Raw genomic sequence first — 69,796 nt, 5'->3', positions numbered from 1 at the left:
AAATGGGTGTCGTTTGCGGTCTAATTTATGAGCCCCCTAAACTTGAGAACCACGCTACGCTGGTGCCGGGATGACCCTCGTGCAATGTGTCTAGCACTATTTCCCCATTCGTGCAGATTACTACACGGTGACCCTACATTACACATCCGCCATGTACTGTGAGCTCATTTTGACTGTGCCAGTATGCCTTGAAGTCCTCCCTGTCTGCATAAATGGTATTTGACAACGATTTGGCCATCTAGTCATTACCCACAAACGGACAACTGACAAACAAGGTCTTTACCTGTTTGAGCCTTTATTTGTTGGGCCGTTACTGGCGATTCGTCTAACTGCTCCATGACTAAAACAACTTCACCCGCCGCTTCCTCTTCGGGTTCCTTCAGCTCAATACACCTGCATTCCCATTCTGGGACCCTGCCCTGTATCGTAAACGATAGGTGTAAGCCGCCAATTTCAAACCCCAACGTTGAACTCTACCAAAGACCATTTCGGAAATGGCTTTCCCTTCTTGAAATAGTCCAAGCAGCGGCTTGCAGTCTGTCGTGAGAGTAAACAACCGGTCAAACACATACTTATGAAATTTATCCACGCCAAACACCAGAGACAACGTCTGCTTGTCGAACTGAGAGTATTTCTTTTCTGTATTGTTCAACGAACGCGAAGTGAACGCAACCGGGGATTCCGTTTCATTTGACCACCTGTGAAACAGGACTGCGCCTACTCCGTACGGAGAGGCATTGCAGGATGCGACAATGTCCACGTGGGGATCATAACATGCCAACACTTGATGGGACTACGACTTCCTTTTGGCTTCCTTGAACACTATCTGCTGCTTCCGTTCCAATGCCAACGTACTTCTTTCTGGAGCAGTTCATGTAATGGCGCTATAGTGTGGTGGAAAGCCGAGATAGAAATCTGTTGTAGTAGTTTATTAGTCCCAAAAAGCTGCGTAATTCCTGAAGGTTACACACAGTAGGGGCTTCCTTAATTGCTTTTACTTTGTCTGGATCGGGGTGAATACCCTGGTCATCTATGACATGACCAAGATACGTGACCGATGTCTCCATGAACGTGCACTTGTCTTTTCTTAACCTAAATCCTACGTTTTCCAATCTTCGCAACATCTGCTCCAACCGTTCTGCGTGTTCTGCTTCCGTCGCCCTTATGACTAGAATGTCGTCCAATCAGTTGTCAACGCCAGGAATTCCTCTGAGAACACTCTCTAAAACTCTCTGAAAAATGCTGGGTGCCGATGATATTCCGAACGGTAATCTCGTAAACTGGAAAGTCCCCTTTGTGTGTTGATCTTTGTGTACTTTGTGATTCCGCCAATAAAGGAACTTTGTTGTAAGCCTGGCTCGGGTCAAGCTTAAAAAATATTTTCCTTAAGATAATTTTTCTAGAATGTCTTCCGCCTTAGGAATTGGATAATTGTCCAGCCGCGCCGCTCGGTTGACAGTTTGTTTAAAATCACCGCATATGCGTATTGATCTATCTGGTTTCACCACCGGGTAGGATGGGTGCCGCCCAAGTTGCATGTTCCACCGGTCTGAGAATTTCCTTCTGCTTCTAGCTTCTTCAACTGGCCGTCTACTCGTTGTCTCAAAGCGTACGGAACACTGCGTGCTTTACAGAAACTTTTTTTTCATTAGGATCAATCACAATAGTCGCTGCTAGCCCCTTGTATTCACCTAATTCTTTCTGAAAAAGAGCCGGGTGTCTTGTCACTACCTCTACCCGTGGCGTATCCCTGACTCTAAAAATCTGGTGCCAGTCTAATCTCAACTGCTGCAGCCAGTCCCTGCCCAATAAACTGGATCCCTTGCTCCTGACTATCAGCAATGGAAGTTTGACCTTCTGTCAAATGAATCTCTCCTACCACCTGAATAGTGTCTCCTGTGTACGTCTTCAATCACTTGTTGGTTGTTTTCGACGTAGGAGTAGTCCATCCTCTCCATGTTCGAAGATATGTCTCTTCCGATATCAAAGACACTGACGCCCCTGTGTTGAGTTCCATATTGAGTACCGTGCTGCCGGCTTACACTGAAACCCATATCGGTTCAACTCTCCCTGGCACTGTTTTCTTGACATAATGTGTTTCCTCAATTTCGTCCTCTGTCTCTAGAAACTCTTCTTCGTGTACCATCTTTGTCTGTTGAGGTATGTGGTGTTTCTTAGCACTCTTTGTCCTAGTGCCTGTCCTTGCTCGGCAAACTTTGGCGATGTGCCCATGTGTATTGCAAACTAAACACTCCGTATTTTTGAATCTACAATTACTGGATGTTTGGTTTGTTCCTCCACATCTTTGGCAGTGTAAATTATGGCTTGCTGGGGTGCTACGACCCGATCCTTAGCCTGACTCTTTGAGTTGATGGGCCAATTCCTGTCAAGTTTACGTCTTCCTTTCCCAACTCCTTCTGCACTGCTGCCACGGTCTTCCCAGCTGTCTCCATAGATCTAGCAATCTCCCACGCCTTCTTGAATGTTAAATTGCTCTCTGTAAACAGACGTCGCTTGGTGCGATCATCCCTCACTCCACACACCAATCTGTCACAAAGGTGGTCGTCTAGATGATCTCCAAACTCACAAAACTCTGCCTGTTCTCGCAGCTTTACAACAAACGTAGAGACATCTTCCTGTAACTGTTGGATGGGTGTGTTGAATTTGTATCTCTGGACTGTCACTGTTGGACGAGGGTTGTAGTGATTCTGTAGCGTTTCGCATAATTTTTTATACGGTGTGTGTGCAGGCTTGCTGGGTCCTACCAGACTACGTAACAGATGATAAGTTTGCTTACCACATCATGAGTTCAGCAGAATTGCTCGTTTCCTGTTTTTGTCTCCAGGAGATAAGCCATTTGCTACAAAGAACTGTTCTAGGCGTTCCTGGTATACACCCCACTCTTCCGTCTTAGCTTCAAATCCCTCAAATCGGCTGATCGAAAGCAAAAACGAAACTGACATGGCATGACCGTCTGTGCGGCCCCCTCCAAATCTCATTGGCCTGACCTGGTTCCGCTGCGTGATTGTGCTCCTCTTCCATTGTTGATCCTCGTCACCAATGTAATATCTTCTAACACAGTAGGCCAAACAATGGTCAATTCACCCATTACTTACTCTAGCCGGTGTAGCGTGTCGAGATTGTATATTCTACAGTCTGCGCATGCTCAGCGACTACTAATTAGAGTGCAAGTCAACTTTCGGCGTGCTGAAATATTGTTCACTCTTTCAGGTGTCATGATCACTAGATTGACCGTATTTTGTTTCTTGGATATGTCGTTGGTGAGTGCACCCAAATTTCTTAGTAAAGTTAGGCATAACCTAGATCTAAAATTGCAATACACCTAAAGTGGTGCATGCGGCGGAAACAAACTGATTGGCCTAACATTTGCAGCATGTGATTTGATGCAAAATGTGGTAAGGCGGTCAGTGGCAATTGTGCAGCCTAGCGTGCGCTAGACAGCCGTGTTTATAAAAATTAGCGCACGCTACCCACTTCTCCAACGCTTTAATTCTGTTTGAATGCAGATGAATATTGTAACCTTGTTTCACAGCAATGAGTAAATACATCCTAATGCGCAGCTGCCAAGAATGACACAGAAAGCGACTAGACTAACGTAACTAATTAAGAAATACATTAGTTATCTAATCGGTACCCCTAAACCGGAAGTACCCAGTAGTGGGCGACTAACGAAAGTCCATTTTTCGAATAGTGGTACGGCCATATGGTTGTACGGTCGATGCCCTTCCGACGCCTCTGGTGCTCGCCGTAAAGCCGTACCGGCTACCCATTTGCGGACGCCTGTACCTACATCCTTGACTAGAAAGAGAGCTCATGTTCTTGTAGTAGCTGCAGTTGTGAGTGCGCGGTTGAGGCTCGGTGTCGTGACCTGGCGCAACGGACGCACTGTTTAACGTCTCTACTATCGTATCACGTCTTGCAAATCACCTACCAATCAAAATAACGGAGAAAACGAGTAGGAATAGCGTTGTTTCTTTGAGCGACATGTAGAGAATGGTTGTGACAGTTTCTAGAATTTACTATCAGCCCGGCTAGACAACTACGTGTGTGTATATACACCAATCAATGTGCGGTCTCTGGCAGGCAATAGGAGGTCGTTCTCGCGCTTTTATCTAGTGTTAGAGGAAGTCGTTTGCCTATCCAACTTCTGACAGGAAACAGCAAAATAGTAGAGTTGTGTGCGTGTGTGTGTGTGTGTGTGTGTGTGTGTGTGTGTGTGAGGTGTTTGGCAAAGCTATCCTAAATCGGCTCAAGCCCAAAGCAGAACAACTTTCGCGTAAAATCCAGTGCGGTTTCCGTCGCGGTATAGGGGCTAGCTGTGACAACCATTTTTTCTCTTCAAGTATTGTTGGAGAGGCACAAGAATATCACCATCCTATCTATGCCTGTTTTATTGATATAAAAGGCATATGATTTGGTCAACCGCGATGCTCTTTAGCCTCGTTCCCAGACTCTCTCGCGCTAGTCTTGTCCGGTGCCCGTATGACAATTCCAGGCACGATACGGGCACCGGACAAGACTAGCGCAGGAGAGTCTGGGGACGAGGCTAGATGCTTTTTGGCACAGCCTTCATTATTTTTAGCGCTTGCCTGCCACGTTACTGGCTATTATATATTCATGCCTACATGAGAATTCCAGTGCTGCGGTAAGGGCTTATGGAACAAGTTCCCTGTCACCAAGGGTGTCCGGCAAGGCTGTGTATTAATTAATTGGCACCTGCTTTATTCAAGCTCTACTTTGACATTGCCATTCACATGACGCTGGACGAGCACCGATCACAAGGAATGGGTATCAAAGTAGCCTACGTTTATGATGCTGATCTTGTCGGAAAAAGGATGACCTTGGGTTCGAATCTCTAGTGACTTATCTGGAGTACTGTATGCCGACGATATGCCTCTTCTCTTTGACAATTGGTTTAACCTCACGACCATGCATGCTGGCTCTATCAAACTGCTGTAAAAAAGTGGGTCTCGCTTTAAGCTGGAAAATGACGAAAAGTTTAAATCTTAAAACAGTTCTACCATTTGAGTGCTCACACATTCACACTTCTGTACCCATCCATGCACCTTGTGCCAAGAGACGAGACGAGCCTTATTGAAGTCTCTGATTTCCAGTGTACTTGCGCAGCATTAATTGTTTAGCAAATGGATAGATGGATGGATGGATGGATGGATGGTGTGTGTGTGTGTGTGTGTGTGTGTGTGTGTGTGTGTGTGTGTGTGTGTGTGTGTGTGTGCGTGTGCGTGTGCGTGTGTGTGTGTGTGTGTGTGTGTGTGTGTGTGTGTGTGTGTGTGTGTGTGTGTGTGTGAGCTGACGACAGCAGATTTAGATGAAACTATATGACAGGAACTCACAAGACGGATTCTCACGCTAGTTTTTGTACAGTACTGCGTCTATGCGCTTACGCAAAACGGGGCTTTCTCTCCTTGGAGAGACGACCGGCTGGACATTCGAGCGTACATTTGCTGCGCCTAGAGAGATACAGTATTCTTACCATTACCATTCTGTCTCTACGACGTTCCCGAAATCTTCCACACCAGCTCGTCCGAAGTCATCCGGTCACGTTCGACACTCCAGTAATTGTCAAAGCAGTTTATGTATGCATACAAAACAACTTTCCGCTAGCGTGCGCTACTTGCACGACTCATTTCTACATATCTCCGCGTCATGAAAACAGTTCACTGACCTAGTTAATTTAAAACGCAAATTTGCATCTCTCAACAACCGAATCGGGCGAGTCGCGACAGATCCATCACGCCCAGCTTCACTATAGTCTAGATATCCCGGTCATTCTCCAACGATTGGTTACTATCATTAGCCAGAGGTCGCTTTCGACTCCAACACCAGAACGAAAAGACGACGACAGCGTCGACGAAAACGACCACCAATGTTGCCCAGGCAGTCGCAATAACGATCCTCAGGCTCTTCTTATTCGACGTAACCGGCACAGACCCGAGCCTCCAGTCGGCCAATCCGATGTGCTCGCCAGTGTCGATGGCAAACGCTTTGGCGGCAGTAATGTCAGCGGCGGACCGATTATTGCATTGCACATGTTGCCCTGACAGCAGCAGTAGTAGAAATTCGAAGCTTCATGCAAAGAGTGTCGACAGAGCGGATGAAAGCAGGCCGAGTCGGGCCTGTCATGTAAAGAATGTAAAGAATGCGCACCACCGCTCCAAAACGCGCCAAAGTGGTAGTGCGAAGCAGGACAGGCCATATGATCCCCGTATAATATCAAAATTCCATAGGATTCCCAGATACTCCCACCATTTACGTTGCAGGTGGTACTGTACGTACACAAATCGCCTGTTGCACAAATAAACGAACAGTAACAGCATCATAGTGGAAGTATCCGGGAATAGTATAAAATTTTGATATTATACGAGGATCATATATATATATATATATATATATATATATATATATATATATATATATATATATATATATTGATTAATTAATAGCGTCTACACGTTGCTGGTCATGTTTCGCTAGTCGTGCCACCAGCCCCTCCCCTTTTAATTTCCTTTGGTGGGGAGAGGATCTGTTATGGTTCCTTTGATGTCTTGGTTCTGCCAACCCCTGCATTCCATGCGCATAAAGACATAACGATGATCTCTTAATTGATGTCAGCGAGCAACTGATGGGAATGCATCAGGTGATTGGTATCCGTATGTACAGCAAAGTTTTCGCTTCTGCTTCTGCTGCAGGTGCTGCTGGACTTTGTTACTCGAGGTCCGGATATCCGGGATAAAGGTACAGTAGTCGTCTGGCCGATGACCGTACGTACGACCGTATTTATACTCGATTACCGCAGATGGAAATAAAGCTATTCCGACCAATAGACGAGAAGTGGTGTCACTACCGGCCAATAGACGAATGTGGTGTCATCATAAGGCTCCACCTCTTTGTTTGGAGTAGCTGCTATCGAGAATTCGGCCATTGGGCGTCCATTCTGTACATGATGTTCAATCTTTTGCTTTACATAAGGGTTTAGCACATAGAAACAACGCCTAGTCTACATTTGCACGTGTATGTTTTCCTACCAACAACCAAACGTAGAGCGAAGGTGCTGGATTCAGGCGCCATGCGATACGTGTAGCTGTACCTGACTTGTAACATTTTGCTTGTTCCACATTGTTTCTGCATAGTGGTTCTGCAGTCTGACACCTTGGATTTTTTGGTGTTCGTGGCTAAGCGGCCGCGGTATTCCATAAATCACTAGTGTCGTCTTCAACAGAAAGTTGTCGCTTCACGGAAATTTGCGAGAGGGAACGTGCATTGTCCATGACAGCGCGTCTGTTTGTCGGACGAAGCGACTGATGTGTAAGTACGCAAGTCTGGAGACAAGTTTACACGCTTTGCACCTTTGTTTAGCTAAATGAATGCATTGGAAACCCTAGCTGAGACGAGTGGGTTGGGCTAAAACCTCAGTATACATAATCACGTGACGAGATATGTGATTACATACCCGACGGAGGGTTTAGCACTGTAGTGCTTGTCTAGTCATTCTTGTTCTAGGCGAGTTCATTTGCTCACTGGTTACGTGGCTGCCTGCTATAGGCATGGTAAGAAAAGCGCCCAGGTCGTCTTCATGTACGACAACCTTGTACGTATACACGCTACACCTAGTTGTTGTATCCTGTTGGTTGCTGGTGACGATGTTGTATCCTACGCACTGTACGTCAGTAGCCAAAGTGAACGTGCAGGGAGCCACGCAACCTGTGATCATGAGAGCATACGAACTCGCCTAAAACAAGAACAAAATTTTTTAAGAGATCACCGTTAGGTCTTTATGTTCCATGAAATGCAGGGTTCGCCAGAACATCAAAGGAACCCTAGCAGACCCTCTCTCCGCCAACGGAAATCAAAAGGGAAGGGGCTGGCTGTTCAAGACTACAATGCTTCGCACCACCAATTTGGCACGTTTTAGGGCGGTGGTGCGCAATCCTTACATTTGCCAACAGTCCTATTTCGCGATGATCTCTGTTCTGTTGGAGTCTAGTGTGAAGAGAATGTAACAAAAGAATTGCTGCCGCGGCAAACCGTCGCGCGTTCCGCGCAGTCGTGGTGGTCGCCCGACGTGTTCTGCTCGCACCAGCCGTCGTAGTAGCTGCAGTTGTGAGTGAGCAATGGCGCTCGGTGTCGAGACCTGGCTCAACGGACGCACTGTTTACTTCTCTACATTGTATCACGTCTTGCAGATTACCTACCAATCGAAACAGCGGAGAAAACGAGTAGGAATAGCGTTGTTTCTTCGAGCGACATGTCGAGGAAAGTAGTGAGAGTTCCCAGAATGTACTAGCAGCTGGATAGATAGACAACTGCGTGTGTGTACACTTTAAAGTATGCTGCATGGGCGGACGATAGGAGGTCGTTCTTGCGGTTTCACGTATTGTACTTCGAGGAAGTGGTTTGCCTAGCCAACGTCTGACAGGAAACAGCAAAATAGTAGACGTGTGTGTGTGTGTGTGTGTGTGTGTGTGTGTGTGTGTGTGTGTGTGTGTGTGTGTGTGTGTGTGTGTGTGTGTGTGTGTGTGTGTTGAGCGTGTGTCCGTGCGTGTGTGATCAGCAGATCTAGATAAAACTGACAGGAACTCACAAGACGGATTCTCAAATACGATCTCACGCAATTTTTATACTGCGTCTAACCGCTTACACAAAACGGGTCTTTCCTCCTCCTGGGAAGGGAGGACAGGTTGGACACTCGAGCGTACATTTGCGGCAGCTATAGCGTATTCTTCCTGGAGAGCTCACTGACAGTGTTCTTAACATTCTGTCTCTACAACGTGCCCGAAATCTTCCACACCAGCTCGTCCGAAGTCATTCGGTCACGTAAAACACCAATTTTTCAAATCAGTTTATGTACCCTACTGCTCCTACTGTTTTTCGAGACTAGTTCTTTTCAAGAGTCCAAATGTAATTTAGAATTTTTTACGAATCCTAATTTTTCGAGGTCTTGATGTGCAATATTAATAATTTTTCAATTTAAATTTTTTTATTTATTTTCTCAAACTGATTAAATTCTCTAACCATTTCTAGTTGGCATCTTGAGCTGCACACTTCCGTTTAGTGGCCATTTTTATGATGTTTCATGCGCACGCGCAAAAACCAAACGCCAGGAAAACAGACGATTTTCAATTCTGTTATCCTATTATTGTTTAGAAGGCAAAATTTTTGAAAAGAATATTACTCGAAAAACTACAGGAGCAGTAGGGTATGTATACAAAACAACTTACAGTTAGCGTGCGCTACATGCACAGCTCTTTTTATTAATATATCTTCGCGTCATGAAAACAGTTCACTGACACAGAGGTTTAAAACTAAACTTGAAGCAAGTTGCTTGTTTCTAAGTGTATACATGCAGTGTGCCCAGTGTTAATTAGACAAGTCCAAAAACATTTTGAGAAAATGATGGGTATGTAGGGATGGGTATGTACTTATGTCATTTATGCCCATCTCCTACATCACATTCACAACTGCTGCAAGCGATATAGTTAAAAGAGTGTGATGTAGGAGATGGGCATAAATGACATAAGTACATACCCATCATTTTCTCAAAATGTTTTTGGACTTGTTGCATATATTTTAGGACTTGTTTCATACATTTTTAGATGGAAATGACAGTTTTAGTAAACGGAGTGCTTAGCATTTTGAACATGTGAGAATACTGTCATGTTCAAAACCTCAGGACAGACCACATGGAGGTTGCACTCTCTGTCCCACCCTTCTCCCACCCTAGGCCAGGAATTCCAGGCTGTAATTAGATGCTGCACATCCCAGTTTAGCTACGGTATTTCTTTTCAAGTGACCTTTTTAGACAGTATAACAATCGGGTATGCAGCTTCGCACAACTTCGAAGTGAACCATATCACGATAATTAATGTACATTGACATTTCAGTGGTGTCTTCAGTACTAGACCGGTCTATAGTAGTATGTGTATGTAGTTTGAAACTAAAGAGGGGTAATGCATCGAGTATGTGTATGTAGTTTGAAATGGAAATGACAGTCCTAGCGCTATAAACAACTGGCAGTTAGCCTTCCAAACGGTAGTCACATGTACACACGTGACCGGAACAGCGAGCCACATGTACACACGTGACCGGAACAACATGGCGTTGTGGGAAGCAAACATAGCGTTGTGGGAAGCAGTACGTGGAATTGCATGGCAGCAGTTGACTGATACAAGGTGACTTTGCACATTTCTAGCTGTTGGGTCAGTGCAATTCTTTGGACAAGAGCGAATCGTTTGGTGTGACTCTCGTCGTTGTAGCTGCTTCGAGTGAGGCGCTAGACTGACTGACAAAAGTGAAATGTGAAAGAATAATCGGGTTTTTTACTTGCCGAATGCATCTCTAAACACCTCCGACGTTACGCTCAGCATACACGGAAGTACGTAGCAGCTGACGGATGTACGTTGCAGCTGACGGATTACGTAATAACACTGATTGCATCTGTGACAACTCCCATTACCTAGGGTTCCACGAAAGAGATACACGCTTACATGCACAGAGAGTCAGACAGGATGCCGCGCCGTTGAACACAGTCGTACATGTTCAACTACACGCAACTGCAAGCAGCATGTAGCAGCAGGTGGAAGTGGCAGCTACGCTTCCAAACGGTAGTCACATGTACACACGTGACCGGAACAACATGGCGTTGTGGGAAGCAGTACGTGGAATTGCATGGCAGCTGTTGACTGATACAAGGTGACTTTTGCACATTTCTAGCTGGTGGGTCAGTGCAATTCTTCGGACAAGAGCGAATCGTTTGGTGTGACTCTCGTCGTTGTAGCTGCTTCGAGTGAGGCGCTAGCCTGGCTGACAAAAGTGAAATGTGAAATGTGAAAGAATAAATCGGGTTTTTTTACTTGCCGATAGCTGGCTTCTGAGGCGCTTAGTGTCAGCGGTGATAGTCTGGCTACCATTAGGAACGTTTGAAGTTGAGCGCTACGTGGGTCCGAGATCTCTGTAATGAGTTCTGAGAGATCTGGTTCGGATGCGTTTGGATACTTTTGTATGGGGCGCCATTTGATAGTATGCGTGTGTTCTATGTTAAAGAGTACGTACGACATACAGTTCATGTCCATTGATTGAGACTTGTTTTGTTGTCGTGTACAATTTGCTCTATTTCTTAGGATCTTTGCACCTCTGACAAGTTTCCATGGTCGTTCTGTAAGATTCCACTTGGACAGTGGTTTTGTATAGTTTGTATTTGCCAACCAGAATCTTCACTGCTTGGTCGAGTACATCTTGACCATGTATATCAGGGTCTGTATAAAATAGAAAACCATCACATACACAAGTACTCACATACGCACGCGCGCGCACACGCACACACACACACACACACACACACACACACACACACACACACACACACACACACACACAAGTGCCAGTGTAAGCCTGTTAAAGGAAACAAACAAACAAACAGAGAGACAGAGAGACGGAGAGACATACATACAGAGAGACAGACAGACATACATACATACAGACAGACAGACAGACACACACACACACACACACAGACAAACAAACAAACAAACAGACAAACAGACAAATAACCACACAAGTAGACAAACAAATTGACAGACAGACAAACAAACACACAGACAGAAAAACGGATGAACAAACAAACAGATGGACATACAACAGACAACAAACAAATAAACGGAGATAACTACACCAACGTTGGCAGCCAATCTAAAGTCCAACTTGAGTCTTACTTATAGCCAGATGGACATCAAGTGCCGCTTTATCTGTGGTAAGAGACCAAATATGCATGTTATGCACCGCAATAACTCCATAAACACTCAGCAAGTCAACAGTAATGTCATCAAAGCTCAGTTGAGGAGGCGTTCCTACACGCATCACAAAATAAAATCAATAAATCTACACGTTGCTAAACATTATACATCTTAATTAATATCAATATTGTTAATTAAATTGAGAAATTGCGCTAAATGCGTCTAGAAGGTCAAGTACCTTCCATTAGGACGTGCACTGCATCCTTCATTACTCTGAATGTCGTAATCATGACCACAGCAGAGAAGACAAACGTGCAAATGGGATCGGCCAGAGACCAGCTCGGCTGGAGTAAAACAGCATATAAATTAATTAACAACATAAAAAATTAATATACACAAAAAATTAATTTGTTAATTTTTATAAACGTATTTTAGAAATTTAATAAATTTATTTATACATCTATAACTTCTTGAACAAAAACTCACAGCAACAGCAAGACATCAATTAATTAACAACATACTAAAAAATTTAATATGCTCAATTTAATTAATTTGCTAAATTTTTACAAATATATTATTTTATAAATTTATTAAATTGTTTATACATCTACTAATGACCTGTAAGTGATCCAACCTCAATTGCTAAATTGATCAAGTACTAGCCACTCTTATTGTATAGCACTAGCAACCCCTTGCTGATGCAGTTCTAGTCAACATTGCCTAGCACTAAATTTTAAACTTAATTTTTGGATTAAATTTAATTAATTAATTTACAATAATCACAGGGCATGTACCGTATTCACTTACCTTGTATTTAATGATGTAAGCAGCTAATAGTACGCCTATGCTAAAACACAAATCGCCAACCACGTGGATGAAAGCTGCTCGAACATTGAGATTCTCGGGTTTGTGATTATGCTTTTTTGTGCCGTGACTATGACCATGAGAGCTAGAGCCATGAGAATGGCCATGACCATGAGGAGGTCGCAGTGCAATACCAACACTAGAACATATTCAGGAGTTAAAGTGTGTGTGTGTGTGTGTGTGTGTGTGTGTGTGTGTGTGTGTGTGTGTGTGTGTGTGTGTATGTGCGTGCGTGTGTGTGTGTGTGTGTATGTATGTATGTGTGTGTGTGTGTGTGTGTGTGTGTATGTGCGTGCGTGTGTGTGTGTGTGTGTGTGTGTGTGTGTGTATGTGCGTGTGTGTGTGTGTGTGTGTGTGTGTGTGTGTGTATGTGCATGCGTGTGTACGTGGTGTGTCACTGTATGTGTGCGTCCATGTGCGTCCATTTTTGTGTGTGCGTGCGCGCGCGTGTGTGCTTGCGTGCGTGTGTATGTGCGTGCGTACGTGGTGTGTCACTGTGTGTGTGTGTGTGTGTGTGTGTGTGTGTGTGTGTGTGTGTGTGTGTGTGTGTGTGTGTGTGTGTGTGTGTGTGTGTGTGTGTGTGTGTGTGTGTGATCTGGTCTCAAGAAGTTTGAGGATGAGACAATGAAAAAATTAGAAGAACGACGACACATACATCAGCAAATGGCACAAGCAGTAACTACAAGTCAATATGTATGCGCCATTTGTCATCGCGATTGTCATTCTCGTATTGGTCTCTATGCACATGAACAAGCACACAAGCGATGGTTGAATTCTAATCAAATAGAGAAGTCGTGAACTCGTACACGATTGCAGACAATGAATGAATGAATGAATGAATGAATGTGTGTGTGTGTGTGTGTGTGTGTGTGTGTGTGTGTGTGTGTGTGTGTGTGTGTGTGTGCGTGCGTGCGTGTGTCACATACATTATGTTCACCGCCACACCAATGCCTGCAGTTATTAGCATAATATCAGCATCAATCTTATAATCACGATGAACGACCCGAAGCACAGCCTCATAAACAAGAATCCCAGACATAATCCATATAATCTGTATAGAGATGACAGCACCAACTATTTCTAAAACAAAACAAAAAACATGTAAACAAGACATGCTTATACACATGCGTAATATATCATGACAGTGGCCATGTGATGTCACATGTCTATGTCTAGGTTGTATCTAAGTATGTGTCCATACAAAATGATCAGTGTAAGCACCTTCTAACGCTGTGGTTTGACTGGTTTGAACTTGTTGAGACGTGGTAAACTTTGACACAATATTGTCTCAGTATCTTCGTAAGTGTCTCCCCTTCATCCCTACTTCACGCCTTTATTAATTAATTAATTAATCGGTCACATGGTCCTCTGTCCTCCCACTGTCTACAGCCTGTCCGCACTGCTTTGTTAACTAATATAATAAACTATTGCGCATCTCTCTCACCAGCCCTATGAAAGCCAAACGACATCTTCTTCGTTGGTTTCCGTCCGGAAAGCCACATGGAGCACAAACTGATGACATATCCAGCCAAGTCTGACATCATATGAGCTGCATCAGTCATAATCGCCAAACTTCCAGAAAACAAACCTCCTAAACATGCAACAATTCATCCCAATCACATCGTGACGTCACAAAATCCGACGCCCTACCCAAAATTTCAACGATCATGAAAACGAATACCAGCATAATGGCTACGATCAGTTTTCTTCTCGCCACTCTATCCACGTCGCCGGGTACTTCACGTTGGTGGCAGTGAACGAGATCTGTAGAGCAGTCGTCACTGACACACACAACAGTTCTCCTCCTCGTCAGCACGGACGTCGACCTCTCTTGTAGGTCATCATGATCACCGCCTGCGAACACGGTGTCGGTACCGCATGCGCCATAACCACAAAGCTCTACATTCCTGACTCTGTGTCCAGTCTTTGACAGCAAGTGAAAGTCTTCACTAGATTCGTTCACATTCCAGGACTCGACCGGACTGGTCATTCTTATTAGAGGCGAGTGCGGTAAGAGAGGACTTGACTCTTCTGATTCAAGTTTGTGGTCGTCCGACACCAGCGGTGACTGCTCTGACATTACGGTGCTCGAGCTAGCGACTGACGGTCACTACAAATTGTTAATAATTCTAAATCTGCGAGATAAACAAGCTCGTGGTAGGTAAGCCTTTGACATCTACTGCAATCTCCGACTTGAGAGGAGCGACTCAAAGAGAGTTGTTCACGTGAAACTTCTCGCCTCCTACGCAAGAATTCTTTAGACGTCTTGTACATGTGTTGACTGCAGGATCGGCTTTTTCCTGGCGTAAAAGTTCATCGTTGGTACGAACTAATTAAATTTCTTTGACAAACGTTACAAGCCGCCCGATGTGAAACTTGTCGGTGTGTGTGTGTGTGTTTGTGTGTGTGTGTGTGTGTGTGTGTGTGTGTGTGTGTGTGCGCGCGCGCGCGTGGGTGTAGCTTATCTGCTAAAACGCAAATGGTCCAATCACCAAGCAGTGTTCGCATTTGGTCGCATACATAGCAACCACAGACCATGGCCAGCATCGAAGTCACAAGGCTTCCATTGTTGAGATGGCCAGACTGCCAGTTGACATCCAACACAATAAATCAATCAATAAATAAATAATATAGACGGACTACATAGAAAAGTGCTAGAAAAATCCTTCAACAACAAAATCGAAAACAAACGGAAGTATTGAATGTAGACAGATAGGTTATACGGATTATGGTCATCAACCACGGGTACACTCTATATCTGTACACTATAATGCACTAGAGTGTATGCATTACTGAACAATCACAACAATCATTTGAAAGAATTGGTGGTAAGACCTAGACTTCTACATCTTGATTGGTGTGACTATCCACTAGTGTCACTAACATGACAGCATGTTACCTCTACTCACTGTGATTATCACAGACTGCTAAGTCACAACCTGTTTTCACGATTACTGCAATATGTTAGCATCGCTACAACCTACCAGCCCAGTCTGCTGGTCACTCTTGGCAGCTCCGTCCTTTCTGTACACATACCCACATTGGCCTGACAATCTACTTCTGACAATCTGCTACCAACAACACACCCAACAAATGACAGCACACAAATGCATGCAGAACACAGCAAACCAATACAAGCACCACGACAGCAATGCTCTCTACCAAGCAGATACCAGATTGCTAACACAGCCACGCTGCCCTACATATGCAACGAAAATGGCAAACCGACATATCATTACGTGACAATGGCTACACACACCTACACAACTACAGCAAAAGAAGCCAAGACGACTCAGTTGCAATCCTCGACATTAATTCCAATACTCTCTACTGCAGGACTCTACATCACAATAGAATATCAATTGCTTATCTATAGCAACAGGCCTATATCAAAGCAAGTTTGTCAAATGAAAAATCATTAAGTCTGGCAGAATACGAATTTCGATATTTGGATTATCACTACTAGAGTATCTATCTGTGATACTTCTATGTCAAATCCTCGCAACGAACACACGTTTCCATTGTATCACGATACGTTTCAACCTGTATAGTTGTCTTGTAGAATCGATATTTCTGAACTAGAAGTTCAGTGGCAGCGTCGAGTACATCTTGACTGTGAAACTTCGGCTCTGTGAAAGACACAGAATGCATCACACCAAGTAATGATGTCACGCATAGCTTGATATCACGTTAGAGAAACTGTCTTTGTAAATGGATGTTAGATGACACACACACACACACACACACACACACACACACACACACACACACACACACACACACACACACACACACACACACACACACACACACACACACACACACACACACACACACACACACACACACACACACACACACACACACACACACACACACACACACACACACACACACACACACACACACACACACACACACACACACACACACACACACACACACACACACACACACACACACACACACACACACACACACACACACACACACACACACACACACACACACACACACACACACACACACACACACACACACACACACACACACACACACACACACACACACACACACACACACACACACACACACACACACACACACACACACACACACACACACACACACACACACACACACACACACACACACACACACACACACACACACACACACACACACACACACACACACACACACACACACACACACACACACACACACACACACACACACACACACACACACACACACACACACACACACACACACACACACACACACACACACACACACACACACACACACACACACACCAGTGCTCCAAATAAGGAAAAAAAGTTGGCTGGACAAAAACTCCGACCAAAGTAGCTTTTGACCAGACTTCTGCCAAATTTGATTGGAAGTTCACTATCATATATATATATATATATATATATATATATATATATATATATATATATATATATATATACACACTATATAAAGCTCAAATTGTCTCTGTGTGTGTGTGTGTGTGTGTGTGTGTGTGTGTGTGTGTGTGTGTGTGTGTGTGTTCGCATTTGGGGGCCACGTCTTTTGTCCGTTCGCAACCGAAATCGGTACGCACACTCAGCACGCACAGGGTAAGGTTTGCGCAAAAAAAATTAAAAATTATGCACTGGGTCCCCTCTCGAGGGGTCAACCCCCGCGTAAAATTTCTTGATGACGCAAACGCTACACATTCCAGTTCATTCAAACACAAGCCCACACCAGTCCTGTGTAGACCGTATGCATCGTCATCCTTTGCAAAGCTTCGAGCAATCGAATATCTCTTGCCGACGAAACTTACTCTTCTAGCGCTTTCGTTTCTCTCCAAATTCTGATTGCATTTGCACCGAATCCAACCTACACATTTTCTGCAGCAAGCACTACACGGGGAGTGTGTCGATTTCTATCGAAACAAGCGCGAAGACCAAGATTCGAATTCATTCAGCATATCCGGGACCTCGCAACAAAGATTGCACGTGACGTGTCCACAGACCTATCTGTACACTACAGTATCTTCACGGGCCATGTATACTAGTATATATATATATATATATATATATATATATATATATATATATATATATATGCATAATATATTCATAATGTATCCATACACATAAAGAGCTGTTGTCACTGCTGTGTGGACTTCATGATGCAGCATCATGCACATGTACACTACCTGTACCTCTTTGAGCCCTAGCAACCAGATTAGTAGGTGCCATTTGGGGCATAAAGCCCACTGCCTTACTGAGATAGCAATTAAAGGAGAACTATCACCAAAATCAACTATCTCTCAGATAAAAGCTGTCACTTCATGACGCAACCCTTTACTGCAGAAGTTTACCGTAACGAAGAAATAAAGCATTGAAATTACCTGCGTAGGTGTGTTTAGTACCCGTATGTGGCATTAGCATAACTCTGATTGTTGGCTAGCAAGGAAGACCGATATCTGTGCACATTTCAAGGTAAGGATTGTGAGACATATGTTGTCAAGTTGTGATTTATTGACTAAAGCAAACTGGGACCCCAAGTTATCACGCAAGTATCGACTGTGGCAATACAACCTCAGAAGGAGACCCTTCTTAGATTAGTTCATAGATCATGTCTCGCTGAATTTTGGGTGCGTTAGGAGCACTTGGTATGGTTAAACCTAAAGTAGTTACTTTGAGAGAGTAAGACGTTGTGTACATACGAGGAATCGTCTGAACAACTCGTTGCCGATTCTCTGCTTATGTGGCTGTCTGGACCGTAGGTTTCCTGCAGGAAGATACCAGGCCTTGTATCTTTCTTTCAACAAGTTTTAGTATTTGGTGAGAGTTCTCCTTTAAGGTTGTTTCAGGTAACTTGAATTAAATTTTCAAAACCTTGGCACTCTTTCACTAGTTGTGTTGCATAATGCAATGAACACAAACACCTAGAAACTGAGCTGCGTTTTCATTAAATATTTATGTTGGATCTCTTCTCCAAATGTGAAAGCGCCTGCTGCCCAAAAGAGGCAATTCCCATCCTTTCACCATTACTGGTAGGTAACCAGACGGTGCTTCTTCCGGCAGAATTGATGCCGCAAGATTGTCGACTCTGAAGGAACGTAAAACAATCGTCAGGAACTCAAACGCAGTCATCAAAAAACAAAAGACAAGTAAAAGTTAGGAAGCTAGACTAATTGACTTGTGATAGCCCATGGCACCTATCATCAGTATGTGAAACTATGCCAAGGGGTAAAGCTTGCTATAATTAGAAAGAAATGAGCAGTGGCATAGTTGCAGGACTACACTCAACGGATGGCTGGCCAAAGGACTGGGATGGCTACCTTACCTAGACACATTCAAGACCTGCAACAACTGCCAGAAAAATGAATTCAACCCAACCACATGTTAACACAACACCCAACCAGCTGTTTGTTATTGTAAAACACCTAAAGACTTAAACATGTTACCTTCACCTGTGACCACCTGTGATGCTGCAGGCATAGGATACTGTTAGTCCAATGCCCTGCTATACGGTAACTGGGCACGACGGCGTAAGAGGGTCTGGTACGAGGCTAGTCTCGCGTAGCCATGCTAAAAGTTACATGCTCGACAGTTTGCTCTAGGTTGTTCTAAGCTCACATTGGTTAACAACATCAAGATTCCTTGGGTACAGTTTAGATTGATTGACCGAACTAGGATGTCCTCGTATAGATTCAGTTGCCCGGACAAATAGCAATATTGATCGGACATTGTCCGATGTCCGGCCGTTATTTCAAGCTCCACATGCACGCACGCCTGCATGCACATGCACACAACACACACACACACACACACACACACACACACACACACACACACACACACACACACACACACACACACACAGTGTACTCACCTATTGCTAAGTGCACATCGAGTGCCGTTTTGTCTGTTGTCAATGACCAAATGTGCATATTGTGGACTTTCATGACGCCGTAGATACCAAGTAGATCGTTTCTAATAGCATCAAAGCTCAGCTCTTTTGGTGTCCCTACAAAGTAATTTGCTACCTGACAAGCAAACACTTACAGCATTAGAGACAAAGTCACAATTACCTTCCATAAGAATGTGAAGACCATCACGAACGACAGTGTATGTCGTACCGAGAACCAAAACCGAAAATATAAACGTGCAAATGGGATCCACTATGGACCATTCAGGCTAAATGACACAAACAAATTAATTAAAATTGGGCAACCAATATCATGCAAGCACAAAAATGCATGCAAAGACACATGAATGTGTTGAAAAAGTCAAAATAAATCTTGAATTTATTGATTACCAACACAAACATCAACAAATTAAAAAAAACTAGACGGTTTGCATTGTGAGTATGAAATTTTATTGCACGAAAACTATTAATGGCCAGACGCCAAACTGAAAGCAATAAGTGGCATAGATCCTATTATCATGATTAGTCAATATTGAATCTACTCTAATACTGACACATGACCACCAATAACATCCACCAGTATTTACAATTTCCTTCTAATACTGACAACACGCTTTATAAAAGCACGTCTACACTAGACCAGAATGAATCACAACCTGGTGCTATCATGCTCATCGCGATTCAATTGGGATAGCCAGCGTCACACTGCACTTTGTGAACAATACCTCCGTGTCTTATTCGGTATCACGTGACTGATGACTAATGTGTATGTGTGGATTCTTTGCTTCTGGAAAGCATTGATACGTAAGGCAAAAAGGTTTAGATGATCCTACTACACCCGTAGCATGTGAAGGTAATGTCCACCTACTGTATTCCTAATTGAATTCAACCGATCATGAAACCACCTCCCAATGTGGATTGGATTTATCGCAATGGAATGGGGTCCAGTTGCAAGTGCAGGCATGACTTCAAAGTCAATGGCTTTTGAGTCGGTGTAGATTGACTCATCATGAAATCAGAATAACCTAATATCTCAGTCTAACAGACTCCATGTTGTTAGCATTTCATGGTGTCGTGATGATCAATCACAACATAGACCTGCAAGTCAGTCACTAGCAAGTCATCACAAGGTACAGTACATCTACATAACATGGTTAACCACTCTCTTTCAATTGTTTCTCCACTAGCTTCAGCGCATAGAGAAGATACTAATTAAAGGTGCAGGGTCACACTTCGACATGTGCACCTGAGCCAATCTCAAGTGACGTAGTTTCTGCGTCGTAGTATTGTACGTAACATATGTTCAAGTGTCCTGGCAAGAAAATCAGTTTCAATCGCCAGTAAGCCCTTCAAATGCTGTTAATATGTTGCGCATACGAAAGATCAATAGACAAAACCTACTGCAAAACCAGCTACTCAGGTGTTGATTGACGAGCACGGCAGCAGTGTAAGCTTTAAACAATACAAATTATTGCTGCTCGCTGTGAACTGAGTGCGCTTGGTTACTCTGAGAGAAAGACGTGACTATGGCAGATGGAACATACAGGAACAGGACGTGTGCTTTCTGGTCACGTGCAGAGCATAAAGAACTCCAATCTGGCTCAAAGTTCAAATTTTACCGAAACTGCAGTGTAGCAACCTCAGTTTGCGGTTTTAGAAGAACAATTCCAAGAACTACATCTAAAACCCTAGAATTTAGCTACCAAAATCATGATCTAACGCAACCTCATACTGCAACGTCTTAATCGTTCCAATTCAAGCTACACAGAGAGTTCAGTCAGCTTTGCCTTCACTGCAAATTAGAACGTCTAAGTCCTCACGGTTACTGAGTGTTTGAAAAAGTGCACCCTTTTCAAGGGATGCAGTGCGTATGTCCGAGCGTGACCCTGCACCTTTAAAGTACCAAAATAACACAAAATGTGATTGATGAGCCACAAAGGAATACCAAGGTCTACTGATAATTAGATGTATTACATGGCATCACATAATTAACGAGTGGCTTCACCTTGAATTTTATGATGAACGCAGCTATGACAAGTCCTAAACTGAAAATCAGATCGCCGACTACGTGGACAAATGCAGCTCGTACGTTTAGGCTCTCTGCCGCATGATGGCCATTGTGATCATGACTGTGACCATGACTGTGACCATGACCGTGACCATGTGGGGGCTTCAACACAAACCCAATTCTATGAAATGCAATAAAAAGACAATAAGAATCCTGACATAGCATTTGCCATTCATCATACCACAAGTACCAACCATTGCATGCACTTAAAATACATTTTTATTGCACAATCATGTTACACACACACACACACACACACACACACACACACACACACAGACACACAGACACACACACACACACATGCACACACACACCACACACACACACACACACACACACACAGACACACACACACACACACACACACACACACACACACACACACACACACACACACACACACAACTATTACACTCGATGTACATGGATTAAAAACTCAAGCACAAAACGTAACCTACATATCTGGTTATCACTTGTAATGAAGTCAGTCTACTACACTGCAGCAAGCGTGCACAGCAAAGTCACACACCACATTGCAACTCATTCCTTGTTGCTAGTAGTTCGAATAACAATATGTTTGCTAGTCTTGTTAAAGAAAAACACACAGACACAGTCGTACAGACTCATGCTAGCATAAACAAGTAACAATGCTAGGGTATGAATTCCTCTTACATGACATTGACCATGACTCCTAGTCCGGCAATGACAAGCATCACATTAGCGTTGATGTCGAACTCGTTCTGGAGTATTCGCACAATTGCCTCGTACATCAAAACTCCTGCCAGAATCCAGATGATGAGAACAGATCCGAGCGCACCAACGATCTCTACAAGCCAATGATAGTACACAATAACACTACACTAACAGGTCAATTACGTATATAAAACATAAAATCTCGAATTCAAACATTACCTGCTCGGTGAAATCCAAACGACATCTTTTTTGTTGGTTTTCTTCCCGCCAGCCACATGGAACTAAGGCTAATGACAAAGCTTGCAAAGTCTGACAACATGTGAGCTGCGTCGGTCATTATCGCCAAACTGTGCGCAAAGTATCCTCCTGTACAAACGAACACGAATCAGACACGTGAACCACATCACATCAAAATCATTAAAGTCTAAATACATGGCTGTCTGATGGTGTTTGTTGAGACATGTGAACATAGTAGACAGTCTGATAGTCTAACACAAGGCGATTATGTTACTAAGCATTTTCTTTGTTGATGCATGTGATAATACGAAAATAATGAAAACCCTGGTAAGAATAATGTGATGCCTGTTGGTTACTGCTTTTACCCTTACAACTACGTCAACCGATGCTAAAAGATCATACAAAATACTTGCCATTTTGTTTGAACCAAAAGTTCATCACATCACACAATAAAAATTGCCAATATGTGTTGCACTGTTCTAATAGCGGCAAACCCTACTACACAGACAGATGTATTGTAAAAAAATCATTTTACTGTCTAAAAATGTTTTACTATATACAGATACTTAGGGGTCGTCCATATGTTTCGGCATTATCACGAGCTTACAAAACGTATGCTTTTCTCTTCCCCCTCCCCTTTCCCGAAAGTGTTTGCAAAAAATGCTGATTTAACCTCAGACAACTTCTACACCGTAAGAACATAAACCAGCATAAGAAATCTATGAGCACACTAGAGGATACAGAAACAACACTGTACCTTTAATTCATATCTAAAATACGACTCTTCGTTGTCATCTCTAGTTTCCGAAAAGCTTCTCTCAAAATGGAATCCTTCTCATCACTCTCAACCTTCCTAAACTCCGGTGCCTTCCTGACAGCATCTTGCCTGCCATAACTGGTATTTAGAGAAACAAAGCGTTAATGAAATGCTGATAGGCATTGACAGGATGCATATGGAATTCCGCCAATTTCCCTACTTTCTCCATTAAGACACAAGGCAAAAAGAGAAACCCGGATATCGGTCATTAACCCGGACTGCTAGCAGTAGCAGTAGTAGGTATTAACGTAATGATTATTGGTTTGACCACGCGAACCTGTGTGTAATGCCATTGAACTACCTCGGTGAAAATGTCCTACACATGTGCTAGAACGGCATTTTTCCAAAGTGTACGTCTAGTTTTTACTCCCTCCCCAGCATACGTTTCGTACGCTCATGAAAATGCTGAAAAATATGGACGATCCCTTACTGTTTAAAACGCTTTCCTGTATACAAACATCTTACTACCTAAAAATTTCGTTCTGTACACAAAATATTTTACTGTCTAAAAATGTTTTACACAAACATTTTACTGTCTAGAGATGTCTTACTGTATACAAATATTTTACTGTCTAAAACTGCTTTACTGGATACAAAGAGACAGTTTACTGCCTACACTTTCTTTCTGTATCATATACAAACATTTTACTGTCTAATAATGTCTACTGTATACAAACATTTTACTGTTTAATAATGTCTACTGTATACAAATATTTTACTGTCTAATAATGTCTTACTGTATACAAATATTTTACTGTCTAATAATGTCTTACTGTATACAAATATTTTACTGTCTAATAATGTCTTACTGTATACAAATATTTTACTGTCTACAATGTCCTACTGTACACAAATATTTTACTACCTAAAATTTCTTTCTGCCCAAAAATGGCTTACTGTATACAAACGTTTACTATCTACACAATGTTGTACTGTACACAAATATTTTACTGTACATAAACAATTTTTTTTGTATACAAATACTTTACTGTCTAAAGTATACAAATTTCTTACTTACACAAATATTTTACTGACTCTAAAAATATTTTACTGTCTAATGTATATTAAAAATTTACTGTCTAAAAGAGTTGTACTCAGTAACTGTATACAATATTTTACTGTCTGTAGATGTCCTACTATATAGAAATATTTTACTGTCCAAAAATGTTTTACTGTATACAAACATTTCACTGAAACTACATAATAGCATGTACTATATACACGTATTTACTGTCTAAATATGTTAAAAATACATTCAAAAGCCACAATGGCACCAACCCAATGCTTCAGCCGTCATGAACACAACCACAAGCCCTATAGCAATCCTCAGCTTTCGTTTCGCCTTCCTATCAACATTTCCCTTCACCTCGCGCCCGTGACAATGCGTCTGATCCGTGTTACACGCCTTGTTGATACACAAACAGGTAATAGTCGCAGCTTCACGTTCACCAATGACATCATGCATCTCAATACAATCACTGCCTTCCGCGACCGCTCTCTTCATCCTCCTCAGTCGTCGACAGCACGTCTTCTCACAGCCTTCTCCCCCACAACGCACACCACGAACCCCGGTTTCTACTCTCTGTTTTCTCCCCTCAAAATCCGTCGCCAAATCCAATGACTGAATGGAAGCGATGAGTGGTGCGGTCTCTGGGGTGAATTCCTCGTCCGCACTAATGCTGGGCACACTGCTGGACAACCGAGAAGGCAGAGAAGTGTACTGGAAACCGTCGGAAGTGGCGAGAGTGTCGCTTGGAATCGAGTTGTTCGCCATTTGGCCCGAAAGTTAATTGTGAATGTCGAGCCTGGCACTTTGGACCGGCTGTAGAAGCGTTCAGAACGTAGGAATCGTATAGATTTGAAAGGCTCGGTGGCTGACAACGCAGTTATGTCGATAACCGGCTTTGCGTGTGCACGTCGTGTGCACGCATTGACGTGCGCAAACGTATGCGCGTGCATCAAATTAATCCGGGAACTTTCGTACTTCATAATTCTAAGGAAAAATCATTAGGTGGACTTAATTAATAATTAAGTTGTTAACATACATAATCTGGAAACAATAGCAATTATTTTCGGCAGTCTACTTAGACTAGCCTAGGACTTTGCTACATCAGTTTTTTACTGTCACGTGGGTATGCAATCAACATTCAATATCAATTGTAAATGCATCACGTGCCAGATAAGAGACCACCATTGTAGTGGATGGTTGAGTAGAGTAGAAGATACGTCATCTGTTTCAATATCTGTTGTTTGGAAACAGAAGCGACCGCCACTGTAGTGATAGTTGAAGGTCTAAGTAAGTCGCCTAACATTCCATACAGTGCAACTACATTTACATTTACATCATGTTATGCCACTGCTAGCCAACAGTAATAATTACAAAACGCGATTAGATCTAAATTTAGTCATACTGATCTGCATTCCAGTTCTCTGTTTCAGTCGAAGAAGCAACAACATCCGCCAGGTTGACATCACCTGTCGCCAATCGCTCGCCTAGAAAAACAACAGTCAATACCAACTTTAGTGATTCAAACCGGTTTTCCTCACGGATCAATTCCACTATCGCTCTCTGCGTTCTTCTCTCTAGCTTTTCCAGTTTCTTTGCCACGTCTCTCTTGAGATCCCTACGATAGCAATCGACCTACTTCACAGACTATGACAACGGCCTTGATATTCTAGTATACCAGTCTGGTTTTCGTGGAGCGAGAGACAACAAATTCTATAGCAAAACAAATATAGAATCACACCTTAATAAAACACGACATTTTTTCTACAATGTCTGTGTGACATCTCAACCGTGTGTGTGTGTGTGTGTGTGCATGTGTGTGTGCGTGCGCGCGTGCGTGTGTGTGTGTGTGTGTGTGTGTGTGTGTGTGTGTGTGTGTGTGTGTGTAGGAAGACAAGACCTTGCCATGGAACAAGAAAGAGATGGAGAGATCTAGCTAGTCAAGATCTGCAATTAGTAGATACCAAAAACATCTGGTACCAGAGATGCCAAAACCGGAATGGGTGGTTCAGTCTTTGTCAAAGGGGTGTTGAGAAGGTAATCACAAATCGTGGGAAAAGCAGATGTGCAGCGAATGTACGATTCCTAGGAGAAAGTTTCTTATGTGAATGTAGAAGATCATTTAGACGACAAGGCGACCTCACAAGACACAGGCGGTTTTGTCCTAGTAATTTGCCAGTTGCCCAGGAGCACAATCCAAGGGCCCCGCTATCATAGTTTCTTTTACTATGGGCGGCTTCAAGGTCAAGGTTCAAGGTGTGTGTGTGTGTGTGTGTGTGTGTGTGTGTGTGTGTGTGTGTGTGTGTGTGTGTGTGTGTGTGTGTGTGTGTGTGTCTGTGTGTGCATGTGTGTGTGTGTGTGTGTGTGTGTGTGTGTGTGTGTGTGTGTGTGTGTGTGTGTGTGTGTGTGTGTGTGTGTGTGTGTGTGTGTGTGTGTGTCTGTGTGTGTGTGTGTGTGTGTGTGTGTGTGTCTGTGTGTGTGTGTGTGTGTGTGTGTGTGTGTGTGTGTGTGTGTGTGTGACAGATAAAACGAGAAACACAAATGTTTGATTACCACTTCTTTTGAACTTTCTTTCTCTTTTGCGGCATTTAAATGCTGTTCAATTTGTTCGTCCACTGAAAAAGACAGAAAAGCAATTGAAACCAGATAAGTTGTCCATTCCATAGACACGGGAATTTTATACAAATTATTTTATATTTAAATTTAACTGTGTTTTGAATTTAAATGTGCCAAAACTAAATGGTTAAATTTAAGATTTATATATCCCAATATATTCCGAGTCAACTATTGAAGACACTCGATTGAATCCAGATTGCTTTCTCACTTGAAATGCCGATCCCTGTTATCTATGTTTGTAGTATCATGGAGTAACTTCAGAAATTAGTAAATTCACGAGTCTTAATTAATTAATTAAACACAAACTTGCCTGTAACTTTTACTGACAATAATATTTCCACAGACATACAGGACAAAATGCACCATATGAATGTCACTAATTGCAGTTATTAATATATCTAGAATGCAGAGTTGATATGTAACGATTAATCGTTTCATAGCTTCATGTTGCAAAGCATCAGCACTATGTTGTGCTGACAAACCGAGACTCGTTTAACGTAAATAAACAAACAGACAAACAGGCACACAAACACACAAACTAACAAATAGAACAACAGACCAATAAGCACACAAACAACAAACAAACAAATCAACAGACACACAGACACAGACACAGACACACAGACACACAGACACAGACACAGACACAGACACAGACACAGACACACACACACACACACACACACACACACACACACACACACACATACATACACACACACACACACACACACACACACACACACACACATACACACACACACACCGACAAACAAAAGGCAAAGACATTAAACAGGCATGTGAACGCCCATTACCCGATTCTGGCTTTGCTCTTGGCATTTGCAAATTCTGAAGAGTCTCATCTTTGGGCTTGTAATTTCTGAACTTGAGAATAGGTCGATCAGAACCACTTCAAACAAGACAGCAATTTCTTAGCACATAAAAACATCTGATCATGTTCACAGCATAGCTCACCTTACACCACCAACATCCTCCTTGACACGCTTAGAATCCCCTTCAATCTAAATACGGTATAAAATAACAATAGAGGATGACATAACTAGACAGAAAGTTAGATACAATAAAGTAGATGAGTTGCTTCCAAAAACTACTAAAATACTCTTAAAATTAGAAAAATCAGAAACCTCCAAAGAACCAATAGACAAGCAGGTAAACACACGGTATGAAAAGATAAAAGACGAACAGAGAACTAGACAAACAAACACAAATAAACAGACAGACAGACAGACAAACAGACAGACAAACAGACAGACAAACAGACAAACAGACAGACAAACAGGCAGACAAACAGGCAGACAGTTTGCAAAATGTATTGACCTTGTTGGGTCTCTGAAACATTTTAAATAGTTTTGGTTGTAATAGTATTCATTTATAAAAATATATGAAAAAGACATACAAACAGACAGACAGACAGACAGACACACAAACAGATTGTTTTATTCTCTACCAAACTGTAAAAGTAACAATCGCAAAAAATGAAAGCATCCTAAGCATTAACAAAAACTACTGAAATGTCTGAAGTCATAGATATTATCCTAATGAACATAGTGCTGAATATCTACATCAAAGAAAAAACGTCTATCTTACCTACATGCAATCTACTTATCTTCTTTAATATAACTCTTACATCTCTGGATAATTATAGAAATCTGTCTACACCATTTCGTCCTAAAGTCGGCTTCAGTACTCCTGCCTTCCAAATCTTTGATTTCTTCGAAAGTGAGTTCAAAAAGTTATCAGCCTCCTGACCCCAGAACTCAAAGTGTTCAAAGACCAGAGGGACTAAGTTAGGTGTTGTGCCATCCTGAACTGACAGAGCTTCGTATTTGCTTTTCTTTCTCATCTCACGCCTCTCAGCTGCATTGCCTGCCTCTTTAGATGCTCTATTTAGGATGTCTTTGCTCCAAGGGTGAGCCATGCTTACGTCCAACTCTGTGCTTGATTCATCGTACGTCAAAATATCGGGGCGATTCTCAGATTCTGTATATTGTTTTCTTGGCTCCTTGCGATGATGCAGTTGGAGCTCGTTCAAACAACTGCACCACCCTGACACTATACAACCGTGTTGCCAAACTGGTCCTCCGCCAAATTTGCAGGTGAGAAGATGATACCCAGTTCCATCCAGTTCTACTCCACATTCACATTAAATTTGTTTATACATGACTTAAAAGGCATTGGTAGACCAAGCCTCAGAAAGGACGCTAGACGGAAATCCTTTGCAATAGGTGCGTACCTATCTGAGAATGGTAAGGCCTCTAACCAAGCCCCAGACCCCTACCTTGAGCAGAACGTAATCTTGCAGCATCTCTTCTGTGCGGTGCAGACGACAGACAATGAGCTGCACTCAAGAGGCCAATTTCTGAGCTTAGCTTGTGCTGAAGATTGCCCTTTGTAGCTGAAAGGGTTGACAATGAGGTGTTTCATCATCTCCTAATCTAACTGGAGGCAAGGACTTGAGCAGTTGACAGACAGATAGACAGATTGACAGACAGACAGACAGACAAACAAACAGACAGACAAACAGACAGACAGAACTTCCCGAACTCACAAAGGTTTGCACTAAAGTCAAAAGAATTTCAGTTGGCAACCTTTTTGAGACTGGGATTGCCGGTAGACTCCTCAAAATGGATTACAAGATGCGATTGCGGAAAAGACCTGGATTCTGAGGGATACCATCTCATGACGTGTAAGACTGGAGGAGGTCCTGTCTGGAACCACAATACCATTATAGGTGTTTGGTCCGAATGTTTGAGCCAGTTACACATAAACCACAAGAAAGAGCCCAGAGAAAGGTACTGTGATTGCGAGGGTCGGCCTGACATAGCAATCATGGATCCAGTAACCGGAACAGATGTTGAACTAGATGTGTCTTTGACCCACCCATGGTGTGCTGATATCTTGTCAAGAGCAGCCCGAGAAGACGGGGCAGCAGTGGTAAGAAGGGAAGAGAGGAAAGTCGAGAAATACTAGTCGAAGGTCCTGCCGGGTGGATAATGCCTCAACTTTGTGCCTCTAGTTATGGAACACTTTGGTCATCGGGGGAGACAAGCACAATCATTCCTGTCTCAATTATCTCAACTAAGTAAAAACATCGACCTTGGTAACAGTGACCAAGATTTCAAGTGCTACTGGAGAAGAAGATTCGCTGTAGCTCTCCAAAGGTGCAACACTAAGGTTCTCATCCAGAAGATGAATTGCTCACGAAGCAAAGAAAATGACATTAGTGACATATATAGTGTCCAAATGCATGCAACCTAAGTCGATAATTTTTTAGAGACCCGTGTGGGTCTAATTGATATATAACGGACTTTCGTATCTATAGCTTGTAATAGTTCATATGTATGAAATATAAAGATTTGACAAACAGACAGACAGACACACGGACAGACAAACAGACAGACAGACAGGCAGACAGACAGACAGGCAGACAGACAAGGAGACATACACACGCACGCGCGCACACACACACACACACACACACACACACACACACACACACACACACACACACACACACACACTCAGTAGCAACAACAGCCCTAAACAGTTCTGATATTGTTCAGTAGTCTACTAGGAGTGTTGCTCTACAAGTGATCCACATCAGGTAGATAGACGTATAGAAAGACGAGTACATATTGCTACAAAGAAATTGTCTAACACATTACATCACTTGTTTCCGTTTCTCGCTTTTTCCGAAGTGCTTGAAGCTTTGCCTTTCTCTCAAGCGCTGCACTCTCAAGATCGCTGGACATTCTAGATGCCTAACTCCCGGATGTGGATTAAATCACGTGGTGCACTTAAGGTAAGCACGTGCTGAAACACGTGGAGTGCGCGCGAGGAGAGGACTGTCTATGTGTACTAGTCTCGCGTAGCCAGACCCCTTTTCGCCGGGTCATATGGTACCTGGTGCAATCAACTCTTTTTGCTAATATTATGTGAGCCAAAGGAAGTCCGTCTAGGGGTTGGACTGGACGCTACACCCTTGTGAAAAAGACCAGCTTGTTCAGTTGCAATCTAGTAGTACAGAATTGTACGTATACTAGCTAGATACGTAAAATTGAACACTAGCTAGCAACTTAGCAAGTGACGTCTAATCTGTTTTCTTACAACTGTCAACAGCTAACTCGTGCATACGTACAATTCTATTCGCAATCAATGCGTCGTCTAACCGCCCGTCTCCTTTCTAACTAACTAGATCATAATTTGTCCAGATCTAATGTCTGCCATGCAGTACGTATATGATATATATATATATATATATATATATATATATATATACATTACTAGTGCGCTCGCTCTGTCGCATCAGGTGCATGGCTATACGTGCACGGCCACGCTGACGTCTTCGTCATCTTTCCTACCAGGTGGCGGTACGTTGGACACGTCTTCGTAATCAGCATAATCCACAGATTCGGTGGAGACTGCTTTTGAAGCTAGAACGTAGAAAGCAGCAGCTAGAGCAATAGACAGCAAGTGCATGATCTGATGATTGTCATACTGGTCGTTATATACGAGGAATTGACCGTCATTGCATTGGAATTTTGAATACATAGGCTTGATTCCGTTTCTTCCTCGCATTTTGTAGATCTCCTTCTAGATCTAACTGAATCCAAGCCCCTAGGATTGTCTTCTTGTCGCGTTTTGCACCTACGAATTAACAGTTTCATATCATGAACTAGCGTACATGCAGTGTTTTGCGAATTACTGGACGGTACGTACCGTATGACAAAGTAGATGCATACCACAATTCCGAGACAGAAAATCACTCCACTAATCATTCCAATGGCTGCTGCAATGACTAAATTCGCAGTAGGGCATGATTATAGAGTTTCTGGATGTCCACCTAGAACACAAAAACGTAATTGAGCAACTCGGTCACTGCAAGAGACTAGGATCGTGAATGCATGTAAACATGTATGCAGACCACAGCGACAGGTGAGGAAAGACCACACAAGATGGAGTCATGCACATACTGCTCTACCGCATTATGTTTGTACGGACGTGCAGGTGATGCGTCACGTTCAAACTACGGTGGGCGACATAATACAGCGCGTACACGTTACAATATACGGGCTCCCAACGCTGCATGGCTACACCTCTGCAGCTGTCGATTGTGCAACACAGCACAGTAACTTATAGTTTATCTACGTTGTGTAAGACTACAACAAACACTAACTAAAGTATCTCCAATTTCGCAAAACCAATTTATTAACATTCTTACTCACTGCGCATGCGTCCGTACCTGTCTTGCCGGTCTCGTCAACATGGACATCGAAGTACTTAGAACAATCGTCCGAGTGATCGGACTGACACGAGTAGACTTCCACGTCAGAACTACTGACGTTCTTGAAACAGAGTCGACATAAGTCGTTGACGTTCTCGTAGACTTGACAAACAGTATCGGCTGTGTGTCTAGCGTGCGTGCATTTTACGTCTTTCCTGAAGGTTTTTACGTTAAAACATAGACTACAATTAGCAAAGTCAGTTTCATTTGTAGCCATAATGTTCGACGTATTGACGTTGATACAGATACTTATCTCTAGAAAAGAAAAATTCTTGATCATACATTTTGTAGTACTACTAGACTAATGATAATATAATTTTATGGCCAACCATGTAGCTTTGCCGCTTCGCAGAGTCTGAGCCTAATCGAGCTTTTATTGCATTTGTAATTGTGATTATCGGCAGATGACGACTACGTACTACATGTATCCGGGCCATTGACTACGCAACCATCTGACACTGTACAAAAGACAGATGCTATAGATACCACGTGCACCCGCAGAGTGCACAGTCAGCTGCCAAAATAATAACTCTCCACACGCCGTAACCCACCCATTATTGATTCAGCAATTGTTAACCTAACTGATTAAACGAGATGGTAGACTCGGATTGATCGAATTCGAATGAGATTAATTCACGTGGGCGGTGACACTTCTGGGATACTACTAGATTTAAACTTAATAAGTCGACACGATCGAGATAGGAACAACAACAAAACGTCACTGACACGTTCAAGTGCATGTTTCCTTTCTAGTTAGGTGGCGTATTCCTTCAACGTGTCAGCTGCTACTTTCTCTAAATAGAGAGACAATCTGTCTGACATGTACAGTTTTAGCTAACTAGCAGTTTGGTGTCTAGAACAGTGGCAGTTTGGTGGCAGTTTGTAACCACCATGTCATAAGATCTGATTGCACTATGAGTTGAAGGTGGTCAGATAAGTGCTTAATTTTTAGTAAATTGTACTGCTAGTTTTAGTCCTCTGCTGTGTGGCTCATTACGTCTGATGACGGAAACTCGTCTAGACAGCAGCTATACCTGCAGCATCCCACATCTCTTTCTTCCTCAAGCATGCATGCATTCTACAGCTTCTTTTTATTTTATAAACTTGAATACTAAATGTTATATATAGACACAACTGTTTTCATGAAGTCATTCATTCATTCGACTGACGGACAGTGTACTGTACCTGCGTCGACGTTGATGTTTGTGTAGAGCAGCTGCAAAAGCGTGATCGCCGACACCATACAAAGCGTAGCCTTCAACATGATCGCAACGTAATGTGATTCAAGCTATTGATCTTAGTTGATATTAATTAATCCACTAACTTCCACTCCAATTGTAATTTGCGGGGGACCTAGATAGACATTATTGTAGGGGGTGGGGTTAGTGTAATTAGATTATAGTTGCTATGTACACTAGACAGTAGTTGTAATATATTATTATCGTTGATTCTTGCCTAGTTGCTTGCACCACAACGTTACTAGCCTCGTACCAGACCCTCTCGCGCCGTCGTGCCAGGTTCCTGTATAACACGACACACCGGAGGGGGTCTGGGATCATACCGCCTACCGTTTATGCTAGTAAATGATCAAACTAGCTCGTATGTCACCAAGCCTCAGGCTACTAATACGATTAGTCTAATAGTTATTCTCATGTGTCACACGGAATGTCTTGCGACAGACTTGACCTTCCATTCGTACTCTACTTGTTTTCTTTCAGTGTTGGTGTCCTGTCTCTACGCAAGCTCTACGTATTTGCCAATCTCTTTGGGAAAGAGGATGTCCTCTCCAAGACTCTAGAGCGGAAGTCAACACCGTGTCTGACAGCACGGTCTGCCAGGCTCCAAATGTTCCCGAATCGTACTCGAGCTTCCCGATTTGTATTGTTCTCGTAGCCTAGCACAGTAATAGAGCGGCGCCTAGTGCATCCCTAGTCCAAGCTACCTAGCCTGCTGATCGAATCACATTGGACCTCACAGCTTCAGATAACGTAAATCGAACTCAGGATCGAGCTCCCTCTGTGAATGAATCTCTTTCCATGCGGCAAGGTGGGTCTCTGCTCATGTAGCTGTACAGGAACGAAATGTAAACAGTGAATGTATGCAATCGGATATCACAGCTAGCATAACTTTGATGGAAGGATAGCTACATAATTAACTAAGAGCATGAGAATGTTGACATTGGTGACGTGGTGACACCTAGATGATGTGAGGTGACACTTAGATGACGTGAGGTGACACTAGGTGAAGAAAGTAGGCGATATGATCCCAGACCCTCTCCAGCGTTGTATAAGGAATACTAACTTACCTCATCAGACTACATCTACCACTTTGACTCACTTACAACAAGGTCTAATACAAACCTCAAGACATCACTGTACTACCTACCAGTCCTGCATAGTCACACAAGTAGATCTAAGAACATTAATTCTACACAGGAAGCAATCTCCTAGAATAAATAAAAACAGCGATTTAAATTTGTACGCACTCATTGACATCAACTACTTCCATACTTCCATGTTTTACAGCCTGTTCTAATTCAATTTCTTGCAAGAAATTAGCTAAAGCGAAGATTAATTCTGTCATAAACGAACTGGTTCTGTACGATGACTGTCTTCCTGAAGCGTTCTGTAATTTCTATGTGCAACGATCTTTCCCTTAGCATCACGACGAGGGGCTCCAGCACCAGGTCTTCCCCACATGCCATTGTATGAGTCAACGTGCTAAACAACAGCAAACTATTAATTAATTAAGTTATAAATTGAATTCATATTTTATGTATATACTCAGTGGCAAAGCTACAAGGGTTCAGTACTCCACGGTGTGTCTCAGTACGTACAGAACGTACAGATAACTGCTGTTATCTGCTATATCTGTTATCTACAGTTGTCTGCTCAGTACGTTCTGTACAATTACTTTAAAGGAGAACTCCCACGCTTTTCAAGTTGGGGTCAGATACAACATTTTTTTATCTTGACTGCACTCGAAAAACTTTGAGTTCCCTCCATGGCTTCTGTAACGTAGGAAAAGCACCGCAAAAAGAGGGAGTGTTAGCGTAGGCGTGGTTGATGACGCCGTGTGTGCATGACCTCCACGTGTCGTGCACAAGGCGTGCTATCTACTTGGCTTATTCGACGTGAAATGGTCCACTGCATTGCTTTTGGCTGTAGCCACAACAGCAGCGACATCGCCAGAGGTGTCAGCTTCTTCAGGCTTCCTCTCAAGAAGCCAGATTTGCTAGAATCATGGCTACCAAAGTTACGTCTGGTGGATCCGCCTAGCTCAAAAAACAGCCGCGTTTGTTCGGATCACTTTGAGTCCTACAGCGCATGCTGGAATGACACGTCTGATACCCTTGCCCAGCCTCTCGTGCACCCAGCAAGTAAATTACCTGTACACAGTTAGTCGCAGCAGCCTGCGTGAAAATTTTACATAGGCAAGCCAGTCCAAGTTCGTCTAGGTGCTACTCGCCTGGAAGTTAGTGGCTGTCTGATGGGATCCCGTCGCCAATCGGTCATTAAGACTATAGCTGTTCGAAGAACGTCTTTATTGAGACACACAGCAAGGAAGTTCTCATGCTGCGTAATAATTACAGATCAGATCCTGAAGCTTCCACCCTATACCCTAGTTCGTCCACTTCCTGGCAGCACAAGCACTCAGCTACGTTAGGTATTACAGAACACCTGCTGCACCTGCACCAAGCAGTGTTCCCAACTCGATTTTCGTTCTCATCAGACAGATCTTCACCGGTGATCTGTCTGCCGTCATGGCCGTCAATCAGGGATGCCGGTCCAATTTTTGCCCGGTGCCAAAAATGTGGCCCCAATAGCGTTTTCGGTGCCACTGTTAATATCAATATTAAAGACAATTCAAATTAATATCAATGGCAATGTAATCAGTTTTCTATTTCAACAATAAGCATCACTAAAGGACATTATTATTCAGCACCTTATCAAAAGGAAATGTGTCCATTCCTCTACTGTCTGAAGCTATCGCCATAATCGCGTTTATCGTACGTTGACCAAGCCTATTGCGAGAACAATTCTTTGTTATATTCATCAAGCTAAATCCACGTTCAGCTTCAACGCTATCCGGCGCTAAGGAATACAGGAGAAGGGCCAACTTGCCTATTTCACAGTAGTTCTCGCACAAAACTATGGTTTAATAACTTACAAAATTCAAAGTACTGTATAATTAGAAATATTAATTATTAGCAGTTGCTTTGCTCCTGGGGCCACATTTTTGTTGGCTGGGGCCACATGTGGCCCCATCTCCATAGCAACGACATCCCTGTCAATGTATTCAACTGCGTTGATGTCACGCTGAGTAGGTCCGTACTCTGGCTCGAAACTGTAAGGTCGAACACCAGACAGAAAAGAACAACGCGTATGCGTTCGAATCCGTCCGCAACTGCATCTAACCCGATGGCATGCGCGTGCGGTTTTGCACCAATGACGTCATGTACCTCGCTTACCCGACACGCCCAAGCTGTCGCGCACAAAACCTATGTTCCTTCGAATTGTCGGTTTATGGAAGGGACTTGTATCTGACCCCAACTTGAAAATCGTGAGAGTTCTCCTTTAAGAGTACAGTTTGTCATTACAGCTACCTTTAGTTTCATGTTGAAAAAACAAGTGTTTTGGTTGTTATTTGCAAAGTACTCTGAAGAATCAAGTTTTGGTTCCTGGACTATTGAAAGCAAAAACGTATTGATTCTTAATGTATCAAGACAACTGCAGTACGGAGTGGTAAATATTGGATTGGTAATAAGATTAATTCAAATTGTGGTGAGTAACATTTAGATCAACTGTTGTATTAATATTAACTGACTACTCAAATTCTTGAGTCAGCTATACTAAATAACCTTTTCTCTCTCTCTCTCTCTCCCTCCCACCCTCCCTCCCTCCCTTCCTCCTCCCCCTCTCTCTGCCTGTGTGTGCGTGTGCGCGCGCGCGCGTGTGTGTGTGTGTGTGTGTGTGTGTGTGTGTGTGTGTGTGTGTGTGTGTGTGTGTGTGTGTGTGTCATGTTCTCTTGTCAATCTGTCTGCTGCTGTCTTGTGTAAATTTGCCTGTCTCGTCTACTAATGCATCTACATTTTCCACCTTCACTTCTCACCATTTGCTCATCTGTCAAACGCTCATTGCTCTCTAAAAATTTCTTGTCTTCCTTTTCTCTCATCATTTCATTCAATTCCCTTCCATAATTCTTCTGCTGCCTTTGATCTTTTTCCACAGATCTTTCCCATGGCAATTGCGTGTTGCTTTCACTGGGATTCACCTCTGTAGGTTTCTCCTGATGCTTCTGACGTGTCTCGACCTGTTTATTTAGATCACTATAGTATTCCATTGCCTCCTCCCGATCAGGTCTTCGTACATCAAACCTCTACAGTAAACGTGGTCTCAACACAAATTATCAACTTTATTAAGCGTAATTCTAACCAATGAAGTGACATCTGAGCCAGTCTTCGGTTGCTTTCTCAACATGTTCCCTGTGAATGGATCTCGCTTTGGTTGACCGATTTTGCCTTGTTCAACCAACCGAGCAAACTCATTGCTCTTATATAACAAAACACACAAAATATGTCACTAAAACCACATCAAATATTGGCCAAATCAAATTTCCACAAGATAAAAGGTAATCAGGTGACCTCTTTATTATAGTGCACTATTGTTGAAATAACTGCAGCAAAGTATAACATAAACGTAGTGGTACGCCGGCAGTATCACAACTTGCATGGATGACAATCCACCTTCTCACAGCTATACCTTCAAGTGCTACCAATGCTACCTATCTGCATGTTTGCGATCTGTGCATGAGTAACCCAAACTACATCTGTCTCCTGACAAACATTTATTGATTCTGTGTCTGTCTTCTACCTGTCGTAAATCTTCTTCCTTCTGTTGACGATCTCGATCTCGTTTTACTTCAATGTCATACCTCAGTGAATCCAAATACTCCTTTTGTTCTTGACTATTTCTCAACTTTTCCTTCAGTATTAAAATTGAGTAATGCAGACCACAAAGAGATTAAAGTTAGCAATTACTTGTCGTTGTGGTCCCATGCCTCGCTTTGCTGCCAATTTCCCATTTTGATCTTTAACAGGTGCACCGCCACCAGGGCGACCAAACTGAAAATATTCATCACTTTCTCCATGTCTACTACCTGATACATCAAACGCCACCTCATCTACAAAAGAATGTGATATGAAACGATACACAGTAGATCATGAGTTCCAACTGTAGACCTTTCAGTGTGTTTTGAAGGTGGGCTCGAGGTCTTCCCTGGATATCCAAAATTGGGGCACCACCTCCTGCTTTACCAAACATCAATTGCTAATACACAAACACACTCAGTACCAGCTGACCAACTACTTTGCCAAGTACTTACATTTCCTGATTCATCAATTGGAGAAAACTCTCGAATAACATTTTTCTCACTGTATCTGTATCTCCGTATGTTACCACTTGGATCACGTTGAGGTACACCCGTTCCTTTTCCCCACGGATTATAATCAACCTCCAAACCCTCACAAACACCACCAGAGATTCAAACAAAAATTTAAATGCATCACATACCAACTGTTAAATAATACCATCGATTCTTTTCGTGATCTTGCTTTCTCTTGAATTTGCCGATCTGTGTAGAAAATGTTACCATCATGTTAAACAGCATTTGAAAAGAATAATCACAGTTGTGTAAATCATTCAAAACCATGTACCCTACAAATTTATAAGCTGATTTGTGCCTGGTTAAGTGCCCCAGGCACTTATTCAGTTATCAGATTAAACAAAGTACATCTTTAGGTAAGTCAGTGTTTCTGCTGGAAAATTTCGATTAGTAGCCACTTGGCTAGAGGAGTTTGTTCGTTTATAGCCAAGCACTGTATTTTAGAGCCAAGAAAAATCGCCCAAACATCAAACAACTAACAATCTAAATACACCAACTACTATTGATTCAAGTTTAGCCTGGTCAGACAGACGGGCAGCATTTATCAATTGTTGCAAAATGTAGTAATAATCTGACACATGTCATGCTCAAAGAAACCTAACTTCGGAAAAGACAAAGTCTACAAACCAGACTTCAAGTGTTTAGTGCCATCCTTCTTAGCTTCTATACCAAAACATAAAAAGCTTCGTCAAAATTGAAGTCTTGAAGTTTTGGCCCTATTATGCTCAGCATCATTGAAGTCATTGTCGTCGTCATCTTCCTGGTGGTTTGGTTTCTACCAACGGTCTGCTTTTGTTTTACTTCAGCAGTCTTCTTGAATCTTCACGGTGATGATTTCCAGTTTGACGCTTATCTAAGGAAGTCGTAAACTGCAAAAAGTGCCCGCTATATACTGCAGGACATAAATATAGAGTCTTCTAGTCTTTAGAGCTCCAATGCGTTGCACTTCTTAGCGAGCTGTAGCAGCTGCGTTTGCAAGATTTGATCGAGAGGAAGGTGTACAGGCATACACTGTAACAACTATCCAAATTGGTAAGAAGGCATTACCATTTTATCGCCGGTAACTTCTATTTCTAGCATTTGGCTATTTGGCCATTGTCCAGTGGAAACACTGGGTAAGTTGACAGTACATCCCCTGCTCCCCCATAACACGTCTAAATACCAGATCTCGACACATCAACGTAAGCCGATTTAGTCGCATTAAGCTATAGCTTTTTGCAAAGTTACTTTACAACAACACAGACTGTGCAGAACAAAAAAGAGTGCACATTTGAGAAAAGGCACCTAAATCTGATATTTCCTTTATCAAGTAGCTTTGCATTCAATTTACCACTCTGGAGCAGCCTTACAAACAGGCATTTATATGTATATTTACTCTCCTCTATACAACCCAACAGGGGTGGGTGGGGGTGGTAGAAACCAAATGATAACTGGTTAAGCCCATAGCAAGCACTAAAGAGCACGGGGCCATGTAGCATATGTTTAAGCGTACGAAGTACTGCCTTAAGTCAAAATATATTAATTATTTATCGGCTCTATCCTTAAACGAAAGTTGGTGTCATTAAGTGTCTGGTGAAGTGCATTTTTCTGAAACCGGTCCGGCCATGATCAAACTGGATGCTATACGTCCATGCATAATCACACTTTTTATCTCTACAAAAATTGGTTATACTTAGATGTTGCCTGTCACTTTCTACTGATACAATGTCGAGAGCATCCACAAGGTCGGTTACCTAGACTGCCCTCTTGCAATGTTTCTACTTGAACATACATGACCTACTGACCTAGACGTTGGCTGTATCTCTTCTTCTCCTCTAATGACTTGCTGCTCTCAGAACTTAGAGAATTTTTCAAACTCGTAATGACACCTCCTACAACAGAAGATTGTCTGGCACATCTAACACGGCATGTAATGCTTCTCTGAAGCTTACCAGTGTCATTTCTGTTCGGAGCACCTCCGCCAGGTCGACCATAAGGATCATAGTGTATCTAACCAACGACAATGAGATTTCATTATATTTTGAACTGATCATATGACTCGATCATTTCTGACTGCAGCATGATGTCAAAAATTGTCTGCGCACAAACACATGCACACACACACACACACACACACACACACACACACACCTTGAAAATCGGCCATCAAAATAAAACATGACGATACCGCCTCATCATACTGACGAGATTACACACGCACACACACACACACACACACACACAAACAAACACACACACACAAACAAACACACACACACACACACACACACACACACACACACACACACACACACACTGGGACATACAAACACGCACACAGCAAAAATCATATTTATCAAGTTCGTTGCGTGTGCATAGTCAACCAGAAGGTACCAAAACATGTGGCATACATACAGTTTCTGTGTCTCTTTCTAGCTCCCACTCTTTATTTCTGGCTTGTTGCTCAGCCTGCAGCTTCACTTGTGAGTCTACAAACACCAAAACAGTCTGCTGTATGACACAACTAATACGATATATGCTGTTGTACATTAACACTTAAGCTACAATGAAACAATTCAAGTTCTTTGTAGTTTGATTGCTTTGATAAACAACAGCAAAGTCAGAGACATTGTTCTGTATACCTAACTTGCCACATTCCTAAATTTGGCAATTAACATCACGATAATAACATTTTGTCCAACTGTCTATGTCTGTTTGTCTGTCTATCTGTCTGTCTCTATATCTATCTACATTGCCACTATCTCTAATACGTCCCAGTATAACAGCTCCCTCACAACCAATGTGACAACTGTGTAACACCCGGCCTTACCGAGACTGCGAGCATAATCAGTGATGCAATCATGGCCTTTAGCATATCTCTAAATAAGTTAACAACACAATCTTAACATTCATTTTCATACATCCATTTCAACTATGCAGATACACTCCAACCACACACCACAAGCAAGCAACAGAGACACATACAAACAGACAGACTAGCTGACAAACAGACAGACTAGCTGACAAACAGACAGACTGACAAACAGACAGACAGACAGACAAACAGACAGACTGACAAACAGACAGACTGACAAACAGACAGACTGACAAACAGACAGACTGACAAACAGAAAGACTGACAAACAAGCAGACTGACAAATAGACAGACTGACAAACAGGCAGACTGACAAACAGACAGACTGACAAACAGACAGACTGACAAACAAACAGACTGACTGACAAACAGACAGACTGACAAACAAGCACACTGACAAACAAACAGACAGACTGTCAAACAGACAGACTGACAACCAGACAGACTGACAAACAGACAGACTGACAACCAGACAGACAAGACTGACAAACAGACAGACAAGACTGACAAACAGACAGACGGTGCATGACAAACAGACTGACTGACAAACAAACAGACAGACTGACAAACAGACAGACGGACTGACAAACAGACAATAAAGTCTAATCAGATCACAAACACACTCCTTTCACCCAATCAACTCACATAACGATGTTCTACATCGCGTTTCATTGTCGATTGGAACCGTGTACTATGATCATGCACAAACGCTGCCTTCACTCTACCGGATGTTGTCCGGTTAGGAGCACCAGCTCCAGGCTTACCAAACAAAGAGAAAAAACCCTAAAGAAACAATGAAGATCAAAGCTGCAAATCAACATTCAAATGCAAAAAAACTAAACGAGAACAACTACAACTTAATTGAAAATATATAAAGATCAATAATAGTTTCCTACCTGTGGACTAGGTGGTTCCATTGGTTCTTCAAGTAACTTGCCCCTCTGTGCCTGAACAGTGCCGTTGCATCCTTTCTGCAGTGCGATAACACATACTCACTAGCAACATAACTAACATAACGAAATGAGGAAGTCATACCAGTGGAGCTCCAGCACCCGGCTTTCCCCACGGTACATAACCTCGCAACAGTTCAAGATCCTAGAGTAGAAGTATACAGGTAGTTGTGATGACTGTGTCTACGAGTGAGAATATTAGATGAAAATGAGTTGCAGTTTTGTACACCTTTCGTTTCTCTTCGTTCCTGTTCTGTTGTTCTGCTGCTTTTCGTTGTCTCCACTGAGCAATATCTCGGTCTAAGTTTGAAAAAAGAATCAGACATACAGATATGTAGTATGTGCATGGCACACACACACACACACACACACACACACACACACACACACACACACACACACACAAACACACACACACACACACACACACACACACACACACGACTTTGTGATAAACACTCAAGCAGAGCAGAATTGTGTACACAAACTGACCAGCTTCTTCCTGTTGTCTTCTTCTTGCTACAATGTCTGCAGATCTAAAACAAAAAATCAAAACTATCACACAAATAATACGTATCCAATCAAATCCTAGCAATCGTTCACCAAACTGACAACATATATAACAAATTCATCAGTCACAGCCAGATACAAGCGTCCTATATCTGACATACGTCCTTTCCCTCAGTGTGACGGCAGGAGAATACTCCACAGACTTTCCTGCTGGATCGCTGCCATACACAAGCATCCCATGACCAACATCGTTAGCCATTCCACTAGAATAAAACTGAGTCTTCCGTCCATAAGTTTGCTTCGTGTCGCCCTTGATCGGTTGTTTGTGATGAGACGGCTGCGACGAAGGAGGATCGTATGCCATCATGTGATGATTGTGTAATTTGGCGTTACGAAAAGGATCACCAGTAGACTGTGCAGTTTGAACAGCAAGATCTTGAGGAGCATCTGCATACAACAAAAAATATGAATTAGAGTAACAACACAGAGACCAGATGTTTATGATCGAAGCTCATGTAGACAAGCATGTAGACAGACAGCTAGTGTACAGTCTTAATGAGCAGGTGAGCAGGCAGGTGAGCAGACGAGGAGTTGGATAGACAGACGTAGGCACATAAACCCACACAGAAAAATTCAATCTGTAACCTCTACATGTATTATAAACTCAATAATATGAATGGCTACAGTGTGCTATAGCCACACTATCTTCTAGTCAGCTGTTCTGTTCTATTACTGTTTATTCATTTATTGTGTTCTCTGGTCCAGTGACTACAACTGATCGTATTATAGTTGTAAGTGGTACAATTGATTGCGTTTGCTTTCTCTCAAACCTCAATCATTGCATCCATCAGCAACTACCTAGGCGGCAACTATTTTAGTTCCCATGGCAACTAAAAATTTTCAGATGACAACCAATGACAAATTGTTAGTTTACAGTAACCAGTTGGAGTACTACTAACTAAACTGTCCATGATAGACAAACCCACTGAGGCAATTAAGCAGTCAATCATACCTACATATCAATACTAAACAATCTACCTAATTATAGAGCCTCTAAATAATAATTATCAATCTTAAAGCCTCTTCAAGTTAGAGAATTAAAATATTTATGCTCCATAAGGCGCCTCACTTAGAGAGGTGCTTAGGTAATTAGAGTCACGGGGCTCATTGGGGAGTGTAAGATACTACACTACCAGAAAAAAAGGAAAACGTGTTAGGTGCACCCTAACCTGTGTTCTCCAAATCTTCAAATACATCTCTTCCTCAATTATTACCATGTAGAAAACGTTACAGGATACAGTAGAAGGCAATCAATCCAAACCTTTTGTTACTTAACTAAGCGCCTGGAGCTAAAAACAGATATGAAGGATATAGTCTAGCAGGCAAGAATAAGGTCAAACACACGGCTCAGGTCGCAAACAAACGACGACTAATCGCGTAGCTGTACAACGTCGGCAGCGCCAAAACCTGCCCACGCAGAACAGCCGCAATACACAAACAATTATATATGTACTTGCAACGCGTTCAAGTTACACAGAGCAGCTGCAGTACATGTACTTGCAACTTTCAACGCGTTCGCCACTGTTGAGACTCAGAAAGCGACCGGTTGGCGAGAAACATGCGACAGAACGTGTACGCCTGTTACCTCTTACAGTTTGCGCATGCTTACCGTTGTGCTCCAAAGTCAGTCGGCCTTCAGTGAGCCCGCGAAACTGCTTCAGATGGCTCATTGCCGAATCGTCGTCGTCATAGCGATCTTGAGTCTAAAGCACGCTAGAAAGAATGGAGTGCGCACGCGTATACATTTACGACAAAGTCACACACCGAGGTTGAGCTAGTTGTTTTGAAGGAAGAATCGTACTATCAGCAGCGATTTGGTTGTCTGTTACAAGACTGCATGCTAGCTGGTGGATATCATATCTAGTCGGAATAACTAGATACACACAAGCCTATGGACGGTCGTCTGGCCGTAGCGTGGCAGCTACATGCAAGACGCCAAGCAGAAGTCCACCGTGGCAATTTGTTAGCAGCTCTCAGGTATTACGAAAGTACTGCCAACCAGCCATTGAATAGAATTGAAGACCCGGATGTATAATGGCGTGCACGTAATTATGATGATTATTTATTTGTTAGACACTAATTTTAACAACAAGGTATTAAATTTTTACAGTTTAATTAACGGTTTGCTATAATTAATAATTTGGATTTCAATTGAGTGATGAAATGGTTTGCTATCAATTACTAATTTTGATTTCAATTGAGTGATGACACCTGACAGATAGACAGAGACAAGTGAGCAGATTGGCAGACAGACTAGAAGATGAATGTACAGACAGACAGACAGACAGATATATTGACAGACAGACAGACTTCGATCTTTGAAGGGAAAGGGAGCCGGTGCTTGGATCAGTGCAATTCCCACCTCTTCGAGTCTTGCACTTAACTCCAGTGAATACCGCTTGGTGAGCTCCTTGAGGTTTGGTCTTCCCATTTTCCCTGATTGGGAGAAGAATTGCAATTGCAGATCCAACATTGACAACAGCGGATACCATCTAATGACCTGCAAGCTGGGAGGAGGCCCTGTTTGGTCTCATGAATTAATTGCATCTTTATGGTCAGATTATGTGAGAAGCCTACACATACACTACTGTAGAGAGCCACGCCATTGCTATACAAACACCGAGGATAGGCCAGATATTGTTGTTTTTGACACACAGTCGGGATCTATCATCGACTTAGACATATCTCTTACCCTTTCCTGGAGCTCTGAAACCTTTCCCAACTCCGCATACACTGATGGGGAAGCGGCTTTGAGGCGTGAAGAAGAAAAAATGGAAGAAGTACAATTTAGAGAAGAGAACAGGCGGCGCCTCTGTGAGAATGATACCCCTTGTCTTTGAGTACTTTGGAAGATGGGGAGTAAAAGAGTTTCAATATCTGCAACATCTATCTCGCAGTTCAGTCAATGAGGAGGGCAAACCAAATGCACCAGAATTCTTGGACTATTGGAGGAAGAGATTTGCCGCCCAACTCCAAAAAATGCAATAGCAAGACCCTTACAAAGGAGTTCTCATCTCTCCCCAACGAATACAGCTGCAGGAAGACTTCAGCTCTCAGTGGACAGTTATAAACATGTAGAGACCGGGACCATAGGTCCCTTTCATCTATTCATAATGTGTTTGTCTATCAAGTGCGTATATAGTGTGCATTGTAGTTTTAACCAGTTTCTTGTATGTACTAGATGTAATGGACACGTAGAGTAGCTATTGCTTTGGTGCTATCATAGTTCATTTATGAAATATATATATATATATATATATATATATATATATATATATATATATATATATGTATGTATGTATGTATGTATTGACAGACAGACAGACGGAGTCTATTATATATAAAGTGTAGATGTACAGTGTTGGTAAACTTAGATGTCTTTAACAAGAGATTATACTTCTCAAGAGAACTGGTCACAGGCCAAAGTCAATAGTCTATTTAATAGAAAGTACAGACAGACTAACAGACAGGCAGGCAGAAAGACAGACAGATAGACAGATAAACAGACAGACAGACAGACATACAGTCAGACAGACAAATGGATACACTACAAGACTGAGACATAGACAGACACAAACACGTTCAGACCCACAGTGAGTCGGATACAAAGTTAGTCGTAGTCAGTCGTAATACTTGCCAAACTAGTACCGTAGGTATGACACATCTCGTACTTGCTGTCTCGCAGCTATTGTGTGAAGGCCCTTATCGACCAGTCGTGTTTCAAACCGATCGACGACAACAACTACTCTCTACACAATTTCTGTGCCGTTCTAGAACAAATATTATCTCACAGACTAAAACGTAAGCCACCAGTATATCTAAACTCAAACCTCTTTCGTACATCATTGTGTTGTTTTGTTATAGCTCAAATATCTTTTTTCAGTGGTAGTGAGATGCCCACATTTTGGGACTACATACGGGTAGCATGCAAGGACGTTCCTCATAATTGCCTTGCCAGCATAGAAGCAATGGAGAATCTTGAGACAGGACTAGGAAAGGTATCATCACTCACACGACAACTATTGTTGCTAAACTTATAGAGCTGTGGCAATAATTTAATTTCTATTTATTTTTATATTTGTACATCTTTCAATAGAGGCAAAAATTATTAATATCGATAATATTATAGTTTGTTGCTAAGTGAATTGCTGTATTAATTCATTACATTCAATATGCTGTTTTTGTTTGTCTATTTGTTTGTCAATCAAGTTTCTTTTTGTGTAGGGGCGAGCATGGATCCGTATGGCTCTATTAGAGAAGAGGCTGGCTGAGTATCTTAGGATATCATTAAGTAATAAGAATGTAACAAGGTATGGTAGCAGTTGAGAGCGTCGTCGCTCACCATCACAGCATGTCTCTTTAGGCAATTTTACGAGTCGTCGGCCATTCTACGGACAGAAGAGGGAGGAACCGTGACAATGCTAATTCAAGGATTAAATGCGATTGATTTTAGGTGATGAGTTGTGACTATGTCATTGCTGGCCTGACTTGACGTGTGTTGTATGTCTTAGTTTGTGTCTAAGAGATGGATCATTTGATGTCGGAAAATTTATAGAAGTAGACTACACTCCATTCTTGTCATTTTCTCAAAGGTATAATGAACATTATACTCATTTAGAAAATGTAGTATGAGCAGACAGAATTTATGATTCTGTAACAAGTCTTAGTGTACAGCCTTGTTAACAGCATTGTTATTTATTGATTTTTGTTGGCAGCGATGCTGGACGAGCTGCAGATGCTGCTGAGGAGCGAGTAGTGGCAATGGAGAGCAGTGGCCACCGCGTCAGTGATAATGATATTGCTTTGACTATGAGAAGAAGTCTTAATAATGTGGATGGAAATGATGCAGTTGCTAGAGTGTTTGAATTAGAGCAGCAACTCGGAAAAGAGAGGGAGCAAAAGGTGCTGTAGATATCGATATCTTGAATTTGTGTTTTGTTGGGATTTGTTGTATTGATTGTGTGGGTGTGTTGATGTAGGTATGTCTGCATGTTTTTGTGCTTGGTGTTAGCAGTGATAGAAACCTCAAGCACATAAGCCTAGGCTCATAATTTTGCACACACTGTCATCTGTATGTTTCCCTGGTGTGTGTGTGTGTGTGTGTGTGTGTGTGTGTGTGTGTGTGTGTGTGTGTGTGCATGCGTGCGTGCGTGTTTATATGGGTCGCAATCATGGACGCTTTACAGGAGAAACATTAAACAACATGAAAAATTCCGTCTTCATAGTCTGCGTCGTATCTTGCGAATTCATTGGAGTGAAAGAGTGACAAATAGTGAGGTTCTGAAACGATCTGGTATGACAGGGATTGAATGTATGATAACAAAACAACAACTACAATGGGTCGGTCATGTCACAAGAATGAATGGCAGAAGGCTACCAAAGCAAGTGTTCTATGGACAGTTGTTAAATGCCAAGAGAAGAACTGGTGGCCAAAAACTTAGATATAAAGACATGCTGCGTCATCATCTGCAGAATATGGGCATCTATCAGGACTATTGGGAGTCACTAGCGTCTGATCGTTTGGTTTGGAGGAAGAATGTGTCATCTGGTCTGAAGAACATTGATAATGAGAGAATGAAAAAATTGGAAGAACGACGACACATACACCAGCAAATGGCTCAAGGAGTAATTTCAAGTCAATATGTGTGCACCATCTGTCATCGCGATTTTCATTCTCGTGTTGGTCTCTATGCACATGAACAAGCACACAATGATGGTTGAATTCTAATCAGTAGAGAAGTCGTGAACTCGTACACGAGTATCAGACAATGAATGTGTGTGTGTGTGTGTGTGTGTGTGTGTGTGTGTGTGTGTCTGTCTGTCTGTCTGTCTGTCTGTCTGTCTGTCTGTCAAATTTTCATATATTTTTATACATCAAAGCTAATACAGGTGAAACTAAAGTAACAGCTAATGAACAACAAGTGTCACAACTACAATTACAATTACACAAATAACAATTAGCATTAAAAAGCTTCCCTACGGAGCCTACAAACCGAAATTTAGTTTACTGAATTGAAAGTTGAACAACATCTAAACTCTGTCTGTCTGTCTGTCTGTCTGTCTGTTTCTCTATCTGTCTACTGCCTGTATGCCTACCTGTATGCTTGTTGGTCTGTCTGTCTGTCTGTTTGTGTGTCTGTCTGTTTGTCTGTCTGTCTTTCAACTAGCACCAGCAAGCTAAGAATACAGTTCAATAACATATAATTACAATAAAGTTCTTACTACATGAAATACACCTAAAAGATAGTCGGGTCTTCAAATGACCAACACTAGCCGTCATTTATCTAGGAAACAACAGGTCTACATTGCTGAGGCTCTCATCTTCATTAGACAGTGAGGAGACCTTCTTGACGATGGTGTTACTATTGCATTTCTGTAGTTGAACTGAGAATTTTTTCTTCAGTGGTCTACGAATTTACTTGGGTTTGAGTTTCCTAACTCATCAACAGAAGATTTAGACAAATATCTGTCTTTCTGTCTATCTGTGTGCCTGCTGTCTGTGTGTTGGCCTGTTTGTGTGTTTGCTCCACGTGCTTGTTTGTTAGTTTGTCTTCTTGCCTGCTTGCAACCCATGCTACACTTTACTTTTATACATACATATATAAGGCTTCTTTCATTTTTGTGTCTATATATTTATGTGATAATTTTAGAGTTTCTTTGAAGAGTGGCTTCGAAACCGAGAGAGCCAGCTTACAGATTACAAGCAGCAGGTGGAGGACTTGAAGAGTCGCCTCAACGCTGTGCAAGAGGAAGCAACACAAGAAAGGCGACAATATCAAGCAATCATTCTAGAACTACAGCAGCAGGCGTAGGTTTTGACAGTAGCATGTTGAGTGGATGAAAATAGTTGTGTGGACTGTGTTAGGTCAGTGTTGCCTTCTATGCGAGGTCTTCCCATCATGTCTCCTCAGAATCTGGCTTATAGCATTCAGTATGACAATTCGCCATCATCATCTCCTCCAACATCTCCAGCTGCAGTCGCGTCCAACAATAGCATTGGTGAGAAAGTGAAGGTAACGGGTGACGGTAAGACTTTTAATGATGAAAGCTTGCTGACGGAAACATAATCAGACGAGTTGTGGTGTTCTGCAGCTTTGGAGTAATTGTACATTTACAGGTGGTATCAGATTTTGCTGTTTATTGTATGTACTTATGAATGATTGGTTGAATATCAGTAGTGCAATTCAATTAATGAGGTAACAAGTGATTGAGTAACTGGAAAGGACTATATGTCTATAATTAATAGATGTGTTCCCCATTTCTGGCCTTCATTTGAAACGAAGACCCGAAGTATTTGAAATGAGAGGACTATATGCAGATAAAGAAGCAAGAGCAAGTTATCACTGTTGTAGAAAGCCAGGCATTGCTCTTGGCGGGTGTAGATGCCCTTCTTTGTTATTAACTACTTGGTTCATCCACTCATACACTCTTTTCAGTGACTTCAAACTTTTATGTTGACTAATCAGTTGATTAACGTTTCTCCCATACCCCCTTACTTCACCTTTTTATTTTTGACGTGTAGCTGATGCTCCAGCTTCAAAGTTCCAGACCGTCTCCCACGGTCTGGAACTTTGAGGCTACTGATGCTCGTTCTCTTCCTCTAGTGACATCTCTTTGATTCTCAGGTATTATTTTAAAACCACCAATCATCTAATTAAGCACAATAATATATTGCAACCCTATACATCAACCCTGACTCGCAAGAGGATTTTTGCCCATTAGGTATAGTCTGCTCCTTTTTCGCTCTTTCCAGTGATCCAATGAACCAACTATTCAGTTCTACTCTTGATCCTCTTATTTCCTCATACCTAAACCCCGTCTAATTAATGCCTTTTCTGAATGCCTGATCTACCATTTTCCTGTCGTCACTTTGTCTAACCTCCACAGATGACTTCCATACAGTAATTTAACCAATTTTTAAGCTTTTTAAAATATGATGGAACAACTATCTAGTCAACTGTGGAAACGTATTGCAAGAATGATTTACAAGAGAATCCATGCAGCTTCAAGTACGGCTGGATGTTGATAATTGGGATGTTAGGGGTGATTGTAGTGGGGATCAGTTTGATCTATATATAAGGATGTGATATGGCGTCGTACGGTAAACCGAATGTGTTGGTTTGCGAGAAATGTTTACCGTAAATAGACCAATAAATACTTGGGACGTTTCGACCCGTAGGTGTTGTACAAGCAATCATAAACTACTCTAGAACGATATTTAAATTAATGTAAACACACTAGATCCTGTTCCACCGGAAGCATGCATGTAATGCTAGAAAAGACGTGTGGCTACCCGATTCCAAACCAGCGGCTGAGCTCTTAGTCAATCTAGAGACTGCATGTTGAAGTTTGTGAAGTATTAAAAATCAATTACGGTAAGACGTAGCGCTTGCTAGTTCAATTTATGTTGTTGTTGTTCGATGTTTTCCTTGTTCCCTTGTGGGCATGGAAGTCATCCTGCATGGATGATAAATAAATTGCGTCTTTTCAACATACGTTGTAGATCTGTTGGCGTTCATGTTTCGCATACGTGCATGTGCATGCAGTCTTGACCCTGCATGATTTCTTCTATCTAGCTAGAGCAGCTGTACGTCCAACTCTAGCTAGAGCCGGTGTCCGGTAAGGGGACACGCTTACAGCAGCTGCCAATCGGTGACCCTGTTTCTATGTTTGGTTTCTCGAAGATCTCTACTAGATTGCTACGTAGGACTCGACGAGACACTTCTCTAAAGAACCATTCGCTGCATGTTTGCTAGGCAACTCATTAGTTATCTGCTACAACAGGCTTTGCAGAAATGTGCTGTTTATAATATTTCCGTTATCTAGAGTGCATTCGAATACTAGTTCCAGTGTTCCAGTTCTAGAACTGGAACTGCCAGAACCGTCAGGAAGTAGAGTGACGTTTCTACTCCACTAAATTGTTGTAGTCTGTTCGAACATCAGCAGGGCTTTCGCTTTCGGTTTTTTGGAGCTGCTCGCCAAGAAGGTCGCTGTAATCAGTTCCAATGTCGTTTCTTCTGGTGTTTGCCAAGCCGATAGCCGCCACAAGTATTCATTACAACCAACAAGAAGGTCCACAACGACCTCAGCATCTGTACCTGCCATTTCTCTTCGGCAGGAAATTTGCATTTAGGGCGTGACAGTTCCAACAATTCCAGCTCGCTAGGCAGAACTGCTAGAACTGTCAGAACTACCAATCGAACGCTATAGAACTTTGCTCCCCAGCCAATTCCAGTTCTAGAACTAGTATTCGAACGCACCCCTAGAGGCAATCTAGCATAAATACGTATCCATTAGCTATATTTATGTCCCGTATGTCATAACTCTTTGGCAACTACAGACTATTTACCGTAATACGGACTTGGCGGTTACGTGAAACGACAGTCGCTTTGTACGATTTTAGTTAGACTTTACAAGTAACGAGCTTATTATATTAATTAAGTTAACTACTAGTTAAGTTAACTAGTAGTTGTACGGTATCCGTAGGCGCCTCGCGTTCGTGAGTAACACGTCCAACGGAGTTTTCAGACCGTCTACTGAAACGCCGAGTCCTAGCTAGACAATATGTATTGTTGAAACCCTAGCTGTCATGGAAGTAAACATGCAAACTTTCTAGTAGTTTAGCTATATTACGTAAATAGACCTGGTATAGGTAGTCGTCGTTTTGCGATCCTGATCAAGACAATTGAAATGCACAGTCTAGGAATGCACTCAGTTCCGTTGTACGACAGTGGTATCGTATTTACTGACATAGAAATTGATATCAGCAAACATTGACTATCAACAGTGTTAGATGCAGCACAGTGTAGTAAAGGATTGATTGTAGTATGGGACGTGTGAATAATTGACTGTAGGTGGCACTCAGGTAATAAAGGTGTTTCTTGGTTGTCAAGTACACACAATCACAGCTACAATACAAAAGGATGGGGCGACGGAAGTTCATGAGGCTTTTTCGTCGCCGATTGCTCACTTATTAAACGAATCGTTCTTAGACTTATCTGTAGTCGGACACGGAAACGATTTTTAAGGTAGGTCCTGTCATGAAACGTGGTCGAGGGGAGGAGAAATTTGAAATTTGTGTACACACACACACACACACACACACACACACACACACACACACACACACACACACACACACACAAAGAGCTCGATGGAGAGCCATATAGGACCACGCCCCTTTCTGTTGTGCGACCTAGATTAGAAGCCTCGCTACGGTCGGCATTAATATTAATATGTACTCTACAGACTCGACACTCCGTCGTCGTTTCCCAGGTTGTCAATCTTCGGCGGAGACAATCCGGGGAATGACGAGGGCCGACTTAGACTGGGTCGAGTTTACTAAGTCTTAATTACCAAAGCGTACATTCAGTTAATTAAAAATAAAACATTGCTAAACCTTTTATCTGTGGCATGAATGGAGATTACCCCTTGGGTATTTATTAGCCGGACACGTGATTTTCTGAGGAGGTTGCTACATGGCTTTGTTCAAGATTCGGTGCTGTTTGCTTCTTCTAATTGTTTTGTCGAGTTTGGTGACTACCGGCAACAGCTGGAGGCGACGGAGAAGAAGAGGATGCAGTGCGGTCAACTGCCTGGTGGGAAATTGGAATTCTTGGGGAAGTTGCTCTGCAGCATGTGGGACGACAGGAATACAAACACGATACAGGAGCAAGACCAGAACCGAGAGTTGTGGAGGATCGTGCACCTTCACTTTTTCGAACACTAGGAGCTGCAATGGACCGTGTTGCCGAAAAGAGTGAGTGCAAATATGAATGTCGTAGACATAGCTCACACGTCAAGAAATAAGCTTTATTATTTATTGCATTTGTTGAAATTATTAATTAAATCTTTAGCTTTACTGTCAGTTGACATTGATGCAATTTAATCTACATGGCTGCAGATGGTCCTCCCGTGTTGAGCCATGTGTATGTTTGGCATTGAGAGGCAGTTAGTATCTGGAGTATACTTCAGTTTATGTAGACTTTAGATTCCTTAATATTGTAATCCGTAGAGTCCCTAGAAGTCGAATTTTAGAGCTCAACGGACAGTATCATAAAACCATAGAGAGCTAAGAAGAGCACGTTATCACTGATGGTTCATGGCGCATCGACTATAGTTAATTAAAGGTTTTATTCCTCTCAAATTTCTATAGCGGAAAACGGTGCACATGCAGGAGGGTTAAAGTGTTGGAGTTTCCTGGAACTCAAACCAGTTCTCTGGGACCAAGTTTGCTTCTGTTTCCATTTTAACAACAGCTCTGATATAAAGTCCAGTGTATTTTTATTTGCTAAGTACTCCGCTCGAGCATTAGCAGTTATCTTTAATCATGCTTGTTTGTCTAAACCACGTCTTTGTTCAAGTTGCATCATGAACATGTGGGGATCTTGGTCAAGCTGTAGTGGCTGTGGATCATCGTGCACACAGTATCGATATCGCAGTATATCAAGGTAAGAGATCGCTGACGTTATGCTTTTAATGACGTACACGATGATGAATGTTTGTCAAGGTATCCTTCTTGTGGAGGATCCAGCTGCCCTTCTTCTACTAAAACGCAACGTAATTGCACACCTTGTCCGTGTTGTCCTGTAAACTGCATTGGTAAGTCGAATCAAGAGCATTTTCTAATTGAGTCTTTACACATGCTCGGTACTGTCATAGTAAACAGTTGGGGAACATGGTTATCTTGCAATGCTCCTTGCGGTGGATCAGGAGTAAAATGGCGATACAGAACTATCAGGTTTGGTTTTCATAAAACGTCTTTCTACAATCTACTATAGCTATCTGCCATATCGCTATGTCTAATCATAATGACGAGGGCTGTGTTTAGTCGTCATTCTGCATGCGGAGGAAGTAGGTGTCCAAGCCTAGGCCAGTCCAAGACATGCAGGCACGTTGGATCATACTTGGCGGATACCAATGTAGAGATAGAGTAGTAATTGAATGTTGTTTGTTAGCGGTCCTTGTTGCCGCGTCAACTGCCAAATGTCGGCCTGGTCTAGCTGGAGTCAGTGCGGAACGAGATGTGGGACAAGCACGAAAAGCAGAAGTCGTACCATTCTAACCTACCCAAGCTGTTCTGGAACGAGTTGTTCATCTACACTTCAAACAATATCATGTTCGAGATATGATAGACAAAACTGCCAGGTAGACATTTTGAATTAGCTCTAAAGGTACGAGTTTTTCATCTCATCGTCTCCAGGTGACCGCATGGAGTAGCTACGGACCCTGTCATCCTAGCAACGGCAAATGCGGGAGCGGTAACCAATTTCGCTACCGATCAGTGTCTGTTAATCCTTTCTGTGGTGGGTCCTCCTGTCCATCTCTTTCCAGTTCTCGGGCTTGCAGTACTGGATGTTGCCCTGTCAACTGCCAAGGTAACGAACGATAATTACATTTGTTATGGTAGGCTGTCGACTATTTTAAGTTTTTTTGTGTTAGTCGGTTCTTGGAGCAATTGGAGCGTTTGTTCATCTACCTGCGGGAGTGGCTTACAGTAAGGCTTATGGTAGACTGCATAGAATGACGCGTTTCGAAAACGTTTCTACGTGATCGATTAGATACCGTAGCAGATCTATAACTCGCAGTTCCAATTGTGGCGGTTCTTGTCCTACCCTCCAAGAAACAAAGACGTGCTACTTCAATGGGGCGAGACTGTGTCAGGTCAGTATGAGCTGTAACGAAACGTTTGGACCGGCGCCAAAAAACCCGAGAGTCCATTATTGACAGCGAAAAACGGAAGGGTCAACTAAATGGACTCAAAAGGCCGTTTCACTTACCTTACGCTCGACCAAGTAACGTAACGTAACGTTGCGAACGTCGTGTGCAAACCAGGCGACGTTACGTTAGGATACCCTATGCGATACGATACGTACGTTGGAATAGGATTGTGTTGGATTCTATTTTGACGGAACAGAGCAGAACGTTTGACCAATAGGGTTTGAGCAAATTAGCACTTGATTTCTTCAACCAATCGTACGCTAACCGAGAGACTGACGCGACCAAAGGTTAGGCTACGCAAAACTCTAGTCGTTGAAAGAACGTATTCTGTATTAGACTCGAACCAGTCTCTCTCCGCTCCACCGTTCCCCGGATTGTCGGCGAGGATTGACAATCCGGGGGATGACGAAGGCGGGGAGAGACTGATATACTGTGAACGTTTCTGTACGGTACATTACGTTACGTTTGGTCAATGAGATCTATGAACCGGCCTTAACCCTAACAACCTAAACCATAGATCTAGCCGTAGGTTCACGTTTTGGCCCGGTCTATGGCGCTGAATTGGTCTTTAACGCAACATGTACATGTTACGTACTCTAGGTTTCTTCTTGGTCGGCTTATTCATCTTGTACTAATACTTGCGGCTTGGGCACACAGACAAGAACGAGAACAATTACGACGTCACCTTTGTGTGGGAGAACATGTCCGGCTCTCTCTCAAACAACGTCTTGTACTGTTTACGCAAATAAGAATTGCCAGGTAAGACCACAAGAATACAATTACTTGTTCGACACAAGTTGTATGTTTAAAAGTCGCGCACGCGTTTATTTTTTATTATTAATATCAACTTTTAATTGGTGTACAAACATGTACCTATTATACTTCATTTTTAAAATTAGCATGCAACCAGATTTTCTCAAAGTCGCATGTGAACAAACTTGATAAAGTTTAAGTATGCAACATGAAGTGTTACAATGGAAGTTCAAATGCCTAATTTACTAAATTTTAATTAAACTTAAAAATTTGATTTATTTTTTGAAAACACGCCTACCAGCTAAAATTGATGCGTGCGCTTCTGTCAAACGGCTAATCTTATTCTTCTAGCCCAACGTAAGTGTTATTATTCTGATCATGGTGCCATAACGGTCTTTTACGTAGGTGGACGGATGGAGTAGCTGGAGCAGCTGCTCTATGAAATGCTCGACGGGATTGCAGCAACGGAATCGCACCATCACACAACAGCAAGTCTGCAAGGGCAACAGTTGTCCTTCTTTGGTTGTAAGATTATTTTTCTAGTGTTCGTGAACTTGCAGACGTGGCAGAGCAAACTCGCTTTCCTTACAGGACACTAAATCGTGCGGTTCGCCAAACGGGGGATGTCAACATAACTGCAATGATGGTGTTTGTTCTTGCAATACCGGCTACCTTCTCGGCAGCGACGGTACAAGTTGCAATCCGCGCGTTTGCGGTACTCCGTCAATCGCACACTGTCCGAGTGGTACGACATACGGGACAACGTGCAGATACCCGACTTTCAGTTGCACCGGTACGACATATCTACACACTTGCAGCATAACGTGTCCATCCGGGTATGCCGTCAAGAACGCACCATCGGCAATGAAATGTTTATCATCGGGCGTATGGACAACTTACAGCACGACATACTGCAGAAGAATTAACGATCCTCCAACTAAGGTATGCCACAATTACACACAAACCTAGCAAGACCCAATAGCCGGACACCTCCTTAGAACGGACACCTATAGTCCAACAATATCAATGCCTTATATAATGATTTTAGTCAATCAATGGCGGATAAAGCTGCCAAATTATTTAAAAAGAGAAAATTTATATTTAGTGATGGTAAATGAAAATAACTTTTTCTAAAACTCGTCTAGTTGTGAAACGTACTATAATGTATTGATTTATGTGGCCGTGTGTACTGATTTACAATATCTAAAACTGAGAAACACGTGGTATCGAAGTGTTCGTCCAGGGTACAGACTTACATGTCACACTCATGGTCGAGATTGGTTTCCAAGGTGCCCGGATAGTGGATGTGTGAGTGTACTGTAACAGCAATGTAACTGCGCAGTTCCACAAAATGTCCTTTTTTTCTAAATTTTTAGGTCTCTTTGTCTAATTCCGTGGTAAACGAGAATGCTGCTAGTGGAACGGTGGTCGGGACGTTGTCTACGACAGATCCTAACGTCGGTGACAGTCACACGTACGCTTTACTCGACAGCGCAGGCGCAAAGTTTACTTTGACCGACACGTCATTGAAAATTGCTTTCAGTCCAAACTACGAGACGCAACAACGAACGTAGGGATTGTGTGTCTCGTTACGTCACACTCACCAATTAATTAATGTGACAATGTTAGATACGTTGTTGAAGTTCGCAGTACAGACAAGAAAGGCTTGTATCACAACGAGAAGTTCACTATTTCAATCACAGATGTCAACGAGAAACCAACCAACATTCAAATATCTAACAATGACGTAAATACGATCGAAAACGTGTCGTGTAGTTTGATGACATTGCTTGTTGTTGACAGGTAAACGAGAACTCTCCGGTCGAGACTGTCGTTGGCAAATTGAACACAAACGATCCTGACAACTCTCAAAGCTCGCGTCAGTCGTTCAAATACGCGTTGCTCGACACGGCAGGCGGACGATTCAAAGTGGTTGGCGACACGATCAAGGTCGTTTGAAGTGTTGTAATATCAGGGCCGTAGCAAGCTCACAAAATGTGAATTGGCCTAGCGCATGCTAATGGTGTGGTGCGCTAACGCGCGTTAGCACAGTAACACGCGTTAATAGTTGCAACCTGCATGCAATGTAACCCTTAATTAATTCGGGTCACTTCTTTGAGGCTCTTGTTCCCGTATATGAGGTATATACAGAATTTACATTATGATGCTAACATTCCCGTATAGCCGTGATGTAGTGAAACAGACACAAACCTTTACCAGATTGAATAATAAAGTGATATTATTTAATCACCTATGCCTTAATCGGAAGTTCCAAGATATCATCAGCAGACGAAAGTGCAAATTTCAAAAACTGCCAGAGCCGTGGCCTGGGCAGCCCGGGCAGTCTCTACAACCCTGTGTAACAGTCTATTGTGAACAAGAGTGGTAAACTGTTTGTTTAGGTAGCGGTGGACAATACTAATTGTATTGCATTTGGTGGTTTGTCTTGCCTGCTCAACTATGAAGCTCAAAGACAACATGATATCGTTGTCAGGGCGACAGACAGTGGCGTTCCATCTCTTTCAGTTGATATCAAACTTTCTATCTTTGTCAATGATATCAACGATCAACCACGTGATCTCGATCTGTCCGATAACAAAGTAGTAGAGAACTACCCTATCGATACTGTCATTGGTATTCTGTCGTCGACAGACGAGGACGACGGTCAGCGCTTATCGTATTCACTGGCTGATGACGACAACGGGCGATTCAAAGTTGTGGCAAATGAACTCAAGGTAGCAAAAGTGGTCAACTACGAAATGGCAACGGCTCATTCCATTGTTGTGGAAAGTCAGGACAACGGCACGACACCTCTTAAGGTATATCTCAAATAGCTCAGTGACGGATCCATGCAAAGATTCGTAAGGGTCCGATATTCAAAGACCGGGGCTTGTCACGCACGTTAGACTTAGAAAAATTTTTAAAAATAAAAATAAAAATTACAAAATTTTTAGTGTCCTAAAATTGTGTAGTTAAAATTTATTGTGACCTCGTAGATTTTGTGGGTATGGAAAACTATTTTTCTTTAGAGTATGATAACTCATGCAGTGTGTAAGTGTCTATAGCGCAGTGGGTTAGCAAAGGGGATTACAACGAAGAATCACATAAACTTCTCAGGATCCGTCACTGCAACATACTGAGCGATGACTAATTCGATTGAAACTCGTGCACAGATGACCAGACGCTTTGTTATCGAAGTAACCAACGTCAATGAAGCTCTAGTCAATATCAGCATCGTGTCAAAGTCTGGATATTTGCCTTACCCGGATAACAGTCCGCGGGTACAAGAAAATGAACCCGTGGGAACGGTTTTCGGTACAGTAGAAGTGTTTGACTACGATGCTAACGAGACTTTGTCTTTTCGTTTGGACGATGACTCGAACGGAATGTTTGCGCTGAGCAATTCGGGCCAGACCGCCTGTACGACAATCTTTGACAAGCCGGTTGGTTGCACATGCGTTTTGCAAGATACAGACAGAACGTGTAGTTAACGTTTTTTGCAGGAAGTCAACACATACTGCGCCGTACCTATTATGGTAACAGGTCTTCTCAACTATGAGAATAACTTGAAACATTACATTATTATCCGAGTCACCGACCAAAAAGGATTGTTTCGAACGGAACGATTTCATGTCGAGATTGTAAATGTTAACGACGTTCCTCATGTACGTCACACTGTTCATCTGTCACTGTGTGTGTGTGTGTGTGTGTGTGTGTGTGTGTGTGTGTGTGTGTGTGTGTTTGTGTGTGTGTGTGTACATGTTCTCTGTCTATTATCCGCAGGCCATAGAGCTGTCTGGATCGACTATTAGAGAAAATAAGAACGATGCTCTGATCGGTACCTTTACGACTCAAGATCAAGACGTCACGGATCATCATAACTACACTCTTGTAAACAATCCTGGTGACAAATTCAGAGTAATAAACAATTACCTGTTTACATCCGTTGACGCAAATCTTGATTACGAAACACAACAAACATACAAAGTGACCGTTCGGTCAACAGACAATGGAGTGCCAGCACGATATTTGGAAGAGAATCTTATCATCTCTCTAACGAATGTAAACGAAGAACCGTCGCTTATCAGCATTAACAACTCCAAGGTTTGCTTATCGTGCGGACAAGACGTTTAAACGGTATAGGCTTGATGGTGATTTCTATCTAGGTTCAAGAGAACTCACCACTCGACACTCTAGTCGGTATACTGACCGTTGAAGATCCAGACAATTCTAATGGCGTGTCGCAAACTCACACCTGTGTCGCCATCATAAACGCAAACGGTCGTTTTATTGTGGATGGCAACGCCGTTAAGGTATATATATATATATATATATATATATATATATATATATATATATATATATATATATATATACGTGCATGCGTATACTCGATTTCCCTATTTTATTTCGATTTTAATATCGATGTTAGGTTGCTGACGCTAATCTCAACTACGAAAACAGCGCTAATCTTTCAAATATTGTTATCGTCGTGCAATGTGCTGATTCCGGAAGACCGTCGCTCTTCAGAGACGAAACGTTTATTGTTACGGTGACGAATGAAAACGAGCCTCCAACCGGACTAGACATGCACGGCGGTGTCGTCCCCGAAAACGGATCTCCACAAGTCGTAGCCACATTCACAACACAAGATCCGGACAACGAATTTTACAACCGACAGGCATGCTTTGCTATATAATTGGCATTTGCTGTTATTAACCCAAGTCGAGCATGCGGTAAGGTTACAGTAATGCCTCTCTTGTCTTTAGAGCTTTGTGTATGCCCTCACCAACGAACCGCAAGATTTTCCGTTTGTCATCACCGACAACGACTTGAAGACGACGGTTAGTCTCGACTACGAACAGAAGCAATCGTGGCAGGTGTTTGTCCGGTCTACCGACAGCGGCGGTTTGTCGATCGATGAAGTTTTTCAGGTACTTCTATATACAATAACTTTGGTGGCGCTGCTCCTCTTTGTTACACCATCATCTGCGTAATAGGTGGACGTAACAGACGTCAATGAGAGACCATCGAGCATCTCGCTTGTTGGCGCAACGTCCGTTCCCGAGAATAGTCCCGCAACGACGTATATAGGCCAGATCGTAACGACAGACGTAGATTTCAATCAAACATACACGTACAGCCTACAAGCTGCAATTGCAAGGTTAGTTTACACTTGATATTGATATCTATATACTATAATGGCACACGTTCTTGCATTGTTTGTCTGTATTCGTTGTTATTATAGTTCAAATGGGCAGCAAGGAAAAACTCAGTGGATAGATGCATTTGTACTTGATTCGAAAACAGGGCGGCTGTCTGTTGGGACTGATGGTCTGGACTATGAAGCAGCGCGTCAGCTCACGCTGCGAATTGTGACGACCGATTCCGGCGATCCAGCCTATTCTTACAACGGTAGTGTGGTTGTAACGATCGTAGACGTTAACGAATCTCCATCAGACATTTCACTCAACGGCAGCGAGGTCTCCGTCTTGTCCATGAGACGTGTGTGTGTGTGTGTGTGTGTGTGTGTGTGTGTGTGTGTGTGTGTGTGTGTGTGTGTGTGTGTGTGTGTGTTGTGTGTGTGTGTGTGTGTGTGTGTGTGTTTGTGTGTTTGTTTGTGTGTGTGTGTGTGTGTGTGTGTGTGTGTGCGTGTGTTACACTGCGTCTTGTTGCTTACAGATAAGTGAGAACAGTGCGGTTAACACCGTTGTTGGCACACTTACTGTCACAGATCCGGACAACGAATTCATTACTCGACAGTCGTTTCACTGTCTGATGCTGAATAAAGCTACAAAACCGTTTATGGTCAGACCGTTTCAACGAGTGCTGAAACGATGAGCTTGCAGCAAACGTGTGTTCTGTTTTTTGCCATGCAGGTGACCAACAATCTAACGCTTGTCGCTACCGATTTCGTCGATTTCGAGCAACAGCAGTTTTATATTGTAGAGGTTAAACGGTTGCCTTTCTGTTTAATCCATTGTGTCTTATTCTCTTTGTTTTACAATACATGTATATATAGGTACGCTGCATTGATAATGGCATCCCGTCACTGTACATAGAAAAACAGCTCAATATCCGAGTGCGAGACGTTAATGAACCTCCGGCCAACGTCAGTCTTTCTTCTCAAACAATCAAAGAGAATCAAGAAGCAGGATCGCTTGTTGGCATCGCATCCTCTCAAGATCCCGACAACGTAGGACGCTGGGCACAGAACGTTACGTACGCTATTGTTGACCGCGACGTGCCGTTTGAGCTAAACGGTACCGACGTCGTATCTACAAGAAAGCTCAATTTCGAGAGTAAGTCGATATACGTTTTTCGTCTTGCTGCTATTGACAGTGGAGTGCCCCGCAAGACAACAACGGTGGAGATTGCCGTTGGTATTGTTGATATCAATGATCGACCCCTGCTTGTTGAATGGCATAGTAAGGGCGTCTTTGAAAATTCTACGAGTGGCACGCACGTCGGCTGGCTACACACCATTGATGAAGATCGCGATCAGTCGCACAACTACAGCGTTATCGCACAGAGCGACAACCAAGGTAGTCACGTGACACGTGCTTTGCGTCGTAGAGGCTGGGGATTGTGTCTTTCTTAGGTCTGTTTGCAATCGATGGAAATGCTCTTGTTGTGGCTAGTGGCGCGCTACTGGATTTCGAAGAACAGTCGGAACACGTACTTGTAATAGAGTCGACGGATAACGGCACGTCTCCTCTCAGTGTTCAGGTTAGTATAAGGCTGGTTCACATACCCTACGCCGGACCACCGTAACGTAACGTGACGTAACCTATATAACGTAATCTAATGTTGCGAGCGTCGTCTGTGAACCGGGTGACGTTACCATTAGGATAAGCTACGCTAGAAACGTTACGTTGAAATAAGATGCTGTTCTTTTTCGACGTATACACTGGAGCGGAACGTTTGACCAATAGAGTTTGAGCAATTCAGCGCGTGATTTCTATAACCAATTGTATATTCCTAAAAATGGAATAAGTTTAGAGACGTTATACTAGACGGTAACATTGCTTGTGCATGACAAGTCAAGGCGAGAGTCTACAGGGACGTCGCCGCTAAGGAAAATGCTAGGAAAGAGGTGTCTGCGGTTGCGGGAGAGTCTGTTGACGCAAGTGGAAATCTCTTAGAGACAAATGTGTTCGTGAATTAGAAAGACTAGAAAGCAAAGGCTGAGCAAGCATGCAAGATGGTCACAGACCAAAGTCAAGGTACGCAAACTAGACAATATCGACGTGGAAAGTAATTAGTGAATTCTATCTACGATACGTCACGGTACGTTACGTTACATTACGTTACGTTACATTACGTTACGTTTGCTCAATGAGATCTGTGAACCGGCCTTAAGCCTTTGATGTTGATATTAAAGAGGGTCGTGATTGTAAACAACACTCTCTAGAATTCTATCATCGTTCACGTCGTCAACGTCAACGAGAGGCCAACGAACATCGTGTCTTACAAAACAATTGAAATCAATGAAAACAGTCCTCCGGGTACCTGGATTACCAATCTATCAGTCATCGACGAGGATATCAACCAACCTCATACCTGTACACTCCTCAATGCCACACAGTATGTTACATTGATTGGAAGCGATCGCTCAACACTAGTCGTGTCTCAATCGGCACAAATCGATTTCGAGACATTTGCCAATATTTGGGTCAACGTCGAGTGTCGAGATTCTGGCGTTCCCGCGCTTGGTGTCCGTCGCGCGTTTCACATTGCGGTGATCGACGTGAACGAAGCGCCAACTAAAATAATTCTCAACGGATCGAGATATCTGAGAGAAGACCTTTCCGTAGGAGATTCGATCGCCGAACTATCGGTCGTCGACGACGACGCAGGTCAGAGCCACACCTACGCCGTCGTCGGTCGAATGGCGGCCACTTTCACAGTCGACAACGCCCGACGCCAGCTGATCGTATCCCGTCCCAGTAATCTCGACTTCGAGAATTTACTCAGAGAGCAAATCTTCGTCGAAATCGTTGTCAGCGACGACGGTTTTCCACAATTGTCTTTTCATCAGACGTTCACGTTTATTGTCGTTGATATTAACGAGCCAATGGGCGCGATCGTTGTTTCGGGCGGTGGCACGGTCGTCGAGAACGCGGTTCGTGGACAAGAAGTCGGCGTAGTGTTTTCGAGCAATGAGGAAACTTGGCAGTCGGTGGCCTATCGTATAGTAAGCGTCGACGGAAACTCAAACTCTAATGAATTCTACGTTCAAAGTGACGGCAATGTAACATATCTCTATAGCAACATGACGATAAATTACGATCGACAGTCGTCGTTTTCGGTTGAAATCGAAGCGATCGACAACGGAAACCCGCCGGTTTCATCGATCGAGACGATAACGGTTACCGTTCTGGCTACCGATCCGTGCGCTCTGGGTACGGCCGACTGTGCCGTCAATGCCAACTGTACACGACTGTCCTCTACTACAAGTCGATGCTCGTGTATGGACGGATACGCCGTCGTCGGGACGATTTGTCGCGACATCGACGAGTGTTCTGTCGTTGCGCCAGTTGTTTTGCACTCGATTTCGTTGTGTAATGGCAAGGGAACGTGCGTCGACGGCATAGGCGAATACACTTGTACTTGTTATCCGGGCTACACGGGTCGAGACTGTGGTATAGATATCAACGAATGCGAGTCGAATCCTTGTCTTAACGGTCAATGTGTGGATTTGGTAAACGAGTACGCGTGTCAGTGTCGGGAAGGTTTTACGGGCGCAAACTGCGAAGAAAACGCCGACGACTGCGTCGCGTCGCGTTGCGGCGACGGCACTTGCGTCGACGGAGCGAACGACTACAGTTGTGAATGCCCGGAAGGAGTGACGGGAGATCGTTGCTCGTTTACGTCCGATCTCTGTAAGAAACAGTTGTGCGAACACGGTGTTTGTGTTCCTAAATCGTCTAATGCCGATCAGATCACAATGGCAGATTTCGACAGCCAAGGAAACGAGTTGCCGTCTGTTGTGCTGGAGCCGGTTTCCAGTGCGCATGCGTCATACAAAAGCAGCGCGTCGACTAGTTCTCTTCTCTGTGTGCCCGACGATTACATTGTGGAGATCAACTTTCCAGCTGTTGTCAACGCTGGAAGCAAATCGTTCTTGAACGAATGGGAGAGGCACTTGCAAGAAGATCTCGTCGTCACGATATCTGTTCGCACGAGAGACGGGATCGGGTCATTTCCGGTACCCGTTTCGTATGTCTACGTCACAGGCGCTCGTTTGCAGTCCGATAGAAGTACAACGGTCTATTTCGTGGTGGTGGTGAACGACGAAGTGGTGCAGCCATTTGATGTGCTCAGCGGTCTAAACAAGGACTGTCTAAACGTCACGCTGCTATCGCATTCAGACGAGATTTGCGAGGCTGTCATTCGTGCTTTGAATTATTCGACCACCATCCGCCCGCCTGAAGCAGAGAGGGCTGTATTGCCAAGTTCGAGAGCTAACATTGTCGGTTCTCAAATCTTTTGGCCGGTTATTGGCAGCTTTGCCGCCGTTGTCATTATTGTAGTTTTGGCTTTACTTGTGCGAAGATCTTGGGCACGAAGCAGGCGGCCAGTTTGTAGCCTTCAAGACGGTGGTAATGACGGTGGAGTTCGGAATGGAGTGACCAATGAATATACTACAAGAGTTGAGATTACTAATCCTATTTACAGACATGACAAACTTGAGAGAGGTGCTGGAGACATGGAAAAACGGATGGATTGATCAAAACAAACGAGTAACCGGCTGTGTGTTGTGTTGTGTGTGTGTTTGTGCGTGTGTGTGTGTGTGTGTGTGTGTGTGTGTGTGTGTGTGTGTGTGTGTGTGTGTGTGTGTGGCGCGCTGGCATAGACGCACAGCTATCTAGTGCTATAGTAATAAGAAATATGCTGTTCTTCTTGTGTATTAGCTGTAGTGCGTTTTACGAAACGATTCATTAGATTTAGTATAGTCGTGTGAAGTCCGTTCGTCATGCTGTAACCGCAATCAATGCGCGAGACTGTATTACGTGTTGTTGTTCTAATTGAGAATTTTGCATATCTTGCATAAGTTGAGATTTGCTCTGTAGACTCTCACAGAGTATCTAGTTCCACATCGCAAAACCATCTTGTCGTATACTATTTCTTCTTTCATGTCTCCATTCTCATAGGTCTCTATGAACTCTATGTTAGTGTGTAGAGCACGATAATAGGCTATACTAGTTTATCAATTTACCTTCGAACGTCTGTTGCGTAAGATGTTCCACCACTATCAAGTTTGCTCAGCTGATACTACCGCTGAGACCAATACCTCGGTTCCAAGTATAAACCGATACCGATACCAAATACCAGTATTAACATTTCATTTCTTTGTTGTGCTATCAATACTAAATTAGGAAGATCATAAATCTTGTATTTACTTCAAAACTTTTACTTGGCGCAATTCAATAATCAAAATTTTAACAAATGCAAATTTCTATTCAAAGCAGAAGGGTTTCCACTCTTCATTATTTATGACAGTCGGTTGCTCGTGTATGTTCCTACATTACTTGTTTTGCTGAATATTCTACTGGAGCATTTGATGAAGAAGCACACCATTGTAGTTAATCAACAGGCAGAGATCATGCAATGCCAGTATACATACCACTTCTCACAGTGCTGTTTCCAATAATCTAGGCCTAGGCGCTCTATTTCCACTAGATCCAAAGTTAAACTATATAGTTTAGCTTAAACGAGTCTACAAACTCAACGAGTTCCGGACGACGACTGTTTCCACTATTGCTTTAGATATTTTAGCTTATTAGTAACATGGAATCGCTCATCCGGGATGCGAGGTACCTGAACAAATTCGTTTGCAATGACGCAGTAGTCCTGGAGCGAGGCTTAGCTGTTTTGTTGAGAAATATCGTGCACTTCAGATATCTCGTTTGCAGAAGAATATATATATATATATATATATATATATATTATATATATATATATATATATATATATATATATATTGATGTTTGTAGCACACAAAAAGCGCAGTTTTCTTAAAGGGCAACACATACAGGCGAATCTACATAAAACAAACACACACGCAGACTAAATAACTTCTATTTATATTGCAACAGCCGATAATTACCATAATTTTTCGAGATTTGGTGCCAAGACTTATTATTTAGACAGTTGATCCTACTCATTCGATGAAACTCTTGATGTGCTAGCTGTTTCATTTACAGTTTCAAGTCTGTGGAACTGAAAGGCTTTGCACACTTGCAACTAGAAATGAGCTGGCACTGCTGCTTGACTGTGACAGTCTTGCTCCACACTTTGTAATGGCAAAGTGTGTTTTCAACTTTTAACCTAACTAAGTTAGCAACCGAGCGTCTAGCACTCTAGTTAGTGCTTTTTCTTTAAGCTAATAGTTATACGGTAAACCATACATAGCATGATCTATAGACAATCCTTGTTTAAACTGCTGAGCACATCAAATGGCTGCACCGCTTTCGTCGTTCACCACCAGACCGTTAGACTCCAGCAAACGAGCGTGCCTAGACGTACAAACATACGATCGATGGATATCGCAAAAAAACCGATCCCGTCTCTCGAATACTGTGTAAGTTACGATCTTCTTGCAACCGCCTCTTTCAATCGTTCAATTAGAACTAGGAAGTAACAGAACGACTTGTTTCTGTTTCTTGAATACCATGGACGAAAAAGAGCAACGATATCCATGTCCCGTTATTTTTTCCGGGCACTCACAACAGCTACTGTTACAGTGTAGTCGTACTCCGTTGACGCAAGTGCCGTCACCGTAACGCAACGCGACGCAGTCATTGACGTTTTACTTGCAGTTTGCGCCCATGAAACTTTCCCGGCACTGACACGCTTACTTATTTTGCATTATCTCTATTCATTTTTGCTTTTCTCGCCCGGAAGTATGACTTTGTAGAAAAAGGTCTGGCTACGCGAGACTATGTACGGGACGTTGTTAGCTTTGACATCCCGGATGTGTTCAAAACCAATGGAACCATCGCCAAAGAAAAAGAAGCAATTTGTCGCTAAGCTATTGAAGAGTACTAACGGAGGGTAGGGACCTTGTATGACGTAATAATAGCGGTATTGTCTAACGACAATGCACAGGACTCTGACGGACAAGATCATTCGTTGTACTAAAAGTTTGCGGACCACCTCGGTACTAATGTAAGCAGTATAAGCAGTGATATTAGAAAGCAACTCAAACCTATAGTATCTGCAGTCATGATTCCAGCAACAAAGGTAGAATCCCGGATGTGAGAAGGCAGCTTTAGTCTGTTTTTTTGTAAATTTATGTTCTAAAAATTTATTAACATAAAGACGATCTCTAAGTTAAGTTGTTAGTTTAATATAATATAATGCTATTTTTAGAACAGCATTTTGTGCTTTAGAGTAAAAACGTAATATCCGAAGGTTGAGGCTGTCAAAGAATCATTGAATTTTGATACATTAGAGAGTGTGAGCAATCAAGAACAAGAAGTACAACCATTGCATGAGAAAAATTGCAATAGAGCTGGATATTCAGATGATTTAAAAATCAAGTTTGTAGCTGTCCAAAAGAAGAGGAACACACTCGACAATGAAAGTAGCGATTCCGATGTAGACAGTGAAGATGAAGGGGCATAAAATTCAAACAATAACTGATTTACTACATGTCAATAGAAATGATAATGAGAATAATGAGGACAATGTAGGAGATGACAAAACAAATGTACAGACGACTGTAGAGACAACAGATAAAGGCATTGCTGATGTTAAAGGACCAAAACAGAATGAGGTGGACAATAAATCAAAAACAAAACGTTTGAGTTCTCGTGAACGTCTCAACAGCCAATCACACGATGAGAAACAAGAACTCGCAGCTCCTTCAAGTGAAGATGATGACAGTGATGAATCACCGAGAAACCATTGACTGTCTCAAGGTTGGTCAAATCTAGTGCAAAGGCGAAGGGTGCTAGCGAAATGTCAGATTTAGATGAAAGAGAAACATCTGACTGTACCACCAGTTTTGCCCCAATAAATCAAAGTAATGAGAAACGACCCTCAACATCACAAGTCAGTATTTGATGGTCTGCTAAGTAGTATGTACTTTGAGTCAACAAAGTCTTTTCAGAAATCTGCTAAACACAATTCTCATGATGTACGAGTATCCGATGAAGATGATAATGAGGACTCTGATTCCGAC

At 42.6% G+C, this 69,796-nt stretch overlaps 8 protein-coding genes and 1 long non-coding RNA gene across 10 annotated transcripts; 4 read left to right on the top strand and 5 right to left on the bottom strand.

Moving 5' to 3' along the window:
* Positions 1–11,037: 11,037 nt before the first annotated feature.
* Positions 11,038–15,027, bottom strand: LOC134194740 (proton-coupled zinc antiporter SLC30A2-like). The gene is made up of 7 exons (XM_062663692.1): positions 14,286–15,027; positions 14,080–14,226; positions 13,562–13,715; positions 12,579–12,774; positions 12,010–12,115; positions 11,751–11,885; positions 11,038–11,294 (listed from the first exon to the last, which is right to left on the bottom strand). Exons 1-7 carry the CDS (start codon positions 14,713–14,715, stop codon positions 11,149–11,151), a joined length of 1,314 nt encoding a protein of 437 aa, XP_062519676.1. The 5' UTR covers positions 14,716–15,027; the 3' UTR covers positions 11,038–11,148.
* Positions 15,028–15,934: 907 nt separating this feature from the next.
* Positions 15,935–25,316, bottom strand: LOC134194739 (proton-coupled zinc antiporter SLC30A2-like). Its single transcript, XM_062663691.1, has 7 exons — positions 24,665–25,316; positions 22,552–22,698; positions 22,312–22,465; positions 21,574–21,757; positions 19,732–19,837; positions 19,533–19,667; positions 15,935–16,264 (listed from the first exon to the last, which is right to left on the bottom strand). The coding sequence occupies exons 1-7, from the start codon at positions 25,158–25,160 to the stop codon at positions 16,122–16,124; spliced, it is 1,365 nt and encodes a 454-aa protein (XP_062519675.1). The 5' UTR covers positions 25,161–25,316; the 3' UTR covers positions 15,935–16,121.
* A 306-nt stretch (positions 25,317–25,622) lies between these two features.
* Positions 25,623–30,802, bottom strand: LOC134194981 (coiled-coil domain-containing protein 12-like). Its single transcript, XM_062663972.1, has 7 exons — positions 30,695–30,802; positions 27,984–28,030; positions 27,824–27,918; positions 26,946–27,007; positions 26,071–26,105; positions 25,934–26,010; positions 25,623–25,879 (listed from the first exon to the last, which is right to left on the bottom strand). The coding sequence occupies exons 1-7, from the start codon at positions 30,779–30,781 to the stop codon at positions 25,788–25,790; spliced, it is 495 nt and encodes a 164-aa protein (XP_062519956.1). The 5' UTR covers positions 30,782–30,802; the 3' UTR covers positions 25,623–25,787.
* Positions 30,803–31,325: 523 nt separating this feature from the next.
* On the bottom strand, positions 31,326–32,640 carry LOC134195142 (uncharacterized). The gene is made up of 4 exons (XR_009972328.1): positions 32,272–32,640; positions 31,749–31,872; positions 31,528–31,676; positions 31,326–31,462 (listed from the first exon to the last, which is right to left on the bottom strand). It is a non-coding gene; the product is annotated as an uncharacterized LOC134195142 (long non-coding RNA).
* Positions 32,641–34,632: 1,992 nt separating this feature from the next.
* Positions 34,633–44,845, bottom strand: LOC134194847 (uncharacterized). 2 transcript variants are annotated; one of them, XR_009972255.1, is made up of 20 exons: positions 44,741–44,845; positions 43,233–43,518; positions 43,054–43,097; positions 42,791–42,861; positions 42,647–42,706; positions 42,508–42,582; positions 42,257–42,394; positions 41,567–41,615; positions 41,152–41,225; positions 40,689–40,746; positions 40,542–40,628; positions 38,903–38,946; positions 38,698–38,835; positions 38,555–38,642; positions 38,354–38,496; positions 38,187–38,297; positions 37,749–37,865; positions 37,426–37,692; positions 34,824–35,033; positions 34,633–34,759 (listed from the first exon to the last, which is right to left on the bottom strand). XR_009972255.1 is itself a non-coding variant. In XM_062663821.1 (19 exons), exons 1-19 carry the CDS (start codon positions 44,799–44,801, stop codon positions 34,893–34,895), a joined length of 2,052 nt encoding a protein of 683 aa, XP_062519805.1. In that variant the 5' UTR covers positions 44,802–44,845; the 3' UTR covers positions 34,766–34,892. The 2 variants fall into 2 exon arrangements, 1 of the variants encoding a protein (XP_062519805.1); XM_062663821.1 differs by lacking the exon at positions 34,633–34,759 and having other exon boundaries at positions 34,766–35,033.
* Positions 44,846–44,869: 24 nt separating this feature from the next.
* On the top strand, positions 44,870–50,406 carry LOC134194846 (RUN domain-containing protein 3B-like). Its single transcript, XM_062663820.1, has 9 exons — positions 44,870–45,108; positions 46,817–46,932; positions 46,996–47,129; positions 47,356–47,441; positions 47,495–47,584; positions 47,643–47,723; positions 47,847–48,033; positions 49,782–49,939; positions 49,997–50,406. Exons 1-9 carry the CDS (start codon positions 45,023–45,025, stop codon positions 50,196–50,198), a joined length of 1,140 nt encoding a protein of 379 aa, XP_062519804.1. The 5' UTR covers positions 44,870–45,022; the 3' UTR covers positions 50,199–50,406.
* Positions 50,407–51,495: 1,089 nt separating this feature from the next.
* LOC134194599 (coadhesin-like) lies at positions 51,496–59,438 on the top strand. The gene is made up of 13 exons (XM_062663542.1): positions 51,496–51,506; positions 53,578–53,890; positions 54,495–54,581; positions 54,641–54,732; positions 54,793–54,871; positions 55,573–55,627; positions 56,452–56,610; positions 57,010–57,129; positions 57,196–57,546; positions 57,981–58,174; positions 58,234–58,351; positions 58,408–58,554; positions 59,007–59,438. The coding sequence occupies exons 2-13, from the start codon at positions 53,610–53,612 to the stop codon at positions 59,436–59,438; spliced, it is 2,115 nt and encodes a 704-aa protein (XP_062519526.1). The 5' UTR covers positions 51,496–51,506; positions 53,578–53,609.
* Positions 59,439–61,192: 1,754 nt separating this feature from the next.
* On the top strand, positions 61,193–64,668 carry LOC134194598 (protocadherin alpha-C2-like). Its single transcript, XM_062663541.1, has 10 exons — positions 61,193–61,285; positions 61,374–61,538; positions 61,605–61,768; positions 61,853–62,087; positions 62,287–62,412; positions 62,484–62,555; positions 62,627–63,149; positions 63,206–63,333; positions 64,019–64,540; positions 64,582–64,668. Exons 1-10 carry the CDS (start codon positions 61,193–61,195, stop codon positions 64,666–64,668), a joined length of 2,115 nt encoding a protein of 704 aa, XP_062519525.1.
* Positions 64,669–64,674: 6 nt separating this feature from the next.
* Positions 64,675–66,660, top strand: LOC134195000 (protein eyes shut homolog). The gene has a single exon (XM_062663992.1). The coding sequence runs from the start codon at positions 64,682–64,684 to the stop codon at positions 66,335–66,337; it is 1,656 nt and encodes a 551-aa protein (XP_062519976.1). The 5' UTR covers positions 64,675–64,681; the 3' UTR covers positions 66,338–66,660.
* Positions 66,661–69,796: the final 3,136 nt, after the last annotated feature.

The sequence above is a fragment of the Corticium candelabrum genome, chromosome 19 (genome assembly GCF_963422355.1).
Source record: "Corticium candelabrum chromosome 19, ooCorCand1.1, whole genome shotgun sequence".
NCBI lineage: Eukaryota > Metazoa > Porifera > Homoscleromorpha > Homosclerophorida > Plakinidae > Corticium > Corticium candelabrum.
The sequence above is the reverse complement of the archived record's forward strand: the minus strand, read 5'-3'. Positions and strand labels throughout refer to the sequence as shown.

Bases quoted from the DNA above. Each gene is read 5' to 3' on its own strand.
- LOC134194740 (XM_062663692.1), bottom strand. From the start codon at position 14,715: ATGTCAGAGCAGTCACCGCTGGTGTCGGACGACCACAAACTTGAATCA. The intron at 12,775-13,561 runs GTATGTGACACA...AATATGTTCTAG, and splicing joins GGTGTGGCGGTGAACATAAT to TGTTGGTATTGCACTGCGAC. The intron at 12,116-12,578 runs GTAAGTGAATAC...GTTTTACTCCAG, and splicing joins CTTACATCATTAAATACAAG to CCGAGCTGGTCTCTGGCCGA.
- LOC134194739 (XM_062663691.1), bottom strand. From the start codon at position 25,160: ATGGCGAACAACTCGATTCCAAGCGACACTCTCGCCACTTCCGACGGT. The intron at 21,758-22,311 runs GTAAGAGGAATT...TGCATTTCATAG, and splicing joins GGAGTCATGGTCAATGTCAT to AATTGGGTTTGTGTTGAAGC. The intron at 19,668-19,731 runs GTAATTGTGACT...ATTACTTTGTAG, and splicing joins TCTTCACATTCTTATGGAAG to GGACACCAAAAGAGCTGAGC.
- LOC134194981 (XM_062663972.1), bottom strand. From the start codon at position 30,781: ATGTCCAGCGATCTTGAGAGTGCAGCGCTTGAGAGAAAGGCAAAGCTT. The intron at 27,919-27,983 runs GTGAGCTATGCT...TCTTGTTTGAAG, and splicing joins GAGGATGTTGGTGGTGTAAG to TGGTTCTGATCGACCTATTC. The intron at 25,880-25,933 runs GTGAGGAAAACC...TTGTTTTTCTAG, and splicing joins AGCGATAGTGGAATTGATCC to GCGAGCGATTGGCGACAGGT.
- LOC134194847 (XM_062663821.1), bottom strand. From the start codon at position 44,801: ATGAGCCATCTGAAGCAGTTTCGCGGGCTCACTGAAGGCCGACTGACT. The intron at 38,947-40,541 runs GTCAGTAGGTCA...TTTTCTACACAG, and splicing joins GAGATACAGCCAACGTCTAG to ATCGGCAAATTCAAGAGAAA. The intron at 38,298-38,353 runs GTAATTGCTAAC...TTAATACTGAAG, and splicing joins GCATGGGACCACAACGACAA to GAAAAGTTGAGAAATAGTCA.
- LOC134194846 (XM_062663820.1), top strand. From the start codon at position 45,023: ATGGACGGTCGTCTGGCCGTAGCGTGGCAGCTACATGCAAGACGCCAA. The intron at 47,130-47,355 runs GTATCATCACTC...CTTTTTGTGTAG, and splicing joins TTGAGACAGGACTAGGAAAG to GGGCGAGCATGGATCCGTAT. The intron at 49,940-49,996 runs GTAGGTTTTGAC...GGACTGTGTTAG, and splicing joins CTAGAACTACAGCAGCAGGC to GTCAGTGTTGCCTTCTATGC.
- LOC134194599 (XM_062663542.1), top strand. From the start codon at position 53,610: ATGGCTTTGTTCAAGATTCGGTGCTGTTTGCTTCTTCTAATTGTTTTG. The intron at 57,130-57,195 runs GTAAGATTATTT...CTTTCCTTACAG, and splicing joins ACAGTTGTCCTTCTTTGGTT to GACACTAAATCGTGCGGTTC. The intron at 58,175-58,233 runs GTAGGGATTGTG...TGACAATGTTAG, and splicing joins TACGAGACGCAACAACGAAC to ATACGTTGTTGAAGTTCGCA.
- LOC134194598 (XM_062663541.1), top strand. From the start codon at position 61,193: ATGCACGGCGGTGTCGTCCCCGAAAACGGATCTCCACAAGTCGTAGCC. The intron at 61,769-61,852 runs GTTAGTTTACAC...TTGTTATTATAG, and splicing joins CTACAAGCTGCAATTGCAAG to TTCAAATGGGCAGCAAGGAA. The intron at 64,541-64,581 runs GTATCCCGTCCC...GAATTTACTCAG, and splicing joins ACGCCCGACGCCAGCTGATC to AGAGCAAATCTTCGTCGAAA.
- LOC134195000 (XM_062663992.1), top strand. From the start codon at position 64,682: ATGGGCGCGATCGTTGTTTCGGGCGGTGGCACGGTCGTCGAGAACGCG.